At 32.5% G+C, this 72,089-nt stretch overlaps 1 protein-coding gene and 1 pseudogene across 1 annotated transcript; one reads left to right on the forward strand and one right to left on the reverse strand.

Annotated features, from left to right (window-relative positions):
• Window positions 1-1,339: 1,339 nt before the first annotated feature.
• timeout (circadian regulator timeout) lies at window positions 1,340-37,886 on the reverse strand. The gene is made up of 23 exons (XM_090106328.1): window positions 37,499-37,886; window positions 36,890-37,073; window positions 36,326-36,460; window positions 35,634-35,890; window positions 34,655-34,852; window positions 33,962-34,144; window positions 33,294-33,426; window positions 32,592-32,746; window positions 31,853-31,971; window positions 30,844-30,997; window positions 27,705-27,785; window positions 27,344-27,453; window positions 27,013-27,063; window positions 26,490-26,559; window positions 23,360-23,558; window positions 21,742-21,890; window positions 18,425-18,519; window positions 9,872-10,072; window positions 7,734-7,877; window positions 7,220-7,405; window positions 3,133-3,329; window positions 2,052-2,736; window positions 1,340-1,519 (listed from the first exon to the last, which is right to left on the reverse strand). The coding sequence occupies exons 1-23, from the start codon at window positions 37,750-37,752 to the stop codon at window positions 1,440-1,442; spliced, it is 4,020 nt and encodes a 1,339-aa protein (XP_089962454.1). The 5' UTR covers window positions 37,753-37,886; the 3' UTR covers window positions 1,340-1,439.
• On the forward strand, window positions 28,751-30,207 carry LOC149905451 (retinol dehydrogenase 12 pseudogene; annotated as a pseudogene).
• Window positions 37,887-72,089: the final 34,203 nt, after the last annotated feature.

The following is a 72,089-nucleotide window of genomic DNA, read 5'->3' on the forward strand; positions in this document are numbered from 1 at the left end:
TATGTGCAATACAAACTTGCTGTATTGACGTTGGAACACGTATGTATACTTTTGAAATTGGGTTTTGGACGTGTACATATTTATTTATTTATTATTTATCAATCCTTTATTGCACTTAGGGCTGATTCTTCAATCCTTGGTTAAAACTTATTCGTCGAATAATATATAAAACTACTATTTTAAAAACGTATTCTAATTGCCCGTATTTGACAGTTTACGTGACATTTTAATATTATCGTGTAATACTTTATCGGACGGAAAGTTTTATCCCAGCATTGAAAAATCAGCCCTTAAAGAAATACAAACACTTAAAGATAGCTCAAACTAAGTACAAAATATGTTTATCTTATCGCATTAGAGCGATTTCTTCCAGACAACCTTTGGTACAGTAGAGGAATAAATATAAAATAAAATAAATGGGTAGTGCAAAATATATATCTGTGTATATTTTAGCTTATTTAAGTTTTAATAGCAATTATTATTGGCACTTTTAAATCGGTGCGCAAGTGAGTAATAGATGGACGAATGTCATGATAATTTGTAAAATTTTCCTTTCTCTTTATTTTAAACTAGCTTTACGCCCGCGGCTTCGCACGCTTTATCTAAATAATAAATTACATACCTTAAAACCTACGTCGAGAATCAGTCTATCTATTAATAAAAACTGCATCCAAATACCTTGCGCAGTTTTAATAATAATACATAGGAACATAGGGACGGAGAAAGCGACTTTGTTTTATACTATGTAGTGATAGTGATGAGATAAAACATATCAATACCTTGTTGAAAACATAATTTTACTTATAACTGAAGAATTATTTTAATTATATAACTGAAGTAGTTTAAAGAACAACAATGTTCATTTTTATATGAAAGCGTAAAATGAGTAAACTTTTATATTATAGAAATGAGGCTTAAGATTAGATTAAGAGATAGACTAATTTAAATATTTTTTCTTGGGCGTTATTTCTGTTCTTAGAGAATTTTATAACAAGATATTATGATATTATTATGCTATCCAACTAATAATAAAATGCGAAAGTTTGTGAGGATGGATGTATGTGTAATGTGTATGTAGGTATGTTTGTTATTCTTTCACGCAAATACTTCTGAACCGATTACAATGAAATTTAGCACACAATATATAGACGGTAAAGCCAAAGATGAAGGTTCGATTCCTGTCAGTGAAAATAGATTTGCATCTAGTTAATTTTTTTTTATCGTGTTAGTTTGTAGTCATAGCGAAAATTAAACAATACACAACTCTTGTTAACACCTTTTTGTATTAAAATTAAACAAAGAATTACTATGATAATATTTATTCACAACAATTATTATTATCAAAACGTCAATTTAAATAACATTCACAATTTAATACACAAGACCAGCTAGCATGTTTTAATTACTTTTAGTCAAAAAAAGTAAAATTAATGAAATATTTAGTCAGATTCATCATCACTAACAACAAGACGCTTTTTCCGTTTCGGTATATTTATTGGGGCGTCTTCATCACTGCTATCTGTAAAGATATCACATAATTAATATTAAATATCATATTAATATGTGTATTATTCTTTGAAAATTTGGATTTATGCATTATTTAGGATATTCTTAAAAAAAGTAAGACACATTCTTCATTTTTAAGAGGTACGATCAAAATTCTAATTTTTACTAAAGACCACAAAAGACCTATTGTTTATTGTGTATGATGAAGGAATAAGTATCGCATTTAAATAAATATTCAAGCTACATATTTCAAAAGTACAAAAAATGTACAATTAATTAAAGTTTCCTATTAAAAAATAAAATAAATCAAAAAAAATTGGTTGTCTGTAAAGTCGGTTTACTGACGATAGTTGAACGTGACAACGTCCGATTGTGCTTCTTTGTCGCTCGTTCCGCGCTCTCGCTCGCACTTCAAGCCTTACATGGAACGCCTCAGAGCGAGGTAACGCCGCATGAGTCATGATTTTTCGTGCGTGCAGCCGGCTCTATCGAATTATAAGACGTTGTCACGTCAAAAAAAAACATAAATAAATAGTAACACAAACCATCATCACGTCGTGGCAAAGCACTTAGAATATCCTCCGTGTCTGGTAAAATCTCTTGATTGAGTGTTTTCTTAGCAAATGATAAAATATCCTCATCATCTTCATCGATTTTCGCTAATTTGTTCACTTGTTCCTCTGTTTCTACGCTACGAACTCTTTTACGAATATTTATTGTCTTATTTTTAACAAATACATCATTATTTGTTTTATTTTTATCACCATCATCACTATCATTATTTATTTTGTTTGTTTTATTTTCATCATCATCACTATCACCATTATTTAATAAAGTACCGAAAATTGAACTTTTCTGAGCTCTTCGTATATCATTATTTTCACTCTGTCTATTATCATTAGAGTCAGAATCATTACCCATAGTATTAATATCATTATTTCTTTCATTTTCATTATTTGAGTTTTCATTATTTTGTCTATCATTAGAATCAGAATCATTACCCATATTATTAATATCATTATTTCTTTCATTTTCATTATTAGAGTTTTCATCATTTTGATTATCATTAGAATCAGAATCATTAGCCATATCTGTATTAATGTTATTTGTTTCATTATCAGATATATTTGTATCAACTATGAGTTCTTTGTTGATAGCCTTTAGTATGATTTCTCGACGCTTTCTTATTGTTTCGTGGTGTAAGTCAGCTGGTATTCGCCAATATGTTTCCTAGACGAAACAAATATTTATTTATGAATTAAACGTTCATATATTATTACTTTAATGAGCGATTTATATAAAAAACAGATTATAATATGATAAAAAACACGATTTAATGTTATATGAGGACATTCTAGCAGGCAACCTACTTGGTTGATGGTTGAAAATTTCGTATAAAATATAGTATACAAGAACGTATACAATCCATTTAAATCTTTAAAAATTAACAGTATCATGCATGTAGCATTCTATTTGTGGAAAAATTAAAATCGGTCCAGTACTTTAGGAGCCTATCTAAAACAAACAAATAAAAAATCTACTAAATAATAACTAAATCGGTCCAGTACTTTAGGAGCCTATCTAAAACAAACAAATAAAAAATCTAATTAATAGTTTAATAATTACCTGTTCATCACTAGGTGGCATTACTCCGACAGCTTTTAGAACTTTCTGGAACATTTTATCTTCCATAGCGTCTATGGAGTCTTTGGATATAGGCACTAAAGGAGTGCCTTCAGAAGTAGGGTCATAGCCTTCGGCTTCTTGATCTAGGGCTACCTCTTCGAGGTTTTCCGCTAGCCAAGTTAGGGCTTCTGTTTGACCTGTGATGGAAATTTAATTTTAATACGAGGTAAATAAGGGTATATTAAGTAATTTGAGCACCTATGGAGTGATATTAGAGCAACTATGGAGTTTCTTGCCGGTTCTTCTCCATAGATACTGCTTTCCGAATCGGTGGTAAATGTTAAAAATATGTATTGACGTTTCAAAAGTGCTTCTCGAAGAAGTCTAATTGAATAAATAAATGTTTGAGTTTGAGTTTGAGTTTACCATTGTGAAGGAATTCAGGTGATAAGCATATTTTAAGGCTGTATTGACCTTCGATTACTATGTTTATAGTGGAAATTATTTTCTTTCGTATGAATTTTTAATGTGTAATACAGTTCTTAATTCATAGACTAGAATTTGATAAATGGAAAAATATAGTCTAAACTTTGATATAGTGTTGTCTCGAACATTAGTTAAACTATAGATATATCTGGTGTAGAAACGCGAAGTTTATTTAAAAAGTATACAAAGACATCGCTTTAATCCTGACTATAAAATTCTATCAATATCTTTAATCTACAGCTAGCCTATTAATTTGTTCAATCATTTTATAGTCTTGTATAATCTTCGATCAAAAGCCCAATATTTTCAAATAGCCCCATATTTTCATTGACCTTTTCCACGGTTCCAAAATAAACTTATCAAAAGTCGGAAAGTTGAAAATGTTTTAACTTTGAAAATTACCTATTCCATTTACATGACGCATTTTGAGGACTCAACTTTGAGCGAATATTAATAGGCGTTTCGTATAAAGTTTTATATTAAAAACTTTCCAAGTACTTATGAGACTGGGATGGAAATCATTATTTGGGAAATAAATATTGCTTGCGGCTTATATTTGGCCGATACTTTTAAGCCGATTTCAAAGGGTTGCGGATTTTTGTAGAGTATAAGAAGCTTTTGGTTCGCTGATATCAATAAATATTGGGTCGTCTTGTCCTGTGTATTCTAAGTTAATTTCGACATATCGGGAGGATCCATACTATTAATATTATAAATGCGAAAGTAACTCTGTCTGTCTGTCTGTTACTCAATCAAGCCTGAACTACTGAACCAATTTGCATGAAATTTGGTATAGAGATATTTTGATACACGAGAAAGGACATAGGATAGGTTTTATCCCGGAAATCCTACGGGAACGGGTTTTTCTTTGAAAACGCGGGCGAAGCCGCGGGCGGAAAGCTAGTAAGAAATATTAATAAAAAGAGCGTGTGTGCCGAGCACACGTGCCAGAAGTGAAGTATGTATCTTTGGACAGAGAAGATACCAAAATCGTCGCTTTACTCCATGACGTGACGGTATTGCCATGACGCGACCTTGAAATTTTACTCTCAACGCACCTAAAGAAGTTTTACTTCAAAAAGGCCTATTTATTTGATGTTGTTTTTGTTACGGTTTTACACAAAGGGTAAAACGGGATCCTATTACTAAGCCTCCGGTGTCTGTCTGTCTCCATGCTGTATCTCATAAACCGTGATAGCTAGAAAGCTGAAATTATCACAAATTATGTATTTCCGTTGCCGCTATAAAGACGAATACTAAAAAATACTAAATTAAAATATTACCATATAATAAACGTGTTTTTTTCGTAATTTTTTTGTGCTTGATAGTACGGAACTATTTGTGTGCGAGTACGACTCGCACTTGGCCGGTTTTTTATTCTACTTTTGAATTTTTTAGCTATATTAATTAAGGGCTGATTTTGGATGGAAGGACATAGGATAGGTTGGAAGGACATAGGATAGGTTTTATCCCGGAAATCCCACGGGAACGGGTTTTTCTTTGACTGCGCGGGCGAAGCCGCGGGTGGAAAGCTAGTAAATATATATTGGGTCATCTTGTCGTATATATTTTAAGGTCATTTCGACATATCGGGATGATATATATATAATGATATATATATATATATATATATATATATATATATATATATATATATATATATATATATAATGATGATGATATATATAAAATTATGACGTTGTTGTTGTGTACGTTTCGTTTCAATGTCAAGTGAAAGTCAATACGAAAAGTTCCGATTTCGGACGACAAGCCGAGCGTGACAATACATTATACTCAGAATTTATATGAAAAATCAAATAAGGATTTTTATCCATAAATAGAATTATGTAAGTGTTAGACGTAATTTTTTATATTTTTGTGGATGAATAGTTGTATGTAGTTGTCATTATTTCATGTCCGCTTGTCAAATACTATAAAAAGCCGCTTTCCTTTGACTCGTGGCACATTCGTACGAATCGTGTCTAGGGGCTCCGACGATGTTTATACGACGTTTGACCCAACTACCCTCACTTTATTAAAAGTCGTTGACTTGCTGCGATTTGTTATCAACTGTCTACATCAATTAGGCAGTTGTGTAGAATCGCAGTACATTCTTATTATTACATTCAAACTAATATTTAACCCGGCCTCGTGTGTAATCTTTATATATAAAAATGAATCGCAAAATGTGTTGGTAAGCGCATAACTCGAGAACGGCTGAACCGATTTCGATAATTCTTTCTTTATTATATTCCTTGAAGTACGAGGATGGTTTTTATGTAGAGAAAACGTAAATATGTACCACGGGCGAAGCCGGGGCGGACCGCAAGTTTCTTATACATATAATTTATTTCGAGAAAGGAGAAGTACAGTCATTTATCTTACTTATGAATATTCTCATTTCAGAGGAACTTATGCTTTGATATTTCTGTCCAAGAAGTATTTTAAGACTATTTTTATATTTTTATAAATAAAATTTCGTACTTTCATTTCACAAAGCAAGCGAATAAATATAATACGATAATGTTTCACAAAATCTTTCATATTTAGATAAATACAGATTCATAATATTTATTATATATTTTAGCACAAGGGAATAATATTTTACTTGATAAACGCGATCTGTTTACTGGCAACATGTCGCAAAGTGAAATATTTAAAAGCTCTCTGTAGAGGGTAGAAATGGAAAAATCTTTATTTACGCGTTCACTTTTCGAAGTGTGAAGTGATCTTATTATATTGAAGTTCTTACTTTTGACTGACTTAAAAAAAGGCAATCTAGGAACTTTATACGAATTTTAGCATTGATTAAATTAATTTATGTTTTGTTAGTCGTTCAGAAGTGGTCCAATATTAGCCATGTTCCCGTGTCTGTTTGTAATCAAACTTCTTAACGGCTTGGCCGATTTTTATGAAACTTTTGTGTATTCGGTAGATTCGTTTTGAATTTTTTTAGTTAAGTAAATATAATAGGCATAGACTTGTATACCAAAACTATAAAGTGCATTTTTTATACTTCATATTATAACCTTGTTTCTTCTTTAATACGCTTATCCTTGATAATATTTACTGGTAGACTTTTCTTTCGCGTTTAATATATTCATTTTCATTTCGTATTTTGATTCAAATCAACATCAAATCAAATTTCATATTGGATTCTATAAATAGCTTGTATTTTTTGTATATTTTTCCTATAGCTTTTTGATTGGTAAGTTGGTTGGTTGGTTGGTTGGTTACTAAATGAGATTTTTGTATTAAGAATTAAATTAGTTTTTTTTGTGTCTATTTTTATGAGTATTAAATAAGCAGCTATTAAATACTTTTTAAGGAACGAATACGGTAAATTCATTAGTCGAATAAATGCTGCTTAAAGTCATTATTGTCTACCACAAAATTTTGAAACATTACATTGAGCAGTGTGAGGATTAAAAAAATAATGAATAAAAAACGTTTTTAATATTTATATAAGTTAGTCATAATAAATTAATAGGCATGGCCATAATATTAATAATTTTGATGTTTTTAATATAAATAATAAAAAAATAAGGAAACTAGGTAAAAATAGGTCTAGTAACAATTATTTTTTTCAAACAATACTTACCATTATCAACAGCTTTAACCATAACTCTTGCTATCTCTTTCGCACTCATATCAACTCTCTTGCTGTTTCTTTTCCTCTCTTCTTTCTTTCTGGGTTCTTTCTTCTTTGGTTTTATTCTAACTGGTGAGGGACTTCTTGAGTTATCGCTTTCTGAATTTGATTCTTTCGATTCGGAGTCTGTGTCATCTGAAATTCATTATTTGTTAATTTTGATGTCAAAATAAGTTAAATACGGTAAAATCAATTAAGAAATCAGCAAGTCTTAGTAACGAAAATTGATCCTTTCAAAGAAAACTAAACTAAGAAAGAAGAAGATTGAGATTAGCGCGTTCAAACAAACAAACTCTTCAGCTTTATATTAGTATAGATTTGAATGCCATAAAACAAAAAATATCAAATTCCCCTATATGACATCAAAGAAGAATCAAGAGAAACTTTGAATCAAAGCTGAAATAAAACTCATAAAAAGTAGCAACAACATCTACTCTACTCATTTCTATGTTCTTAATCTCACCTTGAGGGCCGCTCTTTTCCTTTCTCTGTCTCTTCTTACGACACTCCTTTTTGTCTTGAATCAAGCGGAGTTCCAACAAACGATCTATGAAACTTCGCTTTTGTCGTTTTTTCGGCATTCTGGGCATTATAAGCGCCATTGGATCTAAAAATAAAACTATTATTATAAAAAGAAACAAAAAGGGAACAAACATTTTGATAAATACACATAACTCTGCAAAAACTGATAAAATATGTAATCATTGTGTATTAAAACCCTTTACTTAGAACGCTTACTCGAAATGAAAAAATTCTGGTCATAAATTTAAATAAAAAAGTCTGATTATTACTTTAAAATACTATCCTATATTTGAAATCGTAAACTAAGCAAAATTCTTCATTGGAAATTAGTACTATTATTTCAATTAATTTTAATGTACTGAAAAATAGATATATCAATTTAGGTCCTAATCCATCTGGATGGATTGACTGACCGGTTGGCTTGGTTGGTAGTTACCCCGCCTTCCAAGTCAGAGGTCGTGGTTTCGATTCCCACCTGGGGCAAATATTTGTGTGATGAACATAGTTTGCTCTATGTCTGGGTGTCAATTATCTATATAAGTATTTATTTAAAATTAAATATGTATGTTTATCAGCCATCTGGTTTCCATAACACAAGCGAAAGCTTAGTATGGGATCAGATCGTGCCGTGTGTGAAAATTGTTCTGAAATATTTAAATTTAAAAAGTATTCCTAACTATCTATTGTTCATTGTTTTAAACTATAAAATGAATACAATATAAAAATAATGTCATACGTGTGATGTCAGATAAGTTTCTTCCAACTGTTCGAACAAGAAATCTTTAGAGATAAAACGACATAAGTTTTATTGCATCACGGAACAAAGGAATCGATCGGTGTCATGAAAGGATACTGCTATAGTTGTTTTAAAACTTATTTTTGTTTATAAGTATGTACTTTAAAATATGTTGATCGGTTTTTTTTTATTTAGCAAAATGCTAGTTTTATATTATTACTTCGTGTGGTATTGAGGGTAAAATATAGTCAAGACTCTAAGATAATGTTGATCTTGAGTTTAGCAGTTGGAGATAATATTTGGTGTTTTTTTTTTTCATTTTCTACCAGGTAATTAATGTCTATATATGCAAATAGTATATTTGTCTTCCGTAGGAATTTTTATGGTCTATGTCTAAAGACGTTATAGAAATGAATTTTTATGAGATTTTTTCTCCTTTTTTATAATCTCGCCAGGAAAAAGATAAACAGCTAACTTCGTTTAAAAGTTTAGTCATTCAAAACTCTGCAATTCAACAATGTTCAATTGTAGAAATTCTCCTATTATCTTCCTGCTTATTAAATACCACGTAATACAAAATAGGTATTGTATACAACACCTATTAACCCAGACTCCTTCCTAAATATTAAAAACCTAATAGTATTTTCTTCCGTTAATATTTCATTAGCTTTCGGAATTCGGACAATAAGATGGAGTCCCACAAACGTGACTCGGGCCTATAACAGATGTTTCTGCGTAAACTTTTATATGTGGGATTGTGGGGTCTTGTGACATTGTAGTATTGGATGTATCAAATATGTAGGTCTAGTTTTAAGACTTTTTTTTTAGAATTTCCTACATACATAAAACGCAAAGATGTCTGGCTGGTCTATAAACGCACAGCTTAAACAATTAGACCGATCGGGATGAAAAAAATTTTTATAAATTCTACACCAAGGGGATCAATTTGAATTGTGTGATGAAAGTTTACACCATGAAAATTACTTATTAAATTACTTAAACCATATAGGCGCAAACGAGAGCTAAATTTATGTCTGTAATATAGGAAAAAAAAACTTGGAGTAATCGAAATGACCAAGTAACCTACTAAAAACAAAAAGTTATTCCCTCAAAAATCCTACTCCTACCAAAAAAACTTTTGACGTGACAACGTCTTATAATTCGATCGAGCCGGTTGCACGCACGAAAAAACATGACTCATGCGGCGTTACCTCGCTCTGAGGCGTTCCATGTAAGGCTTGAAGTGCAAGCGAGAGCGCGGAACGAGCGACAAAGAAGCACAATAGGCCGTTGTCACGTTCAACTATCGTTAGTAAACCAATTTTTTTTAATTATTCACATACCTTCCGAATCCTTATACTGCGTCCACAATTCTTCCAACAAGCTATCTTCTTCTTCGCTAAACTCTTTCTGTATTCTTCTCTCTTTATTACTCTTCTTGGTTGGTGCTTTGAATATAAGTCCCAGATCTTTTAGTTTGGCTATCACGTTGCGTCGGGTTCGAGTGTGGTCTATTAGATTGTCTAGGATCCAGTCTATTACGTCTGTGTACAAAAAAATATATATAACTATTAATTGTACACATTATTTAACATTGAAATACAAAAAATGTTTAACTATAGAAATGGTCAGGGTACATACATTTTCGAATTAAGTTATTTATTTATTTAACAATTTTATGTACCATTACATTAAAATAATTACATAATATTAATAGAAATGGAAAAAATGCATAGTACGTTAGTTAAAGTATGAGAGAAATATAAACAAATTATGAAAATCTTTTACTTTTTTAGCTACTGTCTAAAATAATGGTGCAGTCTGTAGATATTTAATAAAGTACTCGCTGTACTTCATTATATTTGAATATTAAATAACTCCAATTGATTTAGGATAGAATAAAATATATATGTACATACTAGCCACTAAAAAAAATATGTTTAGGTTACTAGAAGCTGTAGAGTTTGTTTATTCGTTTATTGAACGCGTTAATCTCAGGAACTCTTGGTCCGAAATGAAAATTTATTTTATGTTTCGATAATCCATTTATCGAGAAAGTTCTCTCTTTCCCTCAAAATAAAGCGGGTAAAACCACACAACATAAGTAGTATGCAATGGTATAAACAAACAAAAATCTATCCTGTTTAAATTTGATACGTTAAAACGAAATGAACCTAGTTGATTAAATTAGTTAAACAATTGATTACCGCTACACTGCACATGCTTTGATGCTGGGACATGTCTAAAATACATAATATACTGAAACCCCACTTTATATTATACATATCAATGTTTAACTGTGTGTTGAATAAACGGAACATTCAATTTGGGGGTAGTTTTAATACTATTAAATGGAATAGGATTCCTAATTTTATACGTCCTAGATTTTAATGATTTATGAAGTCTGCACGATAGCCTCACATGAAAAGTATTTTTTGTTGATAATTTTTGTTAAATTATGACGAGCCGATGATAAGGTCCCTGATAGCCTAATCAACACTTTTTGACCCTTATTTTCATGCATTTTGACTAATAGATAAACCAAATAGAAGATCACGAAACTGGCCAATCTCTCATTCCTTAATATTTATTATATATTCCTTATTTATTATGAAGTCAACAATCAAATGTCTTAGCTGACCACCGCAGTCGGTACAATACGACTAATTAAGACATAATGGTACACCACCCTAACCACAATGTCTTTGATAATTCTGTACAGAAATAACTGTTCTTGACGTTTGTTGAATAGCCTATCGTTAAAACCTTAACTATTATTGAATAATTATTTATAACGAAAACTAAAACACCTTCAGTAATGGACCAAATTTAAATCAGATCACATGGGAGGCACTAGCTTTCAAATACAAAAATCGGTTCACCGAGTCAAAAGTTATGAGGTAACAAACCAAAAAAAAATCAATCAAATTGACAGCCTCCTTATTTGAAGTCGGTTAAAACGAAAAATGCGAGGCCATAGTGGCTTGGTCCTGAACATTAACTTGGGAAGAATAAAACAATAAAAAACCATGAAACGTTATTTTTATTTAGCTGAGCCAAACGTTCGGGACACCCTTATCACTCAGGGGTATAAAAATAGTTTATGACCAATGGATCCGACTATTTATTATACCCCTGTGAGTCAGGTCTACCGAATGTACACACAAAAAATTAAAATCGTACAAGCCGTTTTGGAGGAGGTTGAATTTAATATAAATAGAAAATAAAGAAAATAATCATTTAATTTAGCTAATATTCTGATAATAATAAATATTACAACTGTGCTACTGTGATTTGAAATATACTGTGGTACCAATTTAATGTTCGACGCATATGAATTCTTAATATAGGTACCTCTATTTGTAATGCAATTTATATTCTGGCATAACAAAATCTACATAACCTTTTACGAAATAAACCCCTAAAAGTAACAATATTATAAAGAAAATAGATTTTATTTCTTGTTTATTTGTAACGATTTTCTTCGTTAGAATACAATATCTTTACCGAGTGCCATAGCTTATTTTTTTACATGCCCAGGCAATGACAAGTCAAAGACTAGTGCGAATAGTTTGAATTAAAGGTACATATTACATACCTAACTATATCTATATATAACTCAAAGGTGACTGATATAGTGATCTATCAACGCACAGCCCAAACCACTGGACGTATCGGGCTGAAATTTGGCATACAGGTATGTAGATGTTACCACGTAGGCATCCGCTAAGAAAAGATTTCCCGAAATTCTTGCGGGAACGGGGAAAAACGGGGATGCACGTTCAAAGTCGTGGGCGGAAGCTAGTTCATAATATACTGTTAACCATTTAACTCTTCTTTAAATATATGCCAATCAATACACTAGAGTCTAGAATATGAGACATTCTACTGAAACTCAATCTAACCCTAAATATCGCTAATGTTTGGAGATGATATTAATCATTGAAAAACATTGAAAAAAAAAACTGATATCACAGTATAAATATAAATCATTTCTCTTCCTATCTCCAATACAAAAAGTGCAAAACATAAATAAAGCAATTACAGAAATCTGACTCTAGTAAATACCCTTTCTCAAGAGTAACATTATATCACGGGGAAGGTGAAAGAAAATGCCTTTTACGAGGAAATGATATTAATTTCGCAGCACGAATAACTGTTGGTGGAAACTTAAGACGTCTCGACTGGGAATTAATTTAATTGGTGTATTAAGTCTGTGGATTCCTGCTCTAGGAAATATTTGGTTATTTCTTTTGAATCCTGGGTTTAAAAAAAAATGTTGTGTGGTTTTATGAAACCACGGTAAAAGTGAAACTGTTCGAACGGTTCCGAACACTGCTTTGTGTAGCGCATGTCGCGTGTCGGTCGGCTGCCGAGTAGGTATACCTACTCGGCAGCCGCGATACACGCGACATGCGCTACACAGACCAAACAGTTTGAGACGATGTAATAAAAGTTTCACTTTAAAAGGTTTTTAAAGATACATATGTCTATACTTTTTGATTAGGATTTGACTATGCACCATGCTTTCTTTAAGGGTCTTTCTCACCAACTTGTGGACCGAATTTTCAATGTTCGTAAGATATATAGAATAGAATATCGTTCGTAATTTAGGACATAATGTACTTATTAACTTTGTTTTTTTGCAGATATTTAGGTACAGGCTTTTTTTTATTTTCACCTCACATGAAAATAAAGAAATTGTCATACTCAAACTCAAACTCAAACTCAAACTCAAACATTTATTTATTCAATTAGACTTCTTCTAGAAGCACTTTTGAAACGTCATTAAGTACATATTTTAACATTTACCACCGATTCGGAAAGCAGTATCTACGGAGAAGAATCGGCAAGAAACTCCATAGTTGCTCTTTTTAATCATGTCAGATTTACAATTTTACAAATTACATATGTAATAATATCATAATATTATATTAGGGTAGACTGGGTACGGTTGAAACAATTTCACTTATAACGACCATAACTTTGCTTTTTATAACTCGAGCGATGAAAAATATATGTTAAATAAAAGAGCATGTATCTGTCTAATAATAGGCACTGTGGTTTTAGTTCCAGGTGTATTATTTTAAATAGTAGATCAAATTAAAAAAATGAATCCGATTTGTTTCAACCGTCCCCATACCAGGGGCGGTTGAAACAGTGATTGGGGTCAGTAGAAAAATATGCGAATAATACAAAATATAGTATTAAAATATGTTTTATTGATTGTTTATTTTAAATCAAACAATAATTGAGTAACTCTTTTACAATAAGGTCTGCTCTCTAAATATGGTGACATAAAAGCAAGACAGAAGAACCTACTCCTCATCTTGTGATGATATCTCCTCTTGTACATTTTTATTTTCTGCTTTTATGGTGTTTCTTTTACATTTTCCTCCATCAAATATCTTCCTTTTTCCTCTATCCAATCGTTTCTTCACTTGCTTAGCTCTTGTTCGTTTTAATATTAATTCTTGCTCTTTTTTATCACTTCCTTATCTGGTGTGTCAGTGGAAATAGTAGACTTCCTGATTTTTCGCCCTCTATTATTATACCTTATATTGTTATATCCTCTATTATATCCCATTTTTTTATTTTCTTGCTCGCCAGAGTCATCTCGCATTCGAATTTACCTTAGAAGCGAATAATTGTGCTTCTCTGCCACTTTTCGCAATGATTCTCCGGTTTTCACCTCCTCATATGCATCTTTGTACTTCGATAAGTCTATTTCTCTTCCCGACATCTCTCTTACACGTACTATCGGCATCTAAAAAAACAAAAAATAATTAAAACAATGTTTCAACCGTACCCAAAAAAAATGTTTCAACCGTCCCCAACTCCTACTTTAGGTAAAATACAGTTATAGTAATTGTAACAACAATGGTACACAAAAACTAGTCACAATGTCATATTCCACAAGATTTACTTCAAACAAAAACGCACACTTAATAATGTCACTTAAATAGAAACGCTAATAATTGGAAAAATCTCCAAGCAAAAATACTTACTTTTGGTCATAAAAACACAATAGGGTCTTATAAAATCAGCTGAAGCGCGCGGAGATCGACGCAACATTGTGGTTCGTGTTTAGAACAGTTGTACGCTTCTTTTTCCCCTTGGACCCCTAACCCCCCCACCAACGGTTTGCGAGATATTCGTGTTGTTTCAACCGTCCTTTGTTTCAATCGTACCCAGTCTACCCTACCTATCATAATATGCCAAAGAACTGTCCTGTGGTTTTTACGCGACAACCCTCCATGGGTTTTTATCTTCCATATATTCCTTAATACTGTAATAGGCTCTCTTGACAAGTACATTTTTTATATAAGATTTAAATTTAGAACTACTTAAGAGCGTATACGCACTATGCGGGTAGCCGCATTGCGGGTAGCCGTCCGGCTGACCGCAAGCACAATTATGTACGTAACCGCAGACCGCACAGTGCGCATAGAAATGCATATTACGTACATAATTGTGCTTGCGGTCAGCCGGACGGCTACCCGCAATGCGGCTACCCGCATAGTGCGTCTACGCTCTTACTCTTTAATATTATGAGGAATTCTGTTGTAAAAGCGTATACCTTGGCCCATAAATGAATTTTTAACTTTAGCTAGCCGGAATAATGGCATTTCAATTTTATTTCTGTTTCTTGTGTCATAACAATGTCTATCTCCTATTTTTGTGTGTAAGTAAGCGTTATTATGTACATATAAAATATTATTAAATATATACTGCGACGGTACAGTAAGGATACCAGTATTCTTAAAGAGATCTCTTAGTGAGTCTCGAGCACGCAAATTATATACAGAGCGTATGGCTCTTTTCTGTAATATAAATATAGTTTCTATATCTGCAGCCCTGCCCCATAGCAGAATTCCATAGGACATTATGCTATGAAAGTAGCTAAAGTAAACCAATCTAGCCGTTTCTTCATCGGTGAGATGCCTTATTCTTCTAACTGCATATGCAGCTGAGCTGAGCTTAGCAGCGGTGGTGGTAACATGGGCCCCCCATTGAAGCTTCTCATCTAATGTCAAACCAAGAAAAACAGTCGATTCCACAGGGTATAATACCTCCCCGTTTAAAATAATATTCCTTTTCACCTTTTTTACATTTGGGAGGATAAATTCTACACAATTTGTTTTTTTTGTATTTAATAGTAAATTATTAGCATTAAACCAATTGGATATGCGTAAAAGAGCAGAGTTTACTTCGTCAACATTTGTGTCATGTCTATCCACATTAAAAATTAATGAGGTGTCATCTGCAAACAGTACTATTTCACACATATCCTGCAAATAATAAGGTAGGTCATTAATATACACTAAGAACAAAAACGGTCCTAAGATAGATCCCTGCGGAACACCTATGTTAATCGGCGCACCGCGAGATTTCTCTCCATTAACGACAACGGTTTGTACCCTGTTCTGAAGATATGAAGCTATGAGATTCTGAGCTAAACCTTTGATACCATAAAAATTTAGTTTCCGTAATAGAGTGGAATGTTCTACACAGTCGAAAGCCTTAGAAAGGTCGCAGAATATCCCCAAAGCATTCTTTGAATTTTCCCATGCTTTGTATATATGTGACAAAAGAGCTACTCCGGCATCAGTGGTAGAGCGCCCCTTTGTGAAACCATACTGTTTGGCGTGCAGTAAACCATTTGATGCAAAATGACTATTTAATTGGTTTAAAATTAGTTTCTCGAAGACTTTGCTCAAAGTTGGTAATATGGAAATTGGCCTATAGTTATTACTGTCTTCTTGGTCACCACTTTTAAATAAAGGAATAACTTTGCTAAACTTTAGTAAATCAGGGAATATACCACAGTCGCAACACTGATTAAATATAAACGCTAGTTGATTGGCAATGTTTTCTATGATATTATTTACTAAATTTACAGGCATACCCCAGAGATCACAGGTTTTTTTTAAATTTAATGTTTTAAAGGTTTTAACAATTTCATCAGCAGTCACGTGTCGCAATTCAAATAATTTGTTACACTCAGCAACGTGATCCCTCAATAAAGACTCTGCAAGCGCTGAAGACGAATTTAAATTCTTAGTTAAACTAGCAGGGACACTACTAAAGAAATCTTCAAAAGCAAGCGCAACATCAGCACTTTTGTCAATGACCCTACCAGAGTTGACAAGTTTTATGGTACTATCGTTTGATCGGATTTTGCCCAATTCACCATTAATAATTGTCCAAACCGTTTTAACTTTATTGTCAGAGTTGCGTATTTTGTCTCTGATATACAAACTCTTGGCAGTGAAACAAACTTTTTTAAATGTTTTTGAATAATTTCTAACATAACTAAGAAACGACAAGTCTTTGTTATATTGTTTCATACCATATAACTCGTAAAGAACGTTCCTGCATCTGTGTATACTGGGAGTTGCCCATTGGCTGAATGGTAAATCCTTGGTAATAGTTAAAGATTTAATTTTAAATATTTTTTCATATTCACTATGAATGAACTTAAAAAGATTTGTAAACATTTCACAAGGATTTTTATGAAAGGATTGATTATTCAGGTCAGGTAGTTTATTATCAATATTATTTCTAAATGTATGAATGCCTTTTCTAGTTATAGGCCTAACATTAATTCTTTTAAATGTAGGTATGCAATCCCATTCAAAAACTACTTTCTGGCCACAGTGATCCGAAGTTAGCGTGTTGAGAATATATTTTTCTAAACATTTGCAATCACAGTATATATTATCAATACAAGTTGCAGAAGTAGGTGTAATTCGTGTGGGTTCATCAAAAACTTTATACAGATTAAATGAGTGAAACAAATTAACTATTCTTGTTGCCGTCTGTGTGTGTGAAAGTAAATCAATATTAAAATCACCACATACTATTACCTTCTTTTTACTCCTGCCTAAACGCTTTAATGTTTCTTCCATGACTGTCTCAAACATATTATAGTCACTGGAAGGAGGTCTGTATACGCAAACAATAATGTAACGCTCAAGCTCAACACAGGACAGTTCAATGGTGCGTTCTACAGAAAGGCTAACAATGTCAGTTCGTTCCTTGCATTTTAAACTATTATGTACAAAAATAAGAGAACCTCCATGAATAGCATTTGTCCTAAAGTATATACTTTTTAATTTATAATTATCAATATTTATTAACAACTGACATTGTTTAAGCCAATGTTCTGTTACACAAAATATTTTAATTCTATTATGATTTAAAAATAATTCTATTTCTAACAATTTGCTAGCCAAGCCTTGTATATTTTGATGTACAATGGAAAAAGGCTGCTTAGCTGTTGTCTTACATACTAGTTTAAATCTAGCTTAGGGCTAGTTTGTCTATCAACACTTAACCTAGGTTGATGTATATAATTACTACTACATAAAATTATAGTAGATCGATGGTCTGCTACTGAACATGTATCAGACTGGTTAATAATTTTATATGCTATTAACATAGCAAGTTCTCTCTTATATCTAGATGGCAGATACACTGTATTCTTTGTCAAACAAAAAGATTTTATACAAGAATTTATGTCAAAATATATAAATGCATCACTATGATGATTTGTTAAATTATATAATTTTAAATTGATATTATAGATAAATTTGTTTTGATTTTGTGTCAAACCAGGCAAATATGGCAATGTACACAACATAAATTTGCATTTTGTCTCACTACTAATTTTCAACATTTTTTGAAATCCTATATCAATGTCATGTTTTTTTAAATTAAAACTATCTCCGTATAATATAATAACAATACTATTTTCCTTAAAACTAAACACAATACACAATACACATAAGTTTCATACTTCGTGTGAACCTCAATCACAATATCTAACATAAAATACTTATGTGGATGATTATAAAGCAAAAAATAAATAACATTTTTTTCTATAAACTTACCCTGATCTGTCTGTGGATTGCTCTGATTCTCCATATATAGATTCCGTAATTCATCCTCTTGTTCCTCTGACCAAGTATTCTTTCCTGGCTTATCCCTATATGATAAAACAATATTTGAAAACAAACAAAAAAATAGATCCAAATAAATAAAAGATCTTGGTACGATTTGTTTTAATTTCAACATTTTATCATTGCATATTATTAAAACTTAAGTTAAGGTTAAACTGTAGTTTAATATGGTATCGATAATGTTTTCCCTTAGTTCCCATAGAATGAATTAAATAATGTGTTTTTGACCAATATAATGACACAAACATGAATTATGAAAAACATGTGTTTGTCTGTATATTAGTTCCTTAAATTAGATATTAACAACAAACAAGCTATTTAGAATATGGTCCATAAAAGACTGCAATCTCAAAATTTAATTTTAAAACAATGTTCATAATGTAAATTAAAATACAATTTACAGATTCTAAATTAAAAAATTAAAAACCTAATTGCACACCTTCGTGCAAACAATTCAATTTCCCATACAAAAGGTTGAATTATTCTTTAAATATACAACGAAAGAGGCAATTTATTTTGCAAGTTGACTCTAATTACGAATTTGGGCAATCAAAAAGTTTACGAAATGAGATTTCCTTTCTTTCTTTCTTTATTCCGTTCATGTCCTGATTAAATTCTCGATCCTTCGGGAATATTCGAGTTTCGTTGCAGTGTTTGTGTCGAGGTCATAATATTCTAGATAATTTACTTTCAGAAAAAATGCAGGGAATTTTTTACTTTAAGAAGAAGTCATGACTGAGAAATTTTAACAGCGAATAAGTTAAGAGATTTTTCTGATTTTAAGAGACTTGATAATTTAAATTGGTACCTATTTGTATAAGTATTATAAAACAAATTATACCTAATACAATTTAAGTGTAACATAAAGTTAGTAGCAAAGTACGAGCGTGCCACACACACATACATACATTCGAAAAACATTTTTTTGCAGTCGTGGTAAAAAACCCTAAGAGTCAAATATTTTGTATTTATATCTATTAATTCTCCTTATTTCAGTTCTAGAGAAATAACACCTTTCTTCCTCTATTATAAAGATTAATTTTTAAACTTAGGTGAAGCCGTGGGCGGAAAGCTACACACATGTGGTTAGTACTAGCAGAACATTTTTAATATTTTATCTGTACTAAAATCAATATTTGCTGTATCTAAAAATAAGGCATTGAGAGCACGATCTTTATAACTTTTAGACGGGCCCGCTGCGAAACACATTGTTATGTCAAAACCAGACGATTACGAAGATATGAATAAAGTTAAAATGGACCTTTGGGTATATTTTTGATCGCGAATATTACGTTCCGAAATATAAGTTTTTCGAGATATAAGTATTTTTTGTACAGAATAATTTTATAAGACTAGTTTACAAAGAAAAAGCCGCATAGTTCTAATTAGAACTTTATATAATTCACCTATCCTATGTTTTTTGTCGGGTCTAAAACTATATCAATAATTTCATTCCATTTAATTGAGTGGTTAAGACGAGAAGAGACACACAGAAAGAGTTACTTTCACAGTAAACATATTAGAAGGGAATTTAATTTTCGGAAAATATGAGGCTTGCCTTAAGGCTTTTTTCGAAAATTAACCTCTAATCCTTTGAAAAATTGTATGTAATTTTTTGAAGTAGTGTTAAAACAAACGCCCCTTACTAGCCCATGGGGATATAATTCACACAAGCAAAGCCGCTCGCCAAAACTAGTTGTAGCTGTGAATCTGAATTATGAGTGCTCTTTGGCGGCTATCCAAATACTGATTGTAAAATGGAGCTATGCGAGCGCTATCTTAATATACTGGAATTGTTTATTGTTTATAAAAATTTTATTTTATGAAAATACTAGCTTACCGCCCGCGGCTTCGCCCGCTTTGTCTAAAACCTAATAAATTATATACTAAAACCTTCCTCTTGAATCACTCTATCAATTAAAAAAACCGCATCAAAATCCGTTGCGTAGTTTTAAAGATTTTAGCATACAAAGGGACATAGGGACAGAGAAAGCGACTTTGTTTTATATGTAGTGATAGGGAAATTTAATCTGTAAGTACTAATATTATAAAGCTGAAGAGCAGGTTTGATTGAAGGCGCTAATCTCAGGAACCACGGGTTCGATTTGAAAAATAATTTAACTGTTAGATAGTCCATTTATCGAGTAAGGCTAATTAATGTATGTCATCACGTTTGGATCTATAGGACTGGAGCAATGAGAAAGTTTAAGTAAGTTTTAAAGATTTAAGTGTAGAAAATAATTTAGTGTAAAAACGCTTGAACATAAATATTCAAAATTGTGATTTAAAGAAGTAGTTGTTGTGCCTTAGTCTTATATTTTGGGGGTATGAAACGTGGAGGTTGGCCGATTCGCACCTTTCCTATCGACCTTTCGAATAAAATTTCATGACAATCGGTCGAGCTGTTTCGGAGGAGTCTAATTACAAGCACAGTGCCGCGAGAATATTATAATATGATATATTTCAAGAATTTACCTAACTAGTTATTTATAACTGGTATCAAAAAATGTTACTTTTTTATTTTTAATTATGTATATTTATAAACTCGGCATTACTTTCACAATTAACTCGATATAAATAAACAACACCTTTCAAGCCGTAATCCTTTAAGTGTTTGTAAACCGGTTGAGTGCTATTTGCGTGAGTAAGTAAAGTCTTCGCAACTTAAATAAGGATACATACACCAAGTTTTATACCTCTATAAAAGTACTAGCTTCCGCCCGCGGCTTCGCCTGATGGTGTTTTGATAAAAGGTACCCTATGTTCTTTCTCAGGGTCTAAAGATTGTCTGTGCCAAATTTCATCAAAATCGGTTGAGATGTTTAAACGAGAAAGCGTGACAGATAGACAGACAGAGTTACTTTCGCATTTATAATATTAGTAAGGATAGTAGGGATAACAAAGTTTTATTTTTAAGTATATATTAATTATCTAAACTCTTGCAATAAGTTTTTAAAATTTTTACGACTTATTAACCTCACCGAGCGAAGATAAATCCAACAAAGAAAAAATCACTAAAATCCGTTCAGCCGTTTTGAGTTATAATTAGAACACATTTATTTTCCCAGGCCAATCAAAATATTCTCCAAAATATCAAACGTATCAAAAAAAACAATACTGATTTCTAATAAAATTATCACCAATGTCGGTTCTTCCAATCACAAGTTTTGGGGTAGACAACAAAAAAAGATTTTTTTGCAGTTGGTTGAAATTTCCAAAAAAGTTTAGAAACAATTTTTTATATTTACCTAGAATCAGTATAAAGGTCGTATCCACACTCAACGTCGATCGCATCTTTAGAGTTGGTCCAAAATAGTAATTCTATGAACGCTTTAGGACTCTTACTGGCTATCTCTGTGAATTTCCTTATTATGTAGATGGCGAATTTTTCGAGTTCCTGTATGGGAAATAAATTAAATTTTTAGTATGTAAGGATAGGTAAAAACACTGGTAAATTTAGTTAGTTCTTAATACTTTTAAGTTATAAACTAATTGCTCATGTACGTATAGTCATTTTTTTTTCATATTATAGATATGATATAATACAAACATCATTGAAAAAAAGTTATAAATAAGCTTATATATAAATAAGATTATTATATTATTGAATAGTGTTGATAGTTGGAAAAAAATAAGAAAAGTTGAAAATGGCATTTCTTTTTTCAATCCTATGCGTACCTTAGGTGTTATAAAATGTTCAAATGCAGCGTTAAAATATAAGATATTTTTTAATAATTATTATTTCTCGATATAAATATATATTCCTACTTATTATAATTTCCTACTTGTTAATTAATAATACCACATAGAAATACATTAGATACAATTTTTGTATCTTGCCAAAATAGTTTTGTCAGACTATAAATTGGCTAGTCTGGATCTAGACTGAAATATGAATACCGACTTTTATCTAGACAAATATATTTATCTATCAGTTATGTAATATTGTTTAGTTATTTGCCAACAAATATTTATTTGAGTTGTTTTATTACATGTTATTTATTATCCTAGGATTTAACAAATAGGTACTTATGTATATTATAATTATAGTATTTATTAATTTTATTGTTTACTAGCTTCCGCCCGCGACTCCGTCCGCGCGGATGTCGGTCTTCGCGTGGATGGTTTATTTCTCCATTTTGAGTAACTCTGACAATAACATCTTATAAATATCTATTGGACTTAAATACGGCTAGGTTTATAATAATACCCAACGTGTGTTCGCTGTTCTACAGAACAACGTCTATGGATAAAACTGAAAAATTAAGATTATTTTTTTCTTCGTATTTTTTCAGGATAAAAAGTATCCTATTTTACGCCCAGGATAATAAGGTATAATTATACCAAGTTTCATCGAAATCGAACCGTTAGTTTTCACGTGATGTCTTCACATACAGACAGACAGACAGACAGACAGACAGACAGACAGACAAAAATTTTTTTAATAACATATTTGGGTTTGGTATCGATCCAGTAACACCCCCTGCTATTTATTTTTTCAATATTTTCAATGTACAGAATTGACCCTTCTACAGATTTATTATATGTATAGATAGCATATAGGACAATTCGAGAATACATAATTAACCTAAGAAAAACATGGCTAGTGTAGAAAAGTCAACCTTATTGCTGAAAAGCAATCTCTTGCAAGCAAAAGGATATAATATATAAATAAAAAGGACTTTTTTTTGTACAAAATAAGATTCGGAGTGCATCACATTTATTTGACTTTAAATACTTACTACTGTTAAATATAAAATAAAATAAAATTTAATAAAAAAATTACAACTATAGATATGCTTCCCGCTTTTTTACTAGATATCGTATAAAAAATGGATTTTCTAGGTAACCATTTTAAACACTAACCTTAAAATGCGCAATCCGATTTCCCAGAATCTTCTGGAAGGTCAAAAACATGGACGCCTGGAACATCATGGCCGGTCGTTTACAATCCCATGCGATTCGGTGCAGCATTTTCACAATACAATGATTCGTGTATGGAGTGTTTTTATCGTATTTCTCTAATAGAGATGCGCATGCGCTTACTACGCGGGGATGGCAGAATCTAGAAGGATAGATTAGTATTAAGATTTATATATGTAGCGGTTCGCCCCGGCTTCGCCCGTGGTACCTACATGTTTACGTTTATTTTTTCATAAAAACTATCCTATCTCTCAAGTTGGATCGAACTGCACATGGTGTGCGAATTTTATTATAATCGGTTAAGTGGTTTAGGAGTCCATTGAGGACAAACATTGTGACACGAGATTTATATATATTAAGATTTTTTGATGTAGGTATTTATTAACTTTTGTATTGTGAATGTCGTCAAAATCTATTATTTTGATTGTAGGACGGAAAGGATAGATTTGTATCAAGATTTGTAGGTATTTGTTAACTTTTGCATTGTGAATGTCGTGAAAAATGAATATTTTTCTAAAAATAAATAATCTGTTTTATAATATACATATTTAAAAAAAATAACCATTGTATGACAAAATAGATAAAATAAATTCTTTCAGAAACGATAGCATATTTATCAAATAAGAACATAATATTATGTACATAATTTAGTTTTATTTTTATTATTCACTAGCTGTGCTCGCGACTTCGGTCCGTGTGGAATTTCGAAATTAGCCAGAAGACTAGAAAACTTCTAAAAAAGTAGTGTTTAATATTTGGGTATAATTTAAAGAATTATCTTTATTCTGCGAATTGAAGGAAATACAAATAACACATTAGTGTTAATTAGAAGTTAAAGTCTACACTTTGAGTGACGTAAAACAAAAATATATTATTACCATTGAGGTATTATTACTAGAGTGGACACCATGAACAAAATCTGTGCGACAAGCGCGGAGGCGCAGGGCGGCTAGGGAGTCATACACTTTATAGATATTCTGCCTCTTATTACTTATAAATTAAATCAATGTAACAAATAAATATTGTTTATCTTATTAAAAAATATGAATAAACTTATCAATTAAAACAAATCAATGTAACAAAAAAAAATGTTGTGTGGTTTTATGAAACCACGGTAAAAGTGAAACTTAGGCACAAAATTATCGTATTTGTACGATAATTATCGTACGGTTCCGAACACTGCTTTATACCTACTCGGCATCCGAGCGATGTCCTCTCTAGTACGCAGTACATGTAACTCAATGATTATAACAAATAATTTTTATGATATTAAATACGTATTAATGTATACTAATATTACAAAGCTGAAGAGTTTGTTTGTTTGAACGCGCTGATTACAGGAACTACTGGTCCGATTTGAAAAGTTCTTTCGGTGTTAGATAGCCCATTAATTATCGAGGAAGGCCATAGGCTCTATATCATCACGCTAAGACCAACAGAAGCGAACACAATACTGTAAAATTGACACATCTTATAATATATATAAATCTCGTGTCACAATGTTTGTCCTCAATGGACTCCTAAACCACTAAACCGATTATAATAAAATTCGCACACCATGTGCAGTTCGATCCAACTTGAGAGATAGGATAGTTGAAACAGGTAGGTACCACGGGCGAAGCCGGGGCGGACCGCTAGTATCTTTTATAATTTTCAACTCAAACATACATAAAGCCAATGCACTATAACATATCTATGGTTACCTATCTTTATCTCGAATTTTAATATTCCGAATATCATAATCCAGAAAACGTTTGGACATTTTTTCATAACCCCGAATTTTAAAATTTCGAAGTTTTGTTTCCCATATAATCGCAACTCCGAATTTCATTTGCCCATTTCTTTATTTGTACGACGTTTTACAATCCAGACGAATGAATTCCAGACATACGAAATCTAAATGCACAAAATCCAGATGACCGTAATCCATATGCACGAAAGCCAGATTTTTAAAACACAAATTTTTGAAAAACAGTTAATTGATATCGAGACAAACAATGTCCAGATTTTTGAAATTCCAATAAACGATATCCAGCAAAACGTAATCCTTCCAGGGGGACGCAGCACGAACCTAACCTAACCTTCTGAATAGATTTTAACACTTTAACCTTTCTGTAATGGGCAAGTAAAACAATAGCGAGTCGGTTCTGGCACTCGCCGGCCGCTGCCGCGGCACGCTCGCTTCGCTCGCTCGGCTCGTGCATGGGGGGTCACAGTTCAAACCTAACCTAACCTACTGAGTCGAATTTGATACTTAAACCTTTCTGTAATAGGCAAGTAAAACAATAGCGAGTCAGTTCTAGCGTGGGGGTCGTAGTTCAAACCTAACCTACTGAATCGACTTTGACACTAAAAAAGGTCTGTAATGGACAAGTAAAACAATAAATTTACTTACTGACAATGTTTATTTTCAGTCGATAGTAATAGTATAATCACGATTGTATGGAAATCAAATAAAAAGATTATGAAAATCTGGCAATAGTTTATCTGTTATACGATTATATGGGAACCAAATAAAAAGATTATGAAAATTTGGCAATAGTTTATTTGGAAAATGGTACGATGGGAAACAAAAAAAAGTATTCTGAGAATCTGGTATATTGAAATCTGGATTATGAGAATACGGGAAACAAAAAAATACTTTTTAAAAATCTGGTTTTGGTGAATCTGGAAATTGATTCATCTGGGAAATTAAAAAAGGAATTTTAAAAATTTGTCATTCATTACATCTGTCTTTTAAAAGTTCTAACAACCGTTTTCGGGGTTTTAAGATTCGGGTAATAGAAATTCGAGTTTTTAATAGGTTACCCATATCTATACTAACATTATAAAGAGGAAAGGTTTGTAATTATGTATGTATGTATGTATGGTTTTCACGCATAAACTACTGGTCCGATTTTGATGAAATTTGGCACAGATAATCTTTAGACTCTGAGAAAGAACATAGGCTACCTTTTATTGCGAAATATGTACCACGGGCGAAGCCGGGGCGGACCGCTAGTCTTCTATAATTTTCAACTCAAACATACATAAAGCCAATGCACTATAACATACATGTATTTTAAATATTTACCTTTGCACGAAGTCTTGGAAATCAAATTCAGTTTCTACCACTGAAGTAGTTCTATCTTCCTCTTCTTCATCTAACAAACGAAAATATATATTTAATTATAGGAATAAATTATCTGTTTATAGAAATTACTGGTGTCATTGAACATATTAAGCTATTGCATAGCTTCTATCGCGGGCCTTGAGCGCGGGGACCGAATCCAGAAATTCCGTAACGAAAATACCTCACGCTCCCCACGGGGACGGGCGCGGAGGTGTGGCTTGAAGGCATAGCATGCAATAGCTTTACCGCGGCAGTCCCCGAGTGACACACGTCTTTTTTATTATACATAGAATAGTTTTATAATTTTTCTATACTAAAAACTTGAAAAAGGTGTATTTTTTTAAAGGTTTCACATAAAATGCCTTAAGATAAGGACGATCACATTTATTCGACTTTTTGGTATGAAAGTTAAAATGTAAACGTTCTGGCACTATGACTCAGAATTACAAATTCATTTAAAAATAATAATAAGTATATTACTTACCTTCTTCATCATATTCTGAATTATCTTCTTGATTGTCTTCTTCAACATTTTCTGAAACAAGAACCCTTTTTTAAAATTGGAAGATATACATTTTTAAATTAATTTACAATATACTAGTTCCCGAGTTTAGCGCGTTCAAACACACCAACTTTTCAGTTTTATTATTTATGTATTAATTACCAATAAATTTATAAAGAATAGAAAAAAATCGATCACTCAGCGGGACTCGAACCCGCATCCTTTCGCGCCATTCCGGGGCTGATGCCTGACCAACGTTTATTCTATTCTTTCAGTTTTATGTGTCTAAGGGACACATTAATTAATTAATTACCTGTAATTTCAACTCCCAAGTCAGTGCTATAAATAGTTTCTAGCATATCTAATTCTTCGTGTTCTTGAATTCCTTCCACACCAAAAATACCTTCTTCCGGCCACACTTCTCTATAGGAATATTAAAAAAAAAACTTATAGTTAGTGCATTTCCATACAATCCAAAAAATCTTTTAATTGTACCACCTTCGAAAATTAAGAAAAAGCTAAGTCGAAATCAGTCATTAAAATAATTAAAACATTGAATATGAAATAATTTGAATGGATATAATATGTAAGTACCCTCAAATTCATACGATTAAATATTATTATCAGCTATAAAGTTGTCTATACAAAATAATGAAATATAAATATAAACATACCTCGCCGCCCGGAATGTGCCAACAGCGTCCTCATATTTATGTTCGCGCATCAGTTTCTGTATTTTCTTCATACAATCCTCCCTGGAAATATCTTGGTGTCAGTATTTGAATTAAACTCTTAAGAAATAAAACTTTTAAACTAATTTTTAGAGGGATTCTATATACATGTAAAGTTAATTTTTTTAACACCACATCAACTTTACCTATTTATCGAAATCGAAAGTTCTGAGGTAATAAATACAAAAAATGTTATTATCAAAGTTTTTTTTTTTTAATTCCATTAATACTATAATACCTGCCATCTTCATAAATTATAACGTTAAAACAACGCTATCACAAAAAATGCTATAAAAACACACATAACTACTTTAAATGGTTTTTGTCACGTCATTAAAGTTATTAGTGTTAAATATTTATATGTTTTTGAAGATAAAGACTTCCTTGACCCTGATTATCTCTGTATATGTAATAATAATTCAATTGCTTTTATAAATATGTAATTCGTTTCTAAGAATAAATGGAATATTTGTTACTTTTACACATCGATCGTTTTTCTAATTAGGTGTCGCTGAAAATCAGCTCTGCAATGAAAGTCTATGCTTTTCATTGTAAAATGCTGAGCGGCAATCCTTTTAGCATGTAGGTTGTTAGATTAAGTAGATTGTAAGTACATAAATTGTTAATTTTAAATTTTAATATTGCCTACCTGCTAATAAAGAGTTTATTATTTTTTATAATATAAACTACTGAAAATTTTATTGATACAATTTTGTGTATAGATCAGTCTGAAATAGCGGTTAGACGGTTTAAACCGGATACAACATACATTTTAACATTTTATAAAAAGATATAAAATTTACGTACTTACTAATCGAACAATAAATACACAAAATATTATTCTAATCCGAAAATTTGTTGTTTAAATAAAATCACAAGATTCATTTAATTATCACAAGTCATTTTAACACATGATTCGTAGTTTGGATGTAGAAAACCTTCATAATATTTTAAAGCGTTCGTATGTTTCAATATCAGTCTGTACACAGCTTCCGCGTCATTACGATGATCGTGATCTATTGTATAACAATAATAATTTTTATATTCCTTTTGGCATACATTTACAACTATGTCACTCGCGGTATTTGTAAATGCAGTGTGCATTTAGTGAACAAAGTTGTTATAGTGACCGGCGCGAACAGTGGCATAGGTTTGGAGGTCGCTAAAGACCTGGCTCAAAGGGGAGCCAGAGTCATACTAGCATGTAGAAACGAACAAAGGGCTATAGACGCTATAAACAAAATCAAGGAAACGTCCAAAAATGCAGATGTCACATATCGACATTTGAACCTAGGATCTTTTACGTCGATCGAGAAATTCGCAGCTGGAATACTCGAAACAGAGAAACGATTGGACATACTTATTAACAACGCGGGAACATTTACGGGAACTGGCGAAAAGACAGAAGACGGATATTCCCTGATAGCGCAAACCAATTATATTGGACCGTTTCTACTAACTTCATTACTCTTGCCGTTATTAAAGACATCAGCTCCAAGCAGAATTATAAATGTATCTTCAATGACACACAAGATGGTACCAAGCTTCGATATAGAAAAACTTCACTTAGTTCCAGAAAGAATGTCCACATTTTCGAATATCTTTGCGTATTTCAAAACGAAATTATGCATCAATTTAATGACGATCGAATTGGCGCGAAGGTTACAAGGAACAGGAGTTACTGTTAACTGCGTGCACCCGGGTGCAGTTAGCACAAATTTAGTTGACGAAATTGATATAACTCCACTTAAACTGATGTTGAAAATTAATTTTATGTTTTTTAGGTCTCCTTGGGAAGGAGCTCAGACTGTTAATTATTTGGCAGTTTCGCCAGAAGTAGAAAATTGTTCAGGTGGATACTATGTTGAGTGTAAATTAGGGAATCCAAGTGGTCGAGCTCAGAATGTGGAATTGGCCCAGAAGTTTTGGGAGGCGACGGAGAGACTCATTAGGCGATAATTTATGTGTAATATGTATTAGTTCCAAGGCTACGTAATTACAAGGTCGGATAATGACATAAATGTATAATGACACTAAATTTAACTATATTTGGCCTTGTAGAACTGGTTAATGTTTTAATACATTACAATGAAAAAGTTTTGGACTTCGAAAATAATGTATAAAAGGTTAATATAAATATGTATGTACAAAAAATTTGATTTTTTGATTTGGTGTGATTTGTGAGCTTTTTTAAAGGAAAAATATAGTGTGCAGAACAGTATTTTTAAGTATGGTTTTGTTTGTATAAGGCAAAATATGTACCTATTTATTACTTAATATAATATAACATGGTAACAAAAAATAAATATATGAAATGAAGTATAGGAATTTTTAGTATTGGCCTTGCCTTACCTATTTTGCTAAAGTATGGTAGTTAACTAAATAAACTTAAAAAAACCTATAGTATAGGTTCTTTAAAAGAAGAACATACATTCATTTCTAAATGCCAAAACAAAAAAGTTAAATAAAAAATGGCAGTAATATAATTGCGCTTACAAGATAATACATTATACATATTTATTATTTATATTTCTCAAGTAAATAAATTATGTATAATTTACACTCTACCAAGTAATATAAAGTAATTATTTAATTATCTATTTCTATGGTATAACGATTAACGAATAATGATCAAATTATCTCTTTTTAATTGCTTGTTCCAAAAACATTCAAATTAAATTCAAATAAATGATTTATCTTTATAGTTGAATTATGCGTTTTTTGTGTGTTGTGAATATTTATTATGTGTTAGTAGTTATTATATAAACGTATATATCATTTTCAAGGTTGTGTCGTATGCATTAAATAGTATAGAAAAAACAGACGTGTGTCACTCGGGGACTGCCGCGGTAAAGCTATTGCATGCTATGCCTTCAAGCCACACCTCCGCGCCCGTCCCCGTGGGGAGCGTGAGGGTTTTTCGTTACGGTATTTCTCGATTCGGTCCCCGCGCTCAAGGCCCGCGATAGAAGCTATGCAATAGCTTAAAAAATCCGTCTAGGTTAAGGTAGGGTAAGGTATAATGACTAAATCGAATATAAAATCCGTTCAATTCTTTACCAATTAAATACTAAATACTCACTTCTGCTGATCAATCGGTGTATCAGACGCCGCGTCAAACGGTGGAGGGTAGTTGTCTATTTGCGAAGTGAGAACTACCGCCATTTGCTCGCGAACCGCTTCCCATTGCGGGATATCCGGTTTGAGGGCTTGGGGCTTTGGGCGGGGCTTTTGTTCTAGGTAAAAAAGAAATGAAAATTAAAAAAAAAATTACTTTAGATTTACAGTTGCAGCGTCAATATACTTCATGTAAAAAAATAAGGAATAATAAAGAAAAAATCCATCATATTGGTAAGCCACCTTTTGATGGATTTTTTCTATAAATAACACACATAAACCCGCGTCCTTTAACACGGTGTGGTAATCGAATTTTAAATTTCTTTACAAAAAAATTCAAAAAAAAAAAAATTTTTTATTTATTTTTTCCAATGTTTCAATGTAATAATAGTTATAATATAATGTCAAATTAAGGATTGTAAAAATAATACATAATACTGAAAAGGGAAATGAAAACCTGTGAACCATTTCCAGAATGTCAGTTTAATTATCATTTTCACTCATCCCTTAAAAATCTAGACGTTTCCATGAAAATCATTCCCATGGAAATTAAAATAAAACCACATACTAATCCGTATAAGCAATTATTTATGGAAGCGTCTCTTTGACAAGCCGCCCGTGAAACGGTTGTTCTTACGTTTTGTCGGCCATATTGGATTTTGTTCCGTTAATTTTTATATTGTTTTGTTCTGTTCTTTAAGTGTTAATTTCTGTATGCGTTTTTATTACGTATTAATATGAGGTTGAGTTATTAGGATAAAAAATGTTGTAGCTCATTAAAAAAGAAATCAATTCTTTATTTAGATCTGTACTGAAAATAAAAAGTTACAATGAAATTTTGCAGTTAATTGCTTTTGCTATATGTAGCAGTGAAATAAAGGAAGAACATTTTTTCCAGAGGAATTCTTCTAAATTCAAATAAATATAGGACTTGTTGATTTAAACACAAGTCAATTATATTATTTAATACTTACTTTTGCTTTTAGCCTTCCTGCGAACTTTCTTCTGAACGACCAGACCAGTCTTTTTGCAGTAATGCTCCAACATTTTCAAGAACAAGTGCACTGTTTCTACCAAATCCAATAGATAAGATCTAAAATCAAATTTAAATATTGAATTCAATCAATAAAAATTACTATTTGATGATGATTAGTGGAATTATTTGGACTTTTACGCCGTCGATGGTCGTTTCGATACGCGAAAATTTTCTATACAGTACTTTATGTCACAAAAACAATTACTTTAATTTCCTATCTCACTTATTGAGATATTACTATAAAAATAAAAACTGAAAAGTAAAAATTTGATCTGTTCAATCAAATTACAAAGTATTTAATTAGTAAATCAAGTACAGTACAATTAGTAAGATTCTAAATGTATGTCTGTTTACCGGGTGTAATCGTTAAGTGTGCGCAGGCGTTTATTCCGTATCTATTTCAAATATCAAAAAACTTTAAACTGATATTGAAAGTACGATACCTAATGAGTAAAATGAAAATAATAACTTTTTAAAAATAAAACGATAAATATCCATAAATGTTACATGAAAGTTGAAACGCTCTCATCTGCAATAGTTACGGAATAATCGCCTGTGCACACTTAACGATTACACCCTGTATACCTATGCATAGATAGGGAAAAAACATTTTATTTATAAAAAAATCTAAGCACTTTCTTAACAGTAAGCATAAAAAATATATAAATAAAACCCACCTCGGCATTTTATTATCATCATAATTCAAAATGGTCGCCAGCACGAACTCTCTATACTCCAAAACATAGAAAACATTGCTTTTTATCACTTTGGCTGATTCCTTCACATTGGCACTATCGCACTTATCCATTATTAGAAGTGTGTTTAGTAGTTCCTGTGAATTGAAGATAAACATGAAAAAAAGCGAATTATACTATAAATTCTTTATTTTGCCAGAAATATATTTCACATTAACCAGAAAACAAATATTGAAACCATATTCAATTTGTAGTAAAATAATTATGTACTCAATACAAAAAAGTAAAAAAAAACTAGCTAATGTTTCTAATCGTATTTTTAATAAATATAATAATTTAAACACTATTAAAGTGGGTACAATTTGTATTTCAATTTATTTTTTACTAGCTGCTCCGCGCAGTTTCACCCCCGTGGCCCCACACCTGTTGGTCGTAGCGTGATGATAAATGGGCTATCTAACACCGAAAGAATTATTCAAATCGGACCAGTAGTTCCCAAGATTAGCGCGTTCAAACTATCAAACAACCTCTTCAGCTTTATAATATTAGTATAAATAATATGAATTAAATTATTTTACCAAATCTTCAGGTGTCTTACATTTATAATCTAAATTTTACAAAAACTCATTTTTTAATATTTCCAAGTAGATAAACATAATATTTAATTCGTCAATAAATACATACCTTGTAACACTTCAACGCTAAATGCAGTCTCCGAACCCAGGCGTGATATTTCTTCTTCTCAACTCGTATCATATCGTAATATTTTTCCATTTGTTGTTGTACATAGTGGAACATAGGCACTGACATTGTTTCACTGAAAAAAGGAATTATGATACTAAAAAATGCAAAAAAAAAAAGTTTAGGTAGTAAAAAAAATGTGATAAAATTTTCTGTAAGTAAACGTTAATGTAACTGAACCTTATAATGAATTGAAATAATATGTTACTTTTTTGTGTATTCAATAACAGTCCATCATAAATAAAAAAGTAGCGTCACTATGTTGCTAACATTAGAATCAGAAACAGAGTCTATATAAATATGAAAACAAAATATTGTGGCTGTAACGGTCCCAATTAAGGATTACAAATCTATACTAATATTATAAAGCTGAAGAGTCTACTTGAAAGTGCTAATCTCAGGAATTACTGATCCGATTTGAAAAATTCTTTTGGGTGTTAGATAGCCCATTTAACGAGGAAGGCTATAGGCTATATATCATCAAGCTAAGACCAACAGGAGCGTAGCACAGCTAGTACTTATATGATAAAAAAATGTACTAAATGATATAAAATATGAAAAAATTGTTGAATAAAAGTATTTTATTGTTAAATCATATTACATCAACTCACCTAACCAAAGCAACATCAAACTTGTGTCCTCTATTGAACTCCATAAAAAACCTCATCGCCCACAAGAAATAAGATTCATCGTTCTGTTGAGCTTTAGCTCTAACTAGCACATCTTTAACATAGTGCATTAGCGGGTTGTAAGAACTGTTTAGGAATTCTATACAAAACTCCTTGAGGAATAGTCTGGAAAAAAGATGACAATATAATATTTTTGGGGGTAAATGTTAAAAATATGTACTTAATGACGTTTCAAAAGTGCTTCTAGAAGAAGTCTAATTGAATAAATAAATGTTTGAGTTTAAGTTTGAGTTTGAGTTTGGCACACTATTATTTACAATAAACAATCATGTAATTGTTACAAATATTATACTATGCAATTTTGACAAAATATAGCTCAATGTTATGTATTTTTTTTAACATATTTTTTTTTGTATTTTTGTGCAATTCATGTGTCAGAAAATAAAAACAACACTAAAAATATTTAATACATTTGCGAAAAATCCTTAATTTCATTTTGTTATAAAAATTTTTTTCGTGAATTTTATTACATGAAAAAAAAGACTTAAAGTTAATATTGACTGATTTTAAGAACCAAATACATGCAGATTGTATGAGAGTTTTCTACTATCTAAAAAAATTACACAACTTTAATACTAATAAAATTAAATAAAAATACTTTTTTAATAAACTTACCTAACAGCAAAAGGGGATCGTCTTTCCATAGCACCACTTTCTTCAGGCCTCCTGTTTTTAGGTCGCACCAATTTAGATTTCTTACTTCCATTGAAATCTAAGTTTGATATTTTGTTCAGAGGTTTCAAACATATTAGCTCATTTTCGGATATTGATTTCATGTTTTGTATGACATAGGTCCCTCCAAATCTTGAGTGCCTATTAAGAATATTATATTGAAAATTTATTTTAATACTTGTTAATGCAAAAATATAATTGTAATTGATAACCATAAATGTTCATACATGTAATTTAGCACATGCACAAGTTTGTATTATAAGTATTCGTCCTTTCTAATTATAATACAATGTCAAAAAAATAAAATAATGTGGAAAGTACATATTTTATTAAAAAAAAATAACTATTGGCTATACAATTTGCCAATCACAGCAACTCTATATCAAAATGTACACAGTAAATATCTATCTATTGTTTTGAATGCAAAATATGACACACTTATTAAATTTTTTTCCTTCAATAAGTGTTATTACTGATATAATTAAATAAGATTAAACAAAAAGAAAAAGCGTGTGTGCCGAGACATGTCAGAAGTGAAACTTATTTGACAAAACAAAGAAACCAAAATCAACGCTTTACTCTTCACATTATTGCATGACGCGATCTTGACATTTACTCTCAACGGGTCTACAGAAACTTTATCTTCAAAAATTACAAATTAAAATCAATTATTTCAAACTAGGTTTCCGCCCGCGGCTTCGCCCGCGCAGTCAAAGAAAGACTCGTATACATAGTTCCCGTTCCCCTGGGATTTCCGGGATTGAGTCATTTTCCCGGGATAAAAAATAGCCTATGTCCTTTCTCGGGTATCAAAATATCTCCATACCAAATTTTATGAAAATTGGTTCAGTAGTTTCGGCGTGATTGAGTAACAGACAGACAGACAGAGTTACTTTCGCATTTATAATATTAGTATGGATACCTGGTCGAAGAATACTGCCTAACTTTATTAACTCTCTCTTTCGTTTCCGACATTCTAATCGTCAGTAATTCCTGTTCATCCCTCAATTTCTCATCCACACTTCTCTGTAACGCAGCATCAGCTAAACTTGTCGGGTTCTGTTCTCGAAGCAAGTGGGTGATTATCTCTAGTATGTGCATGAAGTATTGTTTCTCGTTTTCTGACGACATGTAGAGAATTATGTCTAGGATTCCTGATTGGTTTAATGCCCAGAGTACCTTAAAATAAAATAATATTACAGTATTGTTATTTCTAGATGGGACTGTTTTAGAATATTATACAATAGCTGCGCTTCGCAGTTTCACCCGGGTGGCTACGCTTCTGTAGGTCTTAGCGTAATGATATAATATAACCTATAGCCTTCCTCAATAAATAGGCTATCTAACTCCGAAAGAATTTTGCAAATCGGACCAGTAGTTCCTGAGATTAGCACATTCAAATAAACAAACTCTTCAGCTTTATAATATTAAGTATAGATAATATTAGAAGAACAGTTCATTTACTTCACTAAACTACCAAAACTAAGTAGAATTGGTGAAAGAAATGTACTTACTAATTACTAATTTCACTTGCAAGAGACTCATTATTTTTTGATGCAAAATAATAACTATGAAGTCCAGTTTAAAGTGAAAAATAATGATAAAATTAAATACCTGATCATGAATACTAGCATCATTATCTGGTCTCCGCTCTTTGTCCAGATCGGCAGGTACATGTAATACATTCCTTATTAGAATTAATATCCTTTCTATTACTAGACCAGTGTCTTCATCTCGTTCAGACCAATCCTATTAAAAATATATTGATAAAGGTTATTCACAACGAAATTTTTATAATTGAAAAGGTAATTGGTAGAAACTCGTAAGTTACTAAAATAGGTAGTTAACCCATTGACCACCGAGCGGCCCGATCGGGCCGCGACACAATAGATTTTCTATTGTGTCTGTGATTCCCAGACTGAGGGATTAATTGTGAGATAAAGTTAACACTTATGTATAGCGCTCGGCAAACTTCTTGGCAAAAAAGTAGGGCAACAAGTTTTAGTACATTTTTAAATGCGCAAGCTTCCCCCACTACATTAAAAAGTGGCCAAGTTACTTGCCAACAACTATAAGGTAAAGTTAAATTGTGTTCAATTTTCCCTGTTTTATCTGTAATATAACTTTTAAATTAAAATCAATGATTCTTATTGAAAATAAACACTAATAAATACATACAATTTCCAGTATTTTAGTCAGTTTTTTAGCAAACACCTGCCAATTCTCAACTTTGCTAAACGCTTCTTCTTTATAAGACTGCAGGTGGGATAGAATTTGCAAATAATTGTGACGAGCCGTTCTTTCTACTGGCACTTCTTCTCTGAACAGTAATAGCGCTGGGTTTGTTAAGTTAACGATTAACCTGAAAAATATTAATATTTGCAATGCTTGTCCTTTCTTAGGTTTAGATTTTTATAGGATTGATTGTATTTACCATAGCAGATATGTATAAATTAATTACTTACTAGAATTCATATTGATATACATACTTAGGTATTGGTGAGAATAAAAGGACAATGATTTAGGGCCGATTTTTCAATGCTTGGATAAAACTTATCCGTCCAATAAAGTATTACACGATAATATTAAAATGTCACGTAAGCTGTCAAATACGGGCAATTAGAATACGTTTTTAAAAAATGTAGTTTTATACATTATTCGACGTATAAGTTTTATCCAAGCATTGAAAAATGGACCCTTAGGGGTATAGCAAGCACCATATATCCATAAAGTGCGCGTGCGCTGTATTAAAATTATTATTGTATTATTATTGTATTGTTTACTTACCTTAGAGTTACATCAAAAAGTTCATTGTTTTCCCAATGGTCAACTAACATGGGTAGCAAGTCACTTTGTAAAACTTTAGTCTGTCCTAAATGCCTTCGAATTTCGTGATCCTCACCATCCCTTCTCATGTATCTTATTAGATCTTTGACTGTGTTTAGTGTAAAGTCATCTATCATGTATTTTCCAGTCTTTTTATTAAATGTTCCAAGTGCATTGCATGTTGCAGAAAGTTCAGCAGACAGTAAGGAACTCATTTTCTAAGTACTATAATCCCTTATCAATATCAAAATGAATGTAAAACACTTCTTAAATCATAACAAAAACCTTATATTGATTTAAATTCACAGTTTAAAATTTTCACAAAGTTTACTTCAGTGACAGATTGACATTCAAAATACCGCGAAAATGTTTTTTTTTTCTAGTCACTATTTTGACGTTGTGGATACAAAGCATTTGAGCGGCAGATCTCTAAAAGTAGTTTCGGTTAAAGTTAAAACTTTTATAAACTGTTCGAACCAAATGAACCATTTTTAATGTAATTTTTTTAGCTTTCTAAAGTCTAAGTATTTTTTAGTTGAATGCGCTTATCTTATGAACTACGCTACGATCAATAACATATCATTATAAACAAATGAAAAAAAATAGTTTATTTTTAGACTTATTAGATAAAATCGAAATCGAAAGCTTAATCATAAGTGCCATAGTATAAAACAAAATCAACCTAGCTGTCTGCCTGTCCCTGTATGCTTAGATCTATAAAACTGCGTAACGTATTATAATTTACTTACTATATTATCTACTATATGATAGAAAGATTTTAGTAAATAATTTGTTAACGTTTAGTGCGGGCGAAGCTACGTCGATTAATACGCGTAATACTTCAATATAGGTATATATATGAAGGTACATACGTACGCCTTTATGTAAGACAATACAATTAAATTACAACAAGCAACTAAATAAGTACACTGTCAGTTTTATTCGGAACGATAATACGTGCGCAGCCGTTTAATTGACGCCGTAACAGGCTTTTAGCCGCGTTAGCATTGATCTCCACGAGAATACAACGGGGTAGTGATGTTCTTTGTCTTTAATTATGTACTGGAGGATTACTACTTAGGAGGTTTATTTTTATTAAAAAAAGTTTTCGAAATGATGTGACCAAATTGATAAATATATTTTTTTAGATTAACGCTATCTAGATTTATAGTAATAAAGTAAGTAAGTAAGTAGTTAGTTGTTTATTATATAAGTAGCACATACTAGAAAAATATTAGGTATGTTGTAAGTAATTGGAAAATAAACAGGATATCAGAATGCTCAGGAATGCTTTAATTTCAGCAGTAATGCAATAACCGTTCGACATATTTATTTTGGCACACTTTGTCTTAATGTTTATATATCTGTAGTCTATATATAGACAATATAATAACAGAGATTGGCGATATCGTTTAAATTTTGAAAGAAAATATTCGATTTTTAAAACTGGCAACATGCGTACATCACTAAGCTCATTTGATCTGGCGGGAAGCCAGTTGGATGGAGGTCCTGGCGTACTACCAATCGGCAGGATTATCTTGCTCCAATAGCGATCGGGTTTACAAACTCATGTATGTAACTTTTATGTTTTTTATCAATTCCATTTAACTACCTTTCTATTTCTTGAATGTTGTTTTGTAACAGTAGACTATTCACTGTTCGTAATTCTAATACAATTTTTAGATCTCTTTTTAAAGATATTCTTTACAGTGGACTTTTGTAGAAGGTGTAGATACGTGTACTACAAGGTATTGCTAATAATATCTGCTACTAATCTATTGTTTTAAAGTTATAGGAAATTGACAGGTAAATCTATACCTACTTAGAACTAAACATTTTACAAACAAAATGTGGGCACACAGACGTGTCCGGCCTATTAAAACAAGTCAATAACTGCGTTAAAAACAACCGACTTCAAACTTGCACTTGCAACATTTACAAATACAGACAAAAATGCTCATAAAATAAAAACTACTGGGCCTATCCGAATAAAATTTTTATGGGACCAATTCGACACCATCCCGCATCGAACAAAAAAAGAATCACGTAAATCGGTTCAGAAACCACGGAGTAATCGGTGTACATACATAAAAAAAAAAAAAAAAAAAAAAAAAACATACCGGCCGAATTGATAACCTCCTCCTTTTTTTGAAGTCGGTTAATAAGGTAAGTCGTGCTAAAACAAATATTTTCATTTATCTAAATAACAAAATATATCTCGTCATTAACACGAATTTACATTTTATCTATCACGTCTAAAACAAACGTGTACCATGCGTGTACCCTTTTTAATTTGCCTTCATTAAACGTGTACACTATACGTTAATACACGGTATACAATTTGTGTGTGTGCCTTTGAAATATTTAAAAACTAATCAAGCCTACCATGCTACCCTCTCTGTAAATACCGTCTACGTAATCACTCTAGATACGGTTCACAACGTCGCGTCGCTTCTAAATAAGAGCCGCGAATTCAATTTTTCAAATGTTTTTTATTCATAAATTAAGGGGAAAACGAGTATTAATATGATGTTTGAAAAGTCGTTAATAATGTATAACGTTCTTGTGGAACTTTATGAATATAATTTAGTTAGGATTAGCCGAAACAACAATAGTAATTTCAGGTTTTGACATCTCTTATTGTAGGATAGCCGATAGGATAGGTAAATAAAAACTATAGCATAAAAAAATACATCTCAATCTGAGTCTTATAAAGTTGGGTTCATACGAACACACTAACAAACAGGTGAAGCCATTAAAGGCGTGTTGAAAACAATAATTAATCTGACAACATAGGAGTTCAAAATTTGTATGATCCAAGATGCGGGCGAAAACAGCACGCGAAGTCCTAAAAATGATCCAAACAACGCTGCACATACGAAACTAGAGGCTATTAATTATATCATACGAGGCATAATAAATAAAACAAAACTAACTCCGCTTAACAAATGCGCTCATCCTTCAAGTTGTGATATACTCTAGTCGGCCATGCGTAATGCTAAGCGACAGCCATTTTTCTATAAATGCAGGAAAATTGCCGTCGTATTTTCGCTAGCGTGTCCTTAACTCGGAGACAGGGGGATTATTTCGTAGGAATTATATGGGAGCGAGATAATTTCCTTTGCTTTAGAATTATTGCTTTGAGCGTGTTATCTGTTTTTTATATATTTTTATATTAGTAGCTTTGTAGGAGACGGATCAAAATTAGTTTCATCACATAGAAAATCTTTAAATCACAGATAATACAATCAATAATTAATATGTAGTTACTGCTATTGTCAAATTAGTTTTACGAATGAGTAGGAAATGGGAAACTTTTATACAAAGTTATGTCAAAACATTTTGGACCTATACGAGATCCTTATTAATTCAGAATTATCTGGTCTGTTTTAAATATAGACGAAAATGTCAAATATCTACTATTAGAAGAATTATTCAAACCCTCACTTATTGTGTAATTGTAAACCTAATACACTATACGTAGTTAATAAGAGAATTAATACTGCACAAACAATATATTACCTATTGGCTACCTGGCTAAATTTATAGGTTATGGAAGATCAGCTAGTAGCAAGATAATTGAGGCGCAATACGCCTTCAGCGAAATATATGTATTTTCTTAGTCCAAGTTTGTAAAATAGAGCAAGATGTTAGAGAAAATAAGGTATTAGATACTTCGTTTAATATCCAGCAGTTTTTCTTATATTGGTTTTTATTCAGTATTTCTTACATATTTTCTTGATGAAAATATCATAGAGTAACCTATCCGTTTAAAATTAGTTTCTTTGTAATGAGTAACTTATGTAATTAATCTTTATAATTGTGATGATACATTGTAGGTATTAAGGGTAAATAAAGACGACAAATAATAATTGGCCCGACGACAACGACAAATAATAATAAATAAGATTTCATTATGAAACGAAGACAATTCTTACAGTTTCAGTAACTATCAATTAATCTGTGGTATGGCTCGTATCTTGGCCTTTCTTGGCCTACATTTATTTTGAATAATCGTGTGAATGATACTGCGGGTATCGGCAATACAAAGCATTTACGTTGTACTCGCAACTATGTTGCTAAGTAAGTATTACATAATTGGTATCTATTTCACCAATCTTCCCGCAAGTCAAGTGCGCCTCCCCGCTGTCCTTCTTAATAAACATTCGGAAGGAAAACGATGCTATTAAGGAGCGTAATATATCTCGCAGAACGACGGTTTAATAGTGGTAGAAAAGTAATAAAAGCAATTATAGAAGCATAAGTAAAAGTTGGCGGTTCGCAGCCGTCGCAAGAAGTTTTGCCAATTATAACTAATGTTGGAAATGTTTAAGGAGCTCATAAAAATGGCGACTTTAATTGTGTTAATTAAGTTTGTACGTGTTCTTTGAGCATTAAATTGTAACGATTTCAAAAGAGCAAAAGCTGTATTTTCCCGTGTGGATTTTACGGAGCATTTTCTGTTGAGGTTAATGAATTTACAACTAATGAAGGATGTAATGAATGAATTGCGTCTTAAATACACTGTAATAGACTTAATATGATTAAGAGCTTAGAAGTATCTTAGTTTATTTTTGGGTAGTTAGTTCGCTGGTTTGCAAGAATAATTCTAAGGTTCATCGAGCAGGACATTTGTGGTAACATAGGTTAGCTTAATTTCTACAATAAACTATGATACATGTTATTGAAATAAAAAATAACAGCTAGTTGTAGACTTTCAATCTTATTTAATCAAAATCAAAACTATTATCACTATACATACAAAGGCACAATCACAAACCGCTCTAATTAAATCCAAGTTCACATAATTCAAAGAGTAAAAGCCACTATTTCGATTCCATTTCAGCAATGAGGCTTCAGAATCGTATCGCACAAACGGTCAGGGAGCTTCTCAAAGCCGCAGTAATACTCTAATGTCAAGAGTATTTCTAGCTGAAGCTATATGCAGGGACGTACTTCGGTCTTGTGGGGCCACACGCGGTAATGTATCCTTGGGCTCACGTGGTAATGCAAAATTGTAATCTGCGGAAAAAAGGATATAAATATATTTTGTAGTATAGTTTCATGTACTGGAATGTTAATAAAAATTTTAAAATTAAACATTAGTAGATTTGGACTTGTTTTAAGACTAAAAACTTACAACCTTTTTGATAAATAATGAAAGATTAATAGTTTCACAGCTTCTGGATGTGCTCACAGTTCAGAATAAATTATCTGTCAATTACAATTTTATATAATGTATGAAAATGTACTTCAAATAGTTTTAATTAGACTATCTTAAACATTATCGGCAAGCGGTGAAACTGGTCCTTATAAACAAGTGATATTTTAATGATCGCCGTCTTGAATCTGTTCTATATTTTTAATACATAATACCGGTAAAATGGAACATATCGGTTCTAGTTAAAATATTAGCAATTTATAATCAATATAAAGAAACAGAACACTGAACGGTAGAAAACATTAATATTTGGGCCTCAACCGTGCTGCATTCGCATCCAGGAATCCGTTTGAGCTCCAAGCTTGGGGCACCCGTTAATGGGCAAAGTGCCCCAGTAAGGACATCTTATCGCGGCTCCACTGAGTCACATTTAATTGTCAAAGTTTTATTGCCCGCCCTAATTACAATATTGAGGTAGAAACTGATAAGGCGGCTGGCGGGTGCTCAGCTTTTGTTCGACGTAACTGTATTGTCTGCATTGAGATAAGTTTCATATTTTCCTATGTAACTGTGTGGTCTTTGTCGAAATTTATGGAAGAGATTTGATTGTAAATAAATAAATAAATTGTCTGTTTTGTAACTAAACTCAAAACTAGTGAAATAACGAAAATAATATGAAAATATTGCTTTTCACATTTCTCTTGAACTATATTTCATATTTCACTAATTTGACAATTTTATAAAAAAGAAACTACTTTAACAATTATACAGATTATTTAATGCAACAGGATTTATTCAAGAGAATCCACGTGTTTTAGCTAGTTGTAATAACTTAACGCGATTCAGAATGATTAAAGCTTTTAATGAATATCATAAATTGTTGTTTCAGTTTTAATTAATTATAATCAAACAGAAGGTATTTGATTGAGATACTTAATTTCACAATTAAATATTATACATTTATAACATTAATCATAGATAGAATTTATGAACCTCCGTAATATAATACCTATAGATACCTATGTACTTATAATAATTTTGTATGAAAAATAAGTTAATGAAAATAATTTCTGTTTCTAAGTGAGTTGTTAGGATACAGTTTTTAATAATACTTATACCTATAGAAGCGTCAAATTTTCATTAATCTAAGATAATAAATGAGAAAAAATTGAAATTTACGAAGGGACCACAGATAAACTTTACCTACCTTTAAACGCAGATTTTCACAAAACTTTAGGTCTCGAGAAAATGTAAGTTGGTATATATCTACCGGATTAGCAATAGATTATCAGGTGAAGAAATCACCCTCCAACACATTTTCAATTTACTTTTATAGTCTCTAGAATCGTGGGGTAAAACGAATCATTGCATCGAACCGTTGCTATCAAGGAATTATAGTGCTGGATACAGCAGAGCATGTGGCTTGCTAATAATAATTAAATAAAAATGTCGTATAACATTTTATAATTATAATTAATGTATTCCTATATTCAACCAGGTGCAAATTAGCTAAATTACCAGTGCATAGAACACAAATTAGAGAATTGAAATTTTAACAGAAACAGTTTTTGTTAATTCGAAGTTATAACAACCGGAGAAACATTTATTATTTAGCACCAATAATTCGACAATTAATAGCAGTTGAACAAGATCTTTCTAAATAAGCTTTCAAGTGTTAGTTTATACTTGCGAATCCCAAGATTACCGATACTTTATTACCATCGTCTTTCCTTTCCTTCTGTATCACTTGAAAGCGGGCAACGCATTTGCAGAGGTATATTCAAGGGCAGTGGTGCTCACTTACCAAGGCATCATAGTTCTGTTGCCCGCGGTCATATCTAGTCAACCCAAGATCCATGGTTCCTTATCTGCTTTGATAGCATTACCTTTGATCCTTGCCGCGATTTGCACGTAATATTTTAGAAAACTGCATTACGTAAATTGAAAAGATAAGAGCAAGAGATGCGGTCGCGTTATGGCGTGATGAAATGGAGACATCGCATTTATTAAAACAACACCATGTATATTTTCTTAAGTAAACATAGGCATTTATAAAGGGAATTTGATTAATGTATCCTTGTTATTCAGTAGACTTTGATGTAACTTGACAGTGTAATAGTTTATGTACAAAAAATCTCGAAATGATTAGGTAGTATTTTCTAGTGAATTATCCACAGGTGAAACTGCGGAGCAGTAATAATTGATATAGCTACATTGTGCATTTTAATGGTTTAAGTATGTAAATACTTATCTATAGAAATAGGTATCTATAATAAATGTACAATAAGCTTATTAATTGCTGTTACAATTTTATAAAATTTTCATTATTGTTCGGTCGGATAATCAATTTTATGCTAGGGCATATTTAGAATGTTAAAATCACAGTAAGTTTTTAAAGAGAGGTTATGTTATTTTTAATAATGCCGAATATCATTATTATTAATATCAATATTATTATTTATCACATTTCTTGATAAACAGGTTTAGTATACCTACCTATTAAAAATATGCAATTTAATATAACACTTAATCAAAACAAAACAAAGAACATAATCCTCTAGAACAATAAAGCACACCACAATCACGCTGCCAGGGGTAAATCACTGATGTAGCTAGTTTGAAAAATGGTTCTCCAAGGAAGGGCCTTTTCCTCAAACTAACTACAATTCCTCCCAATTTACTTTACCGAATTGTGTTGGGCGAGCCAGCTGTCGTATCACGTACACGCCAGAATGAGATAGGTAATCTATTTTATTTATTTGATATGTAGTGGATTCTATTTTAAAGTTGCATGGTCAAAAATCTCTGGTTCAGAATTTCTGTCTTGTTTGACGTGACTCGTGTACGAATATCTACTGTTACATATTTATTGAAAAACTAGCTTTCTGCCCGCGGCTTCGCCCGCGTTATCAAAGAATAACCCGAATAGTTCCCGTTCCCGTGGCAAAATATCTCTATCTATCCTATATGTGTGCTAAGTTTTATTGTAATCGGTTCAGTAGTATTTGCTTGAAAGAGTAACAAAAATACATACACATACATTCATCCTCACAAACTTTCGCATTTATAATATTAGTAGGAATTAGTAGGATGTTGCTGCTAAATTATGAAGGATTTGTAACCAATGCTCTGCCAGGAAAAGCTATTTTCGTTTTTCATCAATAAAATAAAATGTAAGCATTCAATTCGATAAGGATCAGCGTTATTATTTTTCCTTCACCCAATTATTTTTATTTATTTACTTTAAGGAAGATAAATCAGAAGCCAGAATATAAAATACTTATTTCAACGATTCTATTTAAAACCGAATCCAAATAAAAACCAGAATATCGGGATAACGAATTTATTATTTAATACTAAAACGAACGTTATGCACCTCCAAAAGCGGTATATTTAAAATTATGAATTTATGTATGAGTCTGAATTTCCAGAATAGTAAATATTTAAAAAGCCTAACACGGAACGCCCATTAGAGGGTTAGCCTACCCAGACAAACTAATGAACCCTAATTGACAATTGCGGGTGTATTTCGAACGGTACCTCTCGAAAATGGTCGGGCTGCTTTTCAGAATTTAGACTGCAGTTACGCCATGATTTCTCGTTATTCAAGAGCCTTTATGCTTTCAAATGGTAACTGACCTTTACAATAATCAGTGACGACTATTTGCTGAGTTCTATCTTCTCTATTAGGTTATATTTATCTCGAATATGAGTTATATTGTTATGTTCTGTACAAGTTCTGTACATTATCAATGTGAATTAAATGGAACAGATAGACTGTAATTTTTTTATCGGTTACTAATACGGATAGCAATTTTATTTTATTTATAGCAAAGCTGGAGCATCAGACGAGAAGGAGTGAAAATGATCTGGTAAGTCGAGGTATCTCAGTCGGCATTTAATTTTATCATATTATGCTAAAGATTGTTTACTTTGTTATTGGGCAGATAGTCAGCCAATTATTGACTGTCAATTAAACATTGACCACGATAATTATTTTTGAATTTTAATTTGCATTGAAAGATAGTCAACTCAATATAGTTTGCAATACTAAAATATAAATCAAGGAAAAAGTGGAAACTCATCCCAAAAACGCGTTGCGGAAATTTATAAAACGGCAACCCTTAGAGCTGGCGAGGCACTTTATCCGCGACGATAAAATTTACATAGGTCCACGGATCGAGCGGTCGTCGTATAAAAGTTGTGATCTCTCTAGAAAGTGGAATTGCTTGGTATTTTTGTCTTTACCCAGCAAATGTTTCATATATTTCTTGTGGCAATGATTATTGTTATAAAGATATGAATAAATAGATGCCAAGTAGTGTTTGTTATGTAGAAGTGTGCGAATATTAATTAGATTTTTGAATTAATTGGAAAGTTAAAGTAATAAGTTCGTCGAGACTTTTGCATCAATTTTAATATTTATAAAATATTTTTTTCTTGTTCATACGATACGAGATGGTAACTAATATATTTTTTATTTATTTATTTTTAAAATATTTACGGATGGATCAAAGGGCACCGGGCTGCCCTCCGGTTGTGCTTATATCGATGTTACTTCTAAAGTAGAAGATTGTTATAAAAATTCGTCACCTGTTTGTATCATGACTTTGGAGTTGTTTGCTATATCAGCAGCTTTATCCCATATTCTAGATAATTATAAGGCACAGGATAGTGTAGTTATACTTAGTGATAGTAAAAGCGCTATACAACATTTATTGCACTGTTTAAATGGGACTTTTAGAGGCTATCCTATGGCATACGATATTATAAGTAAATTAATTAAGGCATTTGAAAATAATATAAATGTAAAACTGCAGTGGATACCTTCCCATATTGGCTTAGCAGGGAATGAGGAGGCTGATCGTTTGGCAAAGGCAGCAATCAGTGACGGTTCGGAAATTTATATTCTTCCGAATCACTATGAACTTTTACCTAAATTTAAATTTTTATGTTTGGAGCAGTGGCGCGAGTATTTTGATGTCCGTTCAAAAACAAAGGGTATTTGGTACAAAATTATGCAAAGTCAGCCTCATCGTTCTCCTTGGTTTGTTGGAAATATACCGCGCAATATTGTTGTGTTGGCACATAGATTGCGTTCCGGGCACATGCCATTAAGAGCTTTTGCACATATGATGGGTAAAATAGAGTCTCCTTTGTGTATAATTTGTGGAAAGACCGAGGACGTGCATCATGTGCTTGTGGAGTGTGTCCGGAATGAGACGAAACGTGTGGAATTATTTCAAAAGCTAGATGCTTCGCGGGCCAATATGGGAATTTTTTATAGCTCGTTATCCAACCCTTGCTCGGAGGAGGCAGGGTTGGTGTATGGCATGGTGGGAGATTTTCTTTCAACGTATAGCGCTGGCTCCTAGGCGTTCTCATTGTTATTTAGATATATATTATGTTTATTAATTTGTGTTTAGTTTGTAAGTTGATTGTTACAATGGGGCTGCCATGAACATTCGTTCAAAAGCCTTGAATAAATGATTTAAAAAAAAAAAATTTATTTATTAACGTGAAAAAAGAAAAAATAAAGTCTGTTAAGTGACGGTTCTATCCATACATCACATTATAATTGTTATTTCAAAATCAAGGACCTAATAAAGCCAATTTCAGGACAATATTTCGACGCTAATAGCTTTGTGGTAGATCCTAATTTCATGAGCCAAAACTTAGCCCGAAAAGCACGTCCCTATCATAATAACAAAATATTGTCAATTCCATTGATTTTCAGGCAATTTTAAATAATAAAATCGTTATCTATACTTATGTACTAATAGTAGGTATAAAGAAGAGTTTGTTTGAACGCGGTAATCTCGGGAGCTACTGGACCAATTTCAAAAATTATTTCATCGTTGCCTAAGTGTGTTTCTAGGTAATAATCTAATAAACATAATATTGTTGTTTCATCATGTTCTAAAATAAAATTTAGGGTTGAAGATAGGCTGTTATCAGAGAAGACATATAATTCATACGACGAGACGTACAATATACATAAATAATTTAATACTACCTAATGTACGAGGAGAAGCGTCAAAGAATATGAATTCGTATTAACCAATATTACGTATACAGCTTTTAAACTCGTATTCAACTTAATAGGCCCTAAAACCCAGCTCAAATCTATAAAAGCAAGCAATACAATGCCAATGGAAACAATTTCGAAGAATACTAAACTCTCATGAATCACGTACCTACGTGTAACTTGGGTCGGTATATTCAAATAAAGCTGGATTAGGTATCAAATACCTACAGGCAAATTTTCTATTGTGCTGTTCGAAACATTTCTATGTCAGTAAATCTTTAAATCGAAGCGAGTAAGGTATATTTATTTTATTTTATTTATTACACTTTATTGTAATACATTCACTTAAAAATAGGAAACAATAAAAAAAATATGGTACAAGAAAGATGTAGTACAATCGGCGGCCTTATCACTAAGCAGTGATCTCTGCCAGGCAATAGGCCAGGCAGGTATAGTTTAGTGTACCGAGTAATGTAATAGAATTCTGGTTATTGTAGACTTTTATTGATTCCGATTTGTGTGGGTTTTTATTCGTTTATACTTCAAATTATTAGAATAATTCCTTCACAGTTGGATAGTCCTCAAAATTGACTATTGTGGCTGAACTTTGACCGACATCTTAAGTCACAATACACAATGATGCTGAAATCCCTTATAATAGGTACCTATATATAATACTAATATTATAAAAAGGAAAACTTTGTTTGTTTGTTTGTTTGATAGTAATGAATAGGCTCATAAACTACTGGACCGATTTTGATGAATTTTGGCACAGATAATCTTTAGACCCTCAGAACGAACATAGGCTACCTTTTATTGCGAAATATGTACCACGGGCGAAGCCGGGGTGGACCGCTAGTATAATACCCTACTAATCTTATATATAAAAATGAATCGCAAAATGTGTTGGTAAGCGCATAACTCGAGAACGGCTGAACCGATTTCGATAATTCTTTTTTTATTATATTCCTTGAAGTACGAGGACGGTTCTTATGTAGAGAAAACGTAAACATGTACCACGGGCGAAGCCGGGGCGGACCGCTAGTATTATATATAAATGCGAAAGTAACTCTGTCTGTCTGTCTGTTACTCAATCACGCCTTAACTACTGAACCAATTTGCATGAAATTTGGTATAGAGATATTTTGATACCCGAGAAAGGACATAGGATAGGTTTTATCCCGGAAATCCTACGGGAACGGGTTTTTCTTTGAAAACGCCGGCGAAGCCGCGGGCGGAAAGCTAGTATAATATAAATGTAAAAGGGCCTCTGTTACGCTTACAACAGAGTTAGAAAGAGTTAGTGAAAATGTTACGTGATAAATGACAATGTGAAATGCGCACGAGTGAAGCCGCAGTCCGAATGCTAGCTGGACTATAAAGCATTCCCTGTATACATACTCTTTATAAAGATAGATCGATATAAGCCCCTTAAAATTGTTTACTTATAAATACTTAGCTATCTTTGATATCTCTTTTTGAAGCTTCTTATATAACATCTTATCTTAATCTTAATACTATTATAAAGGCGAAAGTTTGTATGGATGTATGGATGTATGGATGTTTGTTACTCTTTCACGTAAAAACTACTGAACCGATTACAATGAAATTTAGCACACATATAGAGGGTAACTTGGATTAACATATAGGATAGTTTTTATCCCGGAAATCCCACGGGAACGGGAACTATGCGGGTTTTCCTTTGCAAACGCCGGCGAAGCCGCGGGCGGAAATCTAGTGGGAATAATAATTTAAGTTTAGTACAAAGTAAATTGCTAAAATTAGATAGCTTCCATTATTTAACGATAAAAGGTTGTCTCGACCTCCGTTCTTCGAAAATTCCTTTGTTTTAATAATGATGTATTAGTGAAAATAAATTAACGTATTTTTAGTATTCATTTCAAATTTATTATTATCACAATAAAACTGAACAGAAATGAAAATAAAAGCATGGAATCTGTTTTTTTTTATTTTTCAACTGCCTACATAATTTCATATGATTAAAATACATATATTTCTCTTTTTTACCATCTCGCAATGGTCGCCTGGCAGAGATCACTGCATAGTTATAAGGCCGCCAATTGTGCTACATGATTCTACAATAACAGTAAATTTTAATAATTAAAAAGCATATAGATAATATAGGTAAGTACCTATACTTAAATTGTACCCAAATTATAGCCTAACAGTCTCACCGCCAAAGGGTTCATACGAATGAGATATATTTATATTGTAAAATATACAAAATAAACAGCGTCATTTCGCCGACTTGCCAATCGAGGGTCATTCGCTCCCTTTGTTTGTCTGTCAATACAAATATTGAAAATCCATTACGAAGCCTCGTTCTGGCGTAAATTATAAAAAATAACAATACTTTATATTTGCTGTATTTGTAATTTTTCTTCTTTATTTGTATAAGAATTTAGATAAGTATCTAATTAATCGCCCTTAAAACAATTATTTTATACATAGCCAATTAAAAATCTACAGGACAAAAATTAATGAATCTTATAAAATCTTGCTTTAGGAAATACTCGTAATATTTACCTCATAAAATAGGGATTGTAGGATGAATCCCTTCTAAAACTCGCAATTCGTGCGTGTACCTACCCACTACCTATACCTTCATTTTCAAAAAGGTGTGATTTTAGGATAAATTAAGGGTTGCCAGTAGCAACATGGTATTGAAAGAAAGAAAGAAAGAAAGAAGAAAGAAAAGTTTATTTATTGGTAAATATAGTAACTTATACATATATCTACATTTATAGATCTATACTTAAATCATAAAGACGTGATTATTATAATATTATTACTTTACAAATTGGGTTGCCTGTAAGAAATCACCCTAAGTTACCGTCTGTGCTGCATTTTTTTATCTTTCTGTATACCAGCGCAATAAAATGTCCATAATAAATAAATAAAATAAAGAGGAAATAATGTCTTAAAGATCTTAAACAATTTAACTCAAGAATGATTATTTTGTTTTTGAAGTTATATTGTAACTTCAAAAACAAAATAACCGCTTAAATGCTCTACCGATTCTATATATGTATCTCTATCGAATAATACAGCTTTCAAGACGGGTACAGCCAAGGGAAGAGGCTAGTATATAGGAGCTTAAATAATTTTTTTCTAATCCAATGTTTTTCAACAGATAACTTTGTATAAACGCAGTTCAGAACGTGACGCTTCAACACAAACTTTTATATTTTAAACGAGCACGAACTTATATTAAAAATAGTTTGAAATTCTTGTATGTTAAGACGTATTTGAACATCGCAGCTGAGTCAGTAACCGCTAATTAATAGTTGAGGCCTTAGTTTGCATTCGTAACATAACGTGGTAAGGGTTAGAATGGGTGTAAACCAACACGTATATATGTGCGAGTTGAATTCATTTCCATATGGTTAGTGATTGTGTATTTTTGTGTTGAGTTGAGATATTTGTGAATTGATTTGATGATGTTTTTGTTGTAGGCATAATCTATACTAAAGAGTTTGTTCCTTGTTAGTTCGAACGCGCTAATCAGGAACTTCTGACATTTATTGAGGAAGGCTATAGACTATATTATATCATCACGCTACTTGACCAATAGGAGCGGAGCAATGCGGGTAAAACCGCGAGGCGCACCTAGTTTTGAATAATCGTGTGAATTAAACTAGGAGCATCAGCACGTATTAGTATAAAGCATTTATGTTGTACTAGCGGTCCGCCCCGGCTTCGCCCGTGGTACATAATTACGTTTTCTCTACATAAGAATCATCCTCGTACTTCAAGGAATATAATAAAAAAAGAATTATCGAAATCGGTTCAGCCGTTCTCGAGTTATGCGCTTACCAACACATTTTGCGATTCATTTTTATATATAAGATTACCACTTATGTTGATAAATAGGAATTACATAATTGGTATCTATTTCACCATCTAAGTAGTTATTAATACTAAGAAATTAAACGTAACATTAGTGGTTACCTAACCTATTTGATACCTATACTGTTGTTGTAAATTTCAGGTTGAAGAAACTGTATTGTTAATTATTGTATCTATCGTTGCGAAGTTATATATATTTAACAATATAATATTACCACGAGTTTATTAAGCTAATTAAAGTTAGCAACAACCTTATTGCCCTCATTTTTCAGAAAATAATATAGTGTAAGGACTTCCAATTTAAATATATCTATTATTATTCCTACCATGTGTTTGTTTTATTATTTATTTCCAAACGAAATGAGATACTATTCTACATTAGTATACAGATAATGTTGGGACCACACAGTAAATAAATTTAGTCTGTGGCTGAACACTACTCGTGGTGTAAGAGATGTTTAATTTTGGCCTGCTGCAGAAATATGGAGAAAATTTTTGAAGGGACAACGTGTCTGAAAATGATGATGAAAATAGTTGAAAATTGTGATAAAAATATTTGTGTACGTTTTAAATCTATTGACATATATTTGGGATCACTTTTTTTGCTAAGAATAAAATTTTTAGCATCAAAAAGAATGAGGGAAATAGTGAAACTGTGAAAGTGACCGAATTTTTCTCTCTGTACCTATTACCATGGACAGCTTTAATTTGCTGTCTGTTTTAATCATGAAAATTCCAATAACACTTTCAAGGATTCGAACCAAGATCCTCTCAATCGTCTAAACATAACCACTAAACTAATTAGGCACTGAGTCGCACACAAATATTATGCCAAGTAAAATAAATCATCGAATGAGAGAATTTAGTTCAAGACGATTCAAGGGCTTATCGTAAGATATTAAAGTTTTAGTCTATCCTGAGCCTGAATACGATTAATAAAGCTAACAACTTTAATTCAAATGTGTCACCACTGTTTATGTAACAGCTATTAAAACAGTTTGAGTTAGTTTGCCTTTAGACTAAGTTTAGTTATTGCTTATGAATAGTATGACTATTTATGTAATGTTAAGTGTCTGAAACTGTAGTCTAATTCTGTTAGTACTTAGAAATGTATGCGGCTCAGGAAATCTATCTAATAAATATTCTGTATACTTTTACTTTATTAAATAGGTTAATTACACAGCTAGGTAGAGCCGGGGTTAAATATATCATGGATAATAATGATTGCGACGATAAAATAAATAAAAATATTAACATTTTGGTCGCTACAGATTAAACTGAAATCGTAAATTATCTAAGGATATTGAAAAATTTGTCTTTGTTTCAGCTTCAGGACATCAATTCAATTGCTACATAAAGGCTCTTAACATTTCTACTACGACTCATCACCGAGAATTCAGCGGCTTCCAGCATCCTTCATCAAGTCTTCGTTCCTAAGAATAATCATAATAAATCTTTCTGTTCTTTTTCTTTTTATATAGTCATTTGTATATTTATTGTACATTTTGTAATACAAATAAAAAATACATTGTAAATGCAATAGATAGCAAAAAATGTCTTTGAAATTGAACTCTTTATCAACGTAACATCGAGGGAAAATTGCAAAGAAAATTTCAAAAAGCGAGTTTTCTGTGTAACACAAATTAATTGTTTTCAAATTAAACGGACGGTCGCCACCGAATGTGTTCTTAGTTGATGCATAGTGAGGTATGTGGAGCTCACACTATTAACAATCTGAAGGGTTGAATAGGGTTGTCCCTTGTTAGTAAATTAAGAAAAACCTTTTGTATAAATGAAATATGCATGGTAAAGTTTTTGTTTGATCAAAACAATAATATATAATAATATGATGAGATGAATGAATGATAAAATAAAATGGGAAAATATGGTGGTAGTAACATTTTAAAAAAGAATGTCTGTTTTATTATTTTTAAGTTAAAGGCCTGAAATACACATTATTCTCAAAAGTTCTATTTGTGTTTGATCAAACTTTAACTTCATAAAAATTGTCACTGTGTCCCTGTAAGATTAATAATTAGATAATTATTTTAAGCATTATAAAAGTAAATTTTGTGCACGTTCTCGTCCTCCTAAAAGCGTTTTTCTAAATGTAATTTTTATTATACTTACATTTTTAAATAAATAAAAAAAGCATCCTATCGATAAGCTAGATCAAAGCTCTATCTCAATTCATAATTCTAGTTTTCCACCATGTGGCAACCCTAGGTGAAATTAAAGCGAGTCTGGTGTCACGCAGCACGCCGTCACGCGTGGCTTCACGCTGCCAATTTGTATTGCATTGTTAGACAGCGGGACGTGGCCTGTGTATTGATAGACAGCCTTGATCATTTGATACTAATCTATTGGTATAATACCTTGGTTGACAACCCTGGCTGCTGGGTTCAATGAACTGTAATTTTTATTACATTTTTGATAATTGATGTGGTAAATTTTTTTAAATATGGATCTTAGAAGTGTTATAAGAACATAACGTTCAGTAACTTGTAATAAAAATACATAGGTAATAAATATTATATAGATAGGTACTCTGGAAAGTTCTAGATTAAATTCTACATAATTTAAGGACTTCAGTCACAATAATTTTAGTTCCTGTAAGGTAAAAATTTGAAGAATATTACACTTCAAGACTTCAAGTAGGTACTTAAACTCTACTAACTAACTAGTCACAGAAAATTTCAATTTTAAAGGGTCTTTAAAATAAAATTTGGCACTAAAACATTAACCCCGTAAAGACAACGCCAACCATCCGACTATCACATCACAGATGCAAATTTTCTCAACAAGGAACTAGGAGTAAATAGTATTCTTGCAACGACAAAAAGCGGCTATTTTAAAATGGTGCAGAATTTTTCCGGTTCCCTGATGGGTCAACTGAATTACCAACTAGCATTCCAAATGTTACAAAAAACGAAAATGCAGTCACCGGACGTTCAGCGTTCAAATTAACATTTTACTGTAGTTTAGTTCAGCTAATTATTTTCCTTTGTGGCCGAAATTGGCTCTAATTGCACTATTCAGTGGTCAAATATAGACTGCAGTCGTGGACTTATTATAAATGAGTGTGCTGTGGTGCAACTAAATGCTTTTTATGGATGCGGTTTGTTTATTATTAGCCTTGGTGTTTAATATGAAGTATTTGAATTTATAATCACATTAATTTTTGAAATTAGATTCATAGCCTTTAACAGAACCTATAATTGTTGCAATGCCATAACCAATTTTGTTTGATCGTCATTTATTTCCTGACTTATAATATGATGGGCCCTCTGCACATTAGGCAGCGTTGCCCGAACTTAAGATGAACGGTGATTATAAATAAACATCTACAATAACGGCCGATCATAGACATTTAGGCCCTCTATACTATCGTGATTGCCTCTACTCGCCACACGCTCATAAATAAATATATAAATAAACGCTGCCCACTGTAAAGATTGTAAGGCATGCTAATTATTATTTTATCAAAAAGGCTACTTGAATAAAAATATCAAAAGCTAAATACGCATAGCATAAAGTTTAATAAACGCAAAAGCATTTCGCATCTTAATCAACCAGAATCCACTGAAACTGGTACGAAAATACTCCACACACATCCTACATTTATTTTCGTATTCAAAATATTTCCATAGTGCTAATTAAAAGTGGAAACAAAATATTAGCACAACCATTCACTGAGCACTCGGATGTTTCGCAGAATCACTAAATCTGTTCTCTATACAAATAATTAATGAGATTTCCTTTGAAATTCACTAAGTAATTTGCACGGTTCCTTCACAATAACAAGGGTGACGATCATGGCGGAAATTGCCTGAAAATGGCTTGGATCTCTTTAATATTATTTTGAAATTGGTTATTATGGGCCTTGATTAGCGAGTGTCTGGCTGAAGGGTTGCTTTTAACGTATATGACATGTATTAATGTGTTGACAGGGTACTCCGTTATCTGTCCCATTTGTGATTAATGGCAAAGTTTGAGGCTATCTGTCTGTGTTTCAGGTTAAATCACGTTAAAGTTACAGTTTGATGAAATGTGCTATTGAATCTAATAACATTATGGTTATGTTGATATTGTAGTTTTAATACGGAATTAAGGAGATAATACACAAAGTAAAGTTTGTTACAATACCACAATAAATATTAATTATAATAGCATATCACAGGATAATAGTGTTCTATTGATAATAATAAATAATCTTACTTGCAGTAAAACAATTATAGAGGTGTACAGAGCAATGTACATATAGAGCAAAATATTATAGGTGTTACACAATTAAGAACACCTTTCAGTGTCTGTGGTAAGCTGGTGTTTAATAAATAAGGAGTGTTCAGACTATAAGTGTAGACTTTAAATTTTTAAAAGGGTTGTGTATGAACGGCATGCTGCTGAAATAATAAAAATGGATCGTATGAAGCATGTATTTTTTTAAAACATTAATCAAATGATAATTACAAAAATATATTTATGTAAATTATTGTGTTTTCTATAATATAACCGTAGGACAAATTTCTCATCAATTCTTATTCTAATATGTTTATCAAAAAAGACAAATTAAAATAGAGATACAAATGAACCACGGTATGTAATTAAATACGCATTTTTAAGGATAAGTTACCTAAGTCGCTAATTTTGTAAATAATCTCAATCAAATTGTTTAACCCTCTTTAATATATTAGGTAAAAAACATGAAACGTATCAAGAACCTCATTTCATATCACGAGATTAATCATAGATTCAAAAGCTCTTCAAGTTTCATGTCTGTATTTTCGTAATAAATAGTTTAATATTTGATACGAACGGAGTTAAAAGTTGCAAATTACTTAGTTATACCAAACATTGTTTATTTTGTGGGGTTCATTAATATACTTTTGCGTGATAGACGCGGTTTTCTGTTTTATAGTAATTAATTTTCAACTCTTGGTTTATTTAGAATCAAGGCAAGAGCTATCTTAATTATATAAGACTAGCTGTGCCCCGCGGCTCCCACGTGGCTCCGCTCCTGTTGGTCTTCCTCGATAAATAGGCTATCTAACACTGAAAGAATTTTTCAAATCGGACCAGTAGTTCCTGAGATTAGCGCGAGTTTGTTTGTTTGTTTGAACAAACAAACTATTCAGCTTTATAATAATATGTATTAGTATCGTTTCGTGGTAAGATAAATAGCTATCTATGTGATGTTATGTATTCTATGGTTAATTGGTTAGTGAAAAGTTTGGTGAAAATTACAAGGAATTCAAAATCGAATTTATAGTACTTCATGTTTCGTTAAATTTTGTTTCGTTAAAATAAACTTAAAATTTTGTGAGGATCTCTGTTTGTTACTAATCTGTTGTCAGTGTTGGTATCATTTGTTAAAAATTATTTGAGATAAATAATATTGTTATGTTAATAGATTAGCATTAAATCCGTATTTAGAACCTCGGAAAAAAGCTGTGTCTTAGCAAAAGGAACACATAAGGCCTGACGATTTTGATAATCAAAAATAAAAAAAAACATTTCATAATAACTATAGCCATACCTATTAAGGTAGTTTAAATAAATACATGGCCAATGTGATGCATCATAAGTTCTATACTTACAACTAAATACCTAAAGTTATGCATATTACTAAAGACTGAAAATTAATACTATTACCGGGATCTTTGTTCACGATAATATCCAATTATCTCAAGTGTGGGTCTTTACTGTGCCGTGTTTTGATTACAGCTTCATTAGAGATTTCATGTAAATAGCTTAAGTGTAAATTAACTGACATTGCAGTTATGAAGCATTGTGGATAAGCGGTAATACCTGGGTTTCTAGATGCTTCGAGACTCTGTAGTCTCTTTTTCTGTAAAAACTGAAGTTTTTCTGAAAAAAGCGTGTGTGCCGAGCACACGTGTCCGAAGTGAAACGTTTTTGGCAAGATTCAAAGATACCAAAATCGTCATCTTACTCCATGATCTCTCAACTCAATTTTACTCTCAACGCGCCTAAATAAGTTTCACTTCAAAAAAATTGAAATATAATTAAGATGCACAATGGATATTAAAAATAATTTTAATAACAAATAATTTACTTGTTCCTAATTAAGTATATTATTTTTGTAAAGGTGCATCCGCATGACTCGAATGACGCACATTATAAATAAAACTACAGAACCACAGGACTGTAAATTTATATAATCTACAGATACATAGGTATACAAATGGTGTCTGACGGCGCACCCTTGAGCCAAATCTCTTGGCAGCCCCTTGAATAATATTACAATCAAGCAAGCAGTCGAGAAAATCTCTATGTCCATGTTACGCTAATTCAGAAGGAAAAGTACTAATAATATATTTTGTTTATTTCTTGGATGGGTGTATACTGCAATGTTTTGTTAGAGATTTATTTACGGAGCTTGAAAACATAAACAGGAAATTAATCCCTCTTGTGTTATGGTCAACGTGACAAATAGGGGCTTTTTATAATGTTTATCTACAAGTCCAACGGTCTATGTAGTGAGTAAAAGTTGTTGAACATCAAGCAATGAATTTGTCTCGTTCTAAGTATCCTATCTTTTCTATAATATAAAAATGAATCGCAAAATGTGTTGGTAAGCGCATAACTCGAGAACGGCTGAACCGATTTCGATAATACTTTTTTTATTATATTCCTTGAAGTACGAGGATGGTTTTTATGTAGAGAAAACGTAAATATGTACCACGGGCGAAGCCGGGGCGGACTGCTGGTTATTCATAATAATACACAAGAAAGTTTTTTTTGTATGTTTTTATGGGTAAACTGAAAAACAAAGTAATTGAATCTAAAATCAAATTAACCTAAAGTTATTATATTTCTGAATATAAGCTATTTTAGTTGAGTTGAGTTTGATTTTTTATAAGTGTACATTCCGGCTAAGCTCTACTGTATAGTTTGGAGGGGTCGCGGGTCTAACTCGTATCCCTTAATATTAATAAACACACAAATCCACCATAATATGGATTAATTATATATTTCGTAAAGTAAAGCTTTCCTATACCTATTTCCTACACACTGGCCTGTCCATTCACATTAAAATAATATGATAAGCTGATAAGACAGGGCCAAAGCTAATAGAGCCTGCATATTGTATTCTATAATATATTCGGTTAAGGATTAATAAAGAATTTAAATTTATGTATTGTATTTCAGATATTTATAGCCAGTTATTACTTAAGTTTATATTTATATCTCATATCATAGTTATCAATTAACGGTGCTATTACATTCAGGCGCGGTCCCAGGGGGGGGGGGGTCACGGGGGACATGACCCCCCCCCCCCAAATCGTACTCGATAAAAAAATGGTCAAGTGCGAATCGGAGTCTCTCGCACAACTAAATTTCCGTTTAAACTTGTTTTTAATCCCTTGCAAATGTCGAAATTTGCGAAAATTTTCAGCATAAACAAGAAGTTTGATTTTTTTAAATATTTTTTACATAATCTTATTAAAATTCATGTATTTCGCAATTATTCCTATATCTGTATTTTAGGACGTTACATTGTAACAAATTTCATGATTCTGTGTACATAGGCCGGGATATTGACACAAAATTTCGGGTCATTTGTAACACGATGGCGGTTCTACAGGGGTCATAGTACGCAATGACAAATAGAAAAATGATGGTCAGAACGCTGGTACCGGCGGACTAGTCGCGTGGGCGTTAGTCGAACTCGTCGGATAAATAGCGAAAGTCAAACGATTTGTAACACAAAAATTTTAGAATTAACCGATAGCCCATAAAAAAGATGTAGGCGGTAGTGTCATGCCATACTTTTCCAGTGTGACTTACAGCCCGCCATACCGACGCGAATGCGTTGATTTAAAAAAAATAATTCAACCATTTGTACCAGGCTAACTTTTGCACAGGTAACCATCGTCGTGCAGCCATTTACGAAAATCGCCATGCCATACTTTTCGGACGATTCCAAATGGTCACCATACCGCCGAAAATCTGCAAATTTTTTTTTCTCGCCAAACGATTTGTATCACCCTAAATTTTTTTTCCAACAACTTCTGAATGATTATAAATAGAAGTGTGATAATGCCATACCTGTGGGAGGTGGCGAATGTGTATAAGATTTTTTTTATTGTAAGATTTTATTCGTATTTTGAATGATTTGTAGTATGGCACTAATTTTTCCCTCTATTAAAAGTATGGCAAATATAATAATGGTCACGTTGCATCATGCCATACTGGTACAAATGGCCAATTCTTTTCATTTTTTTTTACGTCTTGGCTTAAGTCTTACAATCGTCCGCCCCATGTTTGCAATCTGCGAGATTTTTTTAGGTAGAATTGTATACAAACAAACAGAATATAATGATCCCATACTGTAAAAAAATATTTTACGTATTGTACAGTCGTATTTTTGAAACGTGACGAATAAATTAATTTTTCAAGTATGGCAGCACTTTTTCCCCCTACTAGAAGTATGACAAATATAATAATGGTCACATTTTATCAAATACTCTCCAAAAATCTAAATGCAATACTGGTACAAATCGTTTGGTGAAAAAAAAAAAAAAATTGCAGATTTTCGGCGGTATGGCGACCATTTGAAATCGTCCGAAAAGTATGGCATGGCGATTTTCGTAAATAGCTGTACGATGATGATTACCTGTGCAAAAGTTAGCCTGGTACAAATGGTTGAATTGTTTTTTTTTTAATCAACGCATTCGCGTCGGTATGGCGGGCTGTAAGTCACACCGGAAAAGTATAAGTACCGCCTACAACTTTTTAGTGGGCTATCGGTAAATTTTAAAATTTTTGTGTTACAAATCGTTTGACTTTCGCTATTTATCCGACGAGTTCGACTAACGCCCACGCGACTAGTCCGCCGGTACCAGCGTTCTGACCATCATTTTTCTTTTTGTCATTGCGTACGTAAATGACCCGAAATTTTGTGTCAGTATCTCCCGGCCTAACACGGGAACTACAGTAGGTTTTGAATTCCTTACGAATGTCGAAATTTGCGAAAAAATTAAAAAAAATTGACGGCTGTATCTTTTGATTGCGTTGGCTTATACGTTTGATTTTATCTGCCTGGAACGCGTAGAGGTATCAAGCTGAAATTTATATCGAATACTCAACTCTACGGCCCCTAAATGCTGTGAAGGAATCAACCTTATAAGCCAACGCAATCAAAAGATACAGACGTAAATGCTGAAAATTTTCGCAAATTTCGACATTCGCAAGGGAATCAAAACCTACAGGGTGCTTCCTATGAACACAGAGTCTTGAAATTTGGTACAAAGTAACGTCTTATAACACAGATATAGGAATAATTACGAAAAATATTATGAATTTTTAATTACATTATATAAAAAAAAATATTTTCAATAATTTTAAACTTAAAAAGGGGGTTGCCCTTTACTCATGAACGCTTACATGTATTAAATTAACTCAAGTCTATAATATCTATAAGCTGTAATAAAATCAAACTTCTATGTCAATACAGCCGTAAACGGTGAAAAAAAATATGTAAAAATATGTATGTATTATAACTTGTATTGACTACGATTTTTGACGAGTATGATTTGGAGGGGGGGGGGGGGGTTGCTACATTTTCAGCCGCGTGACCCCCCCCAAAATGTCAGGCTAGGACCGCGCCTGATTACATTAAACGAGCGAATGTTCATTCTAACCCGACTATGTCAAATTCTTTTAGTGTATACAATGTTCTAATACGGAACAACACTAAATACGATTTTACACTAAAAGACCACGAAAGAATGCTCTTGCTCCGTTACAATTTACGAGTCGAATTACGCAACTATGATTATCCATTTTTCTGAAACCTAAGCGTAAGTAGAATACTCTATAATTTATTTCTAATAAAAGAAAAACGAAGAATATAAAGTTCCAGTCTGTGAATGTTTTTAAAACACTAATAATCATAAAACAACACAGAATTGAATCACAGACCCATTTCATGCTCTCAGCCACTTGGCCGCAACATTATTGATAAATAATGTATTCCAAAGCTTCGGCTTAACACTTTCTGAGGGCAATGTATAAATTATTCCATCCTTGTCGATCCCAAATTTATTCCTCTCTTATTTAATTTACCGATGTCTTTGCCACTGAAACTTCATTTGAATAATATAATTTTAGTTTAATTCCATTTTCAGGCGGGAATACAATCTAATTTAACAAGAAAGTGTGGTATATGTTAATATCAGACGAGTCACGTAAATGTGTTTTTTATTTTCTTTTGGAATACGGTTTAAAGTCAAATGTGTTTTATTTATATTATGATAATGAATACTTTTGCTCGTTCTATGAACAAGCCAAAAAAGAATTAAAAAGAAATTATTACCCTGCTTATTAATATTATACTGTATCAAGGCAACAATACCGAGAGGTAATTATTAATTAATTATTATATTCATTGTCATCTACACTAATATTATAAAGAGGAAAACTTTGTTTGTTTGTTTGTTTGATTGTAATGAATAGGCTCATAAACTACTGGACCGATTTTAAAAATTCTTTCACCATTCGAAAGCTACATTATCCACGAGTAATATAGGCTAGGTTTTATCCCGGAAATCCCACGGGAACGGGAACTATGCGGGTTTTTCTTTGAAAACGCGGGCGAAGCCGCAGGCGGAAAGCTGGTTACATTATAAAGCAATAGTGAAGAATTTTACAACTTTTTAATATCCTCCGTGTAGTTAAATTATGTTTGTGTTTGAAGTCATGAATCTGACTATAAATTTTATTACATATTACCAATAAACAAAACAAGGAAAACGTGAACGTATAGGTATCGTAAAATCAAGAGGTCTTAATTTGATTCAAAAAAATAAAAAAGTGTCTGGCAAACTTGTTCCTAAAGAAAATCGACCAGTGAAACAAATATGTATAGAAACTTTTTACCATTACCAAAACACATTTCAGCATAATCCAAACCATTCATCACATTTTGAATAAAAAGTAAAATTCATAAAGCTCGACACCATAACGCGTTGAATAGGAAATTAATCTGAAGACACTTTCAAATCTCACCTTGATGAAAATGCTTTTTGGTATATTATTCTTATTGTCGTTACTGACATAGTATAAAGAGAGAAGTAGGCCGACTCCCGGCGTTTAGGAGCGCACGGTACCTAAACTCGCGAGGCGCAGGGTCACTTGTCACAGTGATATTTCAAATAATTGTATAAACAAAAACCGACCGCTCACAGTAATGGCGCGGCCCTCACCAGAACCACCCAGAACGGTCCATGAGAAAGAATGGAAAGAACCGAGCGGCGTTGTGTGCGTGCGTCTAGCTTGCGTACGTACATGAACAGGGGGCGTGACCAAATGTTCCGCATACATACAAACGTCGCAATGTACATTTTGTTCGAAGATAACTTACTTTTCTCTTTATACTATGTTACTGACTTCTTTCATATTTCGTTGATTTCCATTTTCGTAAACATTTCTACATTTTCCTCAGCTGTATCACTTGATGAATTTTTAATCAATTCTTTGTGAAAATTTGATTCGGCTTTTCCGTTGGTATTTTTATTAATGTTTCGTTAAGATACTATAGACATTTTAGAACAATATTTTATGGATATGAATCTCATTGCTTTTGACATTAAAGAATTGAACTATATATATTTACAACGACCTTGTAACGATCGACTTACACAATAAAAACAATGATTTCGAGCCTTGACAGATTTTTATTATTTGACATATCAATTACATCGTTTAAAACTCAATTAAATCAAAGACAAGCGCTCAATTTGCAGTTAAAAACATATAATTACAACACAACAAGGAGGTCAATCGAGATAATGGTTTTTCAACGTTGAATTTGTGAATTTCATTTAATATTAATGATAAAACAAACCGTGGTAATGACAATTATCATCAAGTTTAATCTGCGCTATAATTGACACACGGCAAAAGCGTTCCGATGCAATACGCGTTAACAATTTTATATTTCGGGATTAAAATGCATGGAAAATGAGCGAATTTAAGAGGATTGGTGTGTGCGTTTTATTAATGTTTAACGAAAATTAGTTGCAAGTCGGTTTTATCTGTATTATCTTTGATCTGTGTACAATCTGTACGTGGGTATCCGTAGTGAAATAAAAGTTTAAAAAAGGCTCAGACCTCAAACCTTCTTATATTATAATATACCTACCTTGAGAAATTTACCACGAATAATATCGTAGTTACTTTACATATTCATAAGGAACATAGTTGATTTTCATTCTACTATACAAGCATGCGCTGTCACCAAATATTTATTCCAGACTAGCGGTCCGGCCCGGCTTCGCCTGTGGTACATGTTTACGTTTTCTCTACATAAGAACCATCCTCGTATTTCAAGGAATATAATAAAAAAAGAATTATCGAAATCGGTTCAGCCGTTCTCGAGTTATGCGCTTACCAACACATTTTGCGATTCATTTTTATATATAAGATATTAATTATGTTTAGGAAATATGCCATAAAATCTCTATGTGTATAAAATTCTCGTGTCACAATGTTAGTTACTATACTCCTCCGAAACCGCTGGACCTATTCTCATGAAATTTTGTGTGCCTATTGAGTAGATCTGAGTAATATCATAAAAATTCTGAAATCGTAAAACGCCGTTTAGGTATTAATCAGTAATCACTACAATAATTATCGCTCCATTCAAGTCAATAAAATAAAAAAAATGGTGTTTTATTTTCACTGTAAAAATCAGAGAATCTATGATATTTACTCTTTACTCATTATTATTGGACGTGTTTACTGTTTACTTCATACCTATTTCATAGAGCATGAAATAATATAGACATGAATCAATCTCTCTCTTTTCGTAGCGTAGTCGGATAAAATATGTCATTATTAATTACTAGCTGCGCTTCGCGGTTTCACCCGCGTGGCTACGCTCCTGTTGGTCTTTGCGTAATGATAAATGGCCTATCTAACAATGAAAGAATTTTTCAAATCGGACCAGTAGTTCCTGAGATTAGCGCGTTTGAACAAACAAACACTCTTCAGCTTTATAATATTAGTATAGATTATAATTACAAGTTACAAGTTACATAATTTTAAGCCGGTCGTGTCTACGAGTAATAAGTATCTATGCTAAAATTAAACTCAATTAGCGAATCTTTAGTACAAGATATCAAACGCTCAAATCACGTAATATTTTAAATTCAAATTCAAATTACATTTATTTACAAGAAGGTAGTTACAAAAAAGGTGTTATTACAATGTTAAGGCGCTAATACATTCTACCCACTATCTGGGTGTGCATATAATTTAAATGGAAATCTACACTTATTCTTCGCGTCACTATTGTTAAACGTCACTAATTCTTCCTTGTCACAGATTCCGCAATGTAATAAGTTCTTGAATATCATAAAATTGTTTCTCCATTAACCATTTCGTCAGTTTCTTCTTAACATACCATTTATTTAGATTATAATAAGCGTCAATGAAAACTTATATGTTTAAATTGCAAATATATTATGTTCAGCTGATCCCGGACCTAAACAAACGGGTTCGTTTGCAAATTAATTCAAAATGGCGTCACATACCGATGTTAAGTACTAAGTTTGTTTTACCTGTGAGCTTTTTTAGCAAATCTACATTGTATTTTGTAATAGATATTATTTTAGGATCTCAATATCATTATTATTTATGTTAAACTAGCGGTCCGCCCCGGCTTCGCCCGTGGTACATATTTCGCAATAAAAGGTAGCCTATGTTCTTTCTCAGGGTCTAAAGATTGTCTGTGCCAAATTTCATCAAAATCAGTTGAGAGGTTTAAGCGGGAAAGCGTAACAGACAGACAGACAGACAGAGTAGGGATAAATAAACGAAGGAGTTTTAGAATAACGGTTTTGCGTAGGAATATTTTTTGCTCGGAAATTTAATTTAATTGGCAGTGATTCACATCCAGAAAGAGGCTTGTGCAAGTTATAAATAAAAAAATCTGTATATTTTTAAACTACTTCCTGAAAATAAAAAAAAATATTACATACTAGCTTTCCATCCGCGGCACCGCCCGCGCAGTCAAAGAAAAACCCGCGTAGTTCCCGTTCCCGTGGGATTTCCGGGATAAAACCTATCCTATGTCCTTTCTCGGGTATCAAAATATGTCTATACCAAATTTCATGCAAATTGGTTCAGTAGTTAAGGCGTGATTGAGTAACAGACAGACAGACAGAGTTACTTTCGCATTTATAATATTAGTAGGTATCTATGGATTATCAAAATATTGGTAATATCATCATAAATGGTACACACCTTTTATATAGGTACAATTAAGAATTATTATTATCAATATCCCTTCTTATTCACCTTACGTTAAATTTTCGAATGATTTTCACGTAAAAGGGTACCATTATCATACTGTAATTCGTCTAATTAATTAAAGAAAAATGAAAAAGGTCCACAAAAATAGTAAGTTTTCACAGCGGCTGCACATCCTCTCCTTAAAAGTGCACCTCTCAAATATTCGAGGTCTGCACTCTAATCTCGATGCAGTCCACCACCATCTTGAGACTGAAAAGCCTCACTTACTATTTCTCACGGAGACTCAAATCAAGTGTCCAGCTGACGCGACATATCTCTTGTATCCTGGATACACTCTTGAACATAACTTCCAACCCAAGGCAGGTACATGTGTATATGTTCGCGATGACATTTGCGTATTACGTCTCCGTCACCTTGAGGAACCCAGTTTCTCAGTCTTATGGGCTCTCGTGGATACAGGCTGTGAAAAAATTGTGTATGCATGTGTTTACCGATCGCATAGCGGAAACTCAGAGACAACTCGACTGTTTAATTACCTCTGTGAAGCGGCTGACCACTCACAGACCCTTTACCCGTCAGCTCAACTTGTCGTGCTCGGGGATTTTAATGCGTGTCACGCAGATTGGTTGTTCCCATTCCAGAAGACTGACCACGCTGGAAAAGAGGCATTTAATTTTGCAACATCCTTCCACCTTTTCCAGTTAGTCAATGAAGCTACTCGGGTCCCAGATATTGAAAATCATTCTGCTAATTGCCTTGACCTTATTCTGACATCAGATCCAGATCGATATGCGGTTACGGTTTCCGCTCCACTGGGATCATCCGACCATTGTCTTGTTAAATCCGTGTCGACATTTACTCCTCCGGATACTACTTTAAGAGGAAAAAGAAGACTTTGGCGATATAAATTAGCTGACTGGGACGAGATGCGCCACTTTTTTGCTTCATATCCATGGCGGCAAGTTTGTTTCTCTTCTACCGACCCGTCAAAAGTTGCAGACGATGTTGCCGATGTTATCCGGCAAGGTATGGAATATTTTATTCCATTCTCTGATATTTCCGATGTCAATAAAGCTAGACCGTGGTTTAACAAAGAATGTAGGCATGCAGAACTTGCTAAACAGAACGCCTTTAAATCATGGGTCGATGCTCGGTTCCACAAATTACCGGATGTTGGTGCTAGAAAGAGATCATTCAATAGAGCTGCCAAGTTATGCAAAAAAGTACTGAAGAGAGCTCGATATGATCATATCCGACGAACAGGTGATAAGCTGGCAAGCTACCCTCCCGGTAGTAAAGCTTTCTGGTCCTTAGCGAAAGCTATAGAGTGTAACTTTTCTCACCCTTCACTGCCACCTCTCTTGAAACCTGACGGTAATTTGGCTCATACAGCAAAAGAGAAGGCTGATCTTCTGGCGTCACTCTTTGCCAATAATTCACGTCTCGATAATACAAACGCTAGTCCACCTAACATACCCCACTGCGGTTCCTTTATGTCTAAAGTTCGTATTATCCATAAAGATGTTTTAAAAATAATGCAAAATCTTGACGTGAATAAAGCCTGCGGACCTGACGGTATTCCTGGGTTGGTTCTCAAGACCTGTGCACCCGAGTTGTCTCCCATACTGACACGCCTATTTCGCCTTTCTCTTTCTTCCGGAATCGTACCTAAAGCTTGGAAGGTTGCCAACGTACAGCCCGTACCAAAAAAGGGAAGCCGTACTGATCCTACAAATTACCGTCCGATCTCAATCACGTCCATAATCTGTAAGATTATGGAGCGTGCATTGAACAATCAATTGCTCGCATATCTAGAGGCCAATGATCTTTTGAGCGATCGCCAATATGGTTTTCGCCCAAAGAGATCAACTGGGGATCTCCTAGTGCACGCGTCTCACTTATGGGGAGAGGCTATTGAGAACCATGGCGAAGCATTAGCAGTGTCATTGGATATCTCGAAGGCCTTTGACAAAGTTTGGCATAATTCCCTTATAAGCAAGCTTCCTTCTTACGGTTTACCTCCACTCCTCACAGCTTGGATAGCCGACTTCTTGAGAGAAAGATCCATTCGAGTAGTTATTGATGGCTGCTCGTCTGATCAATTGGCCATTAATGCCGGTGTACCTCAGGGGTCTGTCCTCTCTGCAACTCTCTTCTTGATTCACATAAATGATCTACTTCAATCAAACATCTTCGGGTATGCAGATGATTGCACCATTGTAGAGAGGTACCTATCTAATGCTCGTGCTACAGGAGACATGATTCGAATGGAAAGGGAGGCCATGATTCAGCGGGTGAATCTGACACTACAAAATGTATCTCAATGGGGAGAAGCGAATTTAGTCAGATTTAATGCTGCAAAAACCCAGGCTTGTCTTTTTTCAGCCAAAAAGAGTCCTCTCACCTTGACTCCCAGTTTCCAAGGAGTGGCGATAGAATTTGCGGACCACTTGGAGATGCTAGGCGTTTCTTTATCGCCAAATCTCAACTTCGGGCGGTTCATAGTGTCCAAAGCACAACTTGCAGCCAAAAAACTTGGCATACTATCTAAGGTGCGGCAGTATTTCACATCACAACAGCTTCTAAATCTTTACCAAGCGCAAGTTAGATCTTGTGTGGAATACTGCTGCCACCTGTGGGCAGGCACTGCCAAATGCCACCTTGATGTTTTGGAAGCGATGGAAAGACGTGCCAAAAGAATTATAGGCGACGATAACTTAGCTGAAAACCGCCTTCAGAGTCTTACTCATCGCCGAAGAGTTGCCAGCCTTTCGGTATTCTATCGCTTACACTTCGGCGAATGCGCCACTGAACTGCACAGCATCATCCCTGCTTCCCCTTTTTTTCAACGGACATCCAGGCGCACTGCAGGCTACCATCCTTACTTGGTGGAAATGCCGACTGCTCGCACTTCTCGCTTTGCGTCGTCATTCTTAATGCGAACCGCCAAGGAGTGGAACTCCCTGCCAGCGTCTGTCTTTCCAGAGAAGTACAATATGGGTTCCTTCAAGAGGCGAATAAATAGGCATTTTCTAGGTAGACATGATTTACCACCATAGACCGCGTCACCGCTTTCCATCAGGTGGGACTGTGGTCAAATGTCTACCTATCCTAATGTAAAAAAAAAAAAAAATAAAAAAAATGTAAGCGAGCTGCTGCTTCGATCCGAACTTGCTAATAAAGGCCATACCCGCAGGCTTAGGATAAGTACTTTTACCTCTTAGTGAGGGAATATTTATGAGACCTCTAAGCTCGGTAAAAACTATGTATAAGAAGTTTGTAAGGTGAAAACTAAGCGTGGTAGAAACTAGGTAAGTATTGGAAATATATAAGGCGAAAAGTATTTGGTTTTTTGGAGCTAAGTTAAGTTTTTTGGTGATAGTTTAGTATTATAATTTTAGGAACTTAGGGTTTATAAATAAAAAGTGTATAATGTCAAACAATATATCCCATTTATTTTTCTTAACATCCTCACATATTTATCTAAATATTGATATGCCTTTAGTCATTTTCCAAACGCAGAAACACACAGACTATATAATAGCTAGATACAATAATATATTTTATTAATAAAATTCAGATAATTTTTACGAGATCAAATGTAGTAAATCTAACTTCATCCAAGATCGGAGCATGTGTTCAAATCTTATTACGCAAAAAAGATTTCAATAGAAAGATTTATCGCTCTTTTTTGTCCTTTAATTTTTTCGGGCAAACCCATCTATCTGCGTCGAACATCTGTATTACGGTTTTTATTATGAGACTAGAGAATTTTCCAGGTTTTGTCCGATATCGAGATAGACCGAAAAATATACCTAATTTTCATTTTAGCACAGATAGTGATGCTATATTAGATTTAGTTATCTGTGGCATAACTCTAAAAAAGTCCATTTTCATAAATGTGCTTTAGCTTCAGATTGTACTTATCGTCATACATAATATTATTATTACAGGAATTTGAAAATAAACAGAATTATGCAATGTAAAATATACAACAAATTATTCTTACAGAAGTATCTACTTAATTTTATTTTCACTATTAGGTTAGTTAACTAAATGGCGAACACCAATTTAATATCTATTTCATATTGTTTTAGTGGACAGAGATAGCAACGTTCAAAACGTTAAAAATATCACGTCATTACAAACATAACATCTAAAGCCTTCAACCAACAAAAAACACAACATAATTACAAAAATACTCTCATTAAACGACAGTGGATCTTCAATTAAACGTGAAATATGGTCCTTCGAGATCCGAGGGCCCCTCATTAGTTCGACTCGACATTTAAGTAACGGATACCCGCTCAATACCTGAAGATAATTGGTGGAGCATCGATTGTTCAATTTTTAACTTAATTGGCTACTGTATACGGTTTGTTTTTGTTTTTTGTTAAGTGATCTTGGAGAATATATGAAATGATTTTTAACCTGGCGCTCTTTTTTTCTCGAGATAAACGTTTGGTTTTGTCACGATAAAAGTGGTTTGTCGCAGATAAAACCAAAACTAAAAGTATGTAATTACACAAAATGCTCTGACAAATATCTTGCAAATGTTTTAATATAATTGTTTATGAAAAAAAAATCATAATAAGTATTACCATGTCAAGTAGAAAACGTAAAAGTGTGAAAATTAGAGCTAATTTGGTGATTTTTTTTTATCGACTAAATTTTAATATTTTATGTTTTTGATTAAACAGAATCGTTGAACATATCATCTATGTAGTTTGATATATATTTTGTTTTTTAGATTTGGTCTTGAATATTACACGTATCATCTAATAGAAGATTGGTTATTTTGCTTTATGCCCCCTCTTAATGAGCAATCTAAGCAAAATTTGAAAAATATGTATATTATACTTTTTTACCAATTAGGTGGACAATTAACAAATTTTATTCAAAGTCCAATTTTTCGTTGAAAAATGATCAGTTTAAGTAAATATTCAATCTTTCAAAGGAATATCGCTAATGATCACAACATCAAAGCCATGTCCTTAAATACCTGAATTTTATTATAGTTGAGAAATTAATTGAATTTCTATATAATAAAGGATATTTAAAGTTAACTCAACCTTTTTTCGTGTTTGTTTTTAGGCGGTTCGCTGTAAAGTGTTCTAATCGAGATAATTAATATGATGAAAAATTCCGCTTCGAAATCTTTAAATCAAAGATTTTCGCATAATTATTATACTTTAAATTTTGGTTAGTTT

This window comes from Colias eurytheme, chromosome 10 (assembly GCF_061535395.1).
Source record: "Colias eurytheme isolate Ceu_HAF_F1 chromosome 10, ilColEury1 Martin Lab GWU primary, whole genome shotgun sequence".
Classification (NCBI taxonomy): Eukaryota; Metazoa; Arthropoda; class Insecta; order Lepidoptera; family Pieridae; genus Colias; species Colias eurytheme.

What these genes read in the sequence shown, in the direction of transcription:
- timeout (XM_090106328.1), bottom strand. Translation starts at nt 37,752, where the DNA reads ATGAGTTCCTTACTGTCTGCTGAACTTTCTGCAACATGCAATGCACTT. An exon ending in TTTGATGTTGCTTTGGTTAG is followed by an intron (nt 33,427 to 33,961) that starts GTGAGTTGATGT and finishes TCCTTTTTTCAG; the next exon opens with TGAAACAATGTCAGTGCCTA. An exon ending in GGTTAAAGCTGTTGATAATG is followed by an intron (nt 3,330 to 7,219) that starts GTAAGTATTGTT and finishes TTTCCATCACAG; the next exon opens with GTCAAACAGAAGCCCTAACT.